This window comes from Triticum dicoccoides, chromosome 2B (genome assembly GCF_002162155.2).
Source record: "Triticum dicoccoides isolate Atlit2015 ecotype Zavitan chromosome 2B, WEW_v2.0, whole genome shotgun sequence".
Taxonomy (NCBI): Eukaryota; Viridiplantae; Streptophyta; class Magnoliopsida; order Poales; family Poaceae; genus Triticum; species Triticum dicoccoides.
The window spans coordinates 533759559-533831647 of record NC_041383.1 but is presented as its reverse complement, the minus strand read 5'-3'; the positions used below and the strand labels follow the sequence as shown (position 1 = coordinate 533831647).

The 72089-nt window shown below is 43.4% G+C and overlaps 1 protein-coding gene across 1 annotated transcript; it reads right to left on the bottom strand.

Moving 5' to 3' along the window:
- Positions 1-27369: 27369 nt before the first annotated feature.
- Positions 27370-33936, bottom strand: LOC119364676 (glucose-6-phosphate 1-dehydrogenase, cytoplasmic isoform-like). Its single transcript, XM_037630167.1, has 16 exons — positions 33799-33936; positions 32426-32635; positions 31970-32055; positions 31505-31553; positions 31251-31431; positions 30839-30996; positions 30690-30758; positions 30322-30380; positions 29884-29920; positions 29437-29508; positions 29146-29293; positions 28946-29041; positions 28201-28271; positions 27962-28077; positions 27807-27852; positions 27370-27713 (listed from the first exon to the last, which is right to left on the bottom strand). The coding sequence occupies exons 2-16, from the start codon at positions 32594-32596 to the stop codon at positions 27543-27545; spliced, it is 1530 nt and encodes a 509-aa protein (XP_037486064.1). The 5' UTR covers positions 32597-32635; positions 33799-33936; the 3' UTR covers positions 27370-27542.
- Positions 33937-72089: the final 38153 nt, after the last annotated feature.

Below are 72089 nucleotides of genomic sequence, written 5' to 3'. Positions count from 1 at the left end.
AATAACAATTATTTAGGTCTAAAACTAATACCGATGGTAGATGTAGAGGTAGCGTGCCGACCGCGATCACATCGACTTTGGAACCATTTCCCACGCGTATCGTCACCTCGTCCTTAGCCAATCTTCGCTTAATCCGTAGTCCCTGTTTCGAGTTGCAAATATTAGCAACGGAACCAGTATCAAATACCCAGGTGCTACTGCGAGCATTAGTAAGCTACACATCAATAACATGTATATCGCATATACCTTTGTTCACTTTGCCATCCTTCTTATCCGCCAAATACTTGGGGCAGTTCCGCTTCCAGTGTCCAGTCTGCTTGCAGTAGAAGCACTCAGTTTCAGGATTAGGTCCAGACTTGGGTTTCTTCTCTTGAGCAGCAACTTGCTTGTCGTTCTTTTTGAAGTTCCCCTTCTTCTTCCCTTTGCCCTTTTTCTTGAAACTGGTGGTCTTGTTAACCATCAACACTTGATGCTCCTTCTTGATTTCTACCTCCGCAGCTTTTAGCATTGCGAAGAGCTCGGGAATAGTCTTGTTCATCCCTTGCATATTATAGTTCATCACGAAGCTCTTGTAGCTTGGTGGCAGTGATTGGAGAATTCTGTCAATGACACTATCATCAGAAAGATTAACTCCCAGTTGAATCAAGTGATTATTATACCCAGACATTTTGAGTATGTGTTCACTGACAGAACTATTCTCCTCCATCTTGCAGTTGTAGAACTTATTGGAGACTTCATATCTCTCAATCCGGGCATTTGCTTGAAATATTAACTTCAACTCCTGGAACATCTCATATGCTCCATGACGTTCAAAACATCGTTGAAGACCCGGTTCTAAGCCATAAAGCATGGCACACTGAACTATCGAGTAGTCATCAGCTTTGCTCTGCCAGACGTTCTTAACGTCGTCAGTTGCATCAGCAGCAGGCCTGGCACCCAGCGGTGCTTCCAGGATGTAACTTTTCTATGCAGCAATGAGGATAATCCTCAGGTTACAGACCCAGTCCGTGTAATTGCTACCATCATCTTTCAACTTTGCTTTCTCAAGGAACGCATTAAAATTCAAAGGAACAACAGCACGAGCCATCTATCTACAAACAAACATAGACAAGCAAAATACTATCAGGTACTAAGTTCATGATAAATTTAAGTTCAATTAATCATATTACTTAAGAACTCCCACTTAGACAGACATCTCTCTAGTCATCTAAGTGATCACGTGATCCAAATCAACTAAACCATGTCCGATCATCACGTGAGATGGAGTAGTTTCAATGGTGAACATCACTATGTTGATCATATCTACTATATGATTCACGTTCAACCTTTCGGTCTCCGTGTTCCGAGGCCATATCTGTATATGCTAGGCTCGTCAAGTATGACCTGAGTATTCCACGTGTGCAACTGTTTTTGCACCCGTTGTATTTGAACGTAGAGCCTATCACACCCGATCATCACGTGGTGTCTCAGCACGAAGAACTTTCGCAACGGTGCATACTCAGGGAGAACACTTCTTGATTATTTAGTGAGAGATCATCTTAAAATGCTACCGTCAATCAAAGCAAGATAAGATGCATAAAGGATAAACATCACATGCAATCAATATAAGTGATATGATATGGCCATCATCATCTTGTGCTTGTGATCTCCATCTCCGAAGCACCGTCGTGATCACCATCGTCACCGGCGCGACACCTTGATCTCCATCGTAGCATCGTTGTCGTTACGCCATCTATTGCTTCTACGACTATTTCTACCGCTTAGTGATAAAGTAAAGCAATTACAGGGCGTTTGCATTTCATACAATAAAGCGACAACCATATGGCTCCTGCCAGTTGCCGATAACTTTGGTTACAAAACATGATCATCTCATACAATAAAATATATCATCACATCTTGACCATATCACATCACAACATGCCCTGCAAAAACAAGTTAGACGTCCTCTACTTTGTTGTTGCAAATTTTACGTGGCTGCTACGGGCTTAGCAAGAACCGTTCTTACCTACGCATCAAAAACCACAACGATAGTTCGTCAAGTTAGTGTTGTTTTAACCTTCTCAAGGACCGGGTGTAGCCACACTCGATTCAGCTCAAGTGAGAGAGACAGACACCCGCCAGCCACCTTTAAGCACGAGTGCCCGTAACAGTGAAACCAGTCTCGCGTAAGCGTACGCGTAATGTCGGTCCGGGCCGCTTCATCTCACAATACCGCCGAACCAAAGTATGACATGCTGGTAAGCAGTATGACTTGTATCACCCACAACTCACTTGTGTTCTACTCGTGCATATGACATCTACGCATAAAACTTGGCTCGGATGCCACTGTTGGGGAACGTAGTAATTTCAAAAAAATTCCTATGCACACGCAAGATCATGGTGATGGTATAGCAACGAGAGGGGGAGTGTATCTTCATACCCTTGAAGATCGCTAAGCGGAAGCGTTTATCAATGCGGTTGATGTAGTCGTACGTCTTCACGATCCGACCGATCCAAGTACCGAACGCACGGCACCTCCGAGTTCTGCACACGTTCAGCTCGATGACGTCCTCGCCTTCTCGATCCAGCAAGACGGGCAAAGTAGTAGATGAGTTCCGGCAGCACGACGGCGTGGTGACGGTGTTGGTGAAGAACAATTTCCGCAGGGCTTCGCCTAAGCGCTACGGAAACTATGACGGAGGATAAACTAGAGGGGACGGGGTTGCCGGCACACGGCTTGGTGTTTCTTGATGTGTCTTTGGTGCTAGCCCTGCCCCTCTATTTATATGTTGAGCCTTGGGGTCGAAACTTGGAGTAAAAGCCTCCACAAAGTCGGTTTCACCCGAAAGGCAAGAGTCCTTCTCGGACTCCAGGGCCAGACGCCAGGGTTCCCGGCGTCTGGACCCAGACGCCAGGGACCCTGGCGTCTGGCCCCTGGACTCCGCAAAACTTCCTTTTGCGCTTTCCAAAAACCTTGTGGGCTTTCCCCTTTGGCCCAAATAACGTGTTCTCGTACCCAAACATTTCGGGAAACATCCAGAACCCCTTCCGGTGAATTCCGGAACCCTTCCGGAGATCAAACACTATTATCCCATATATCAAACTTTATCTCCGGACCATTCCGGAGTTCCTCATCATGTCCATGATCTCATCCGGGACTCCGAACAACATTCGGTTACCAACATACATAACTCATATAATACTATATCGTCAACGAAACGTTAAGCGTGCGGACCCTACGGGTTCGAGAACTATGTATACATGACCTAGAAATGTTTCCGGTCAATAACCAATAGCGGGACCTGGATGCCCATATTGGCTCCCACATATTCTACGAAGATCTTTATCGGTCAAACCGCATAACAACATATGTTATTCCCTTTGTCATCGGTATGTTACTTACCCGAGATTTGATCGTCGGTATCCAATACCTAGTTCAATCTCGTTATCGGCAAGTCTCTTTACTCGTTACGTAATGTATCATCCCGTAACCAACTCATTGGTCACATTGCTTGCAAGGCTTATAGTGATGTGCATTACCGAGAGGGCCCAGAGATACCTCTCCGACAATCGGAGTGACAAAACCTAATCTCGAAATACGCCAACTCAACATGTACCTTCGGAGACACCTGTAGTACTCCTTTATAATCACCCAGTTACGTTGTGACGTTTGGTAGTACCCAAAGTGTTCCTCCGGTAAATGGGAGTTGCATAATTCTCATAGTTACAGGAACATGTATAATTCATGAAGAAAGCAATAGCAGTATACTAAACGATCAAGTGCTAGGCTAACGGAATGGGTCATGTCAATCACATCATTCTTCTAATGATGTGATCCCACTAATCAAATGACAACACATGTCTATGGTTAGGAAACATAACCATCTTTGATTAATGAGCTAGTCAAGTAGAGGCATACTAGTGACTATATGTTTGTCTATGTATTCATACATGTATCATGTTTCCGGTTAATACAATTCTAGCATGAATAATAAACATTTATCATGATATGAGGAAATAAATAATAACTTTATTATTGCCTCTAGGGCATATTTCCTTCAGTTGTCATGGATCCTCTACCGTGTTGAGCTTGCCTTTCCCCCTCATGCTAGCCAAATTCTCAGCACTAAGTAGAAATACTACTTGTGCTTCCAAATACCCTTAAACCAGTTTTGCCATGAGAGTCCACCATATCTACCTATGGATTGAGTAAGATCCTTCAAGTAAGTTGTCATCGGTGCAAGCAATAAAAATTGCTCTTTAAATATGCATGACTTATTAGTATAGAGAAATAAGCTTTGTACGAACTTGTTGTGGACGCAATAAAAGCGACAGACTGCATAATAAAGGTTCACATACAAGGGGCAATATAAAGTGACGTTCTTTTGCATTAAGATTTTGTGCATCAACCCTAAAAGCGCATGACAACCTCTGCTTCCCTCTGTGAAGGGCCTATCTTTTATTATTATCCTCTACCTTATGCAAGAGTCACGGTGATCTTCACCTTTCCCTTTTTATTTTATCCTTTGGCAAGCTCAACATGTTGGAAAGAACATGATATATATATATATATATATATATATATATATATATATATATATATATATATATATATATATCTAATTGGATGTAGGGGAGCATGAATTATTATTGTTGACATTACCCTTGAGGTAAAAGGTTGTGGGGCAAAACTATAAGCCCCTATCTTTCTCTGTCTCCGATTAAAACTCCGTAACCACAAGTATTGCGTGAGTGTTAGCAATCATGAAGGGCTAAGTGATAGTTGAATATGTGGACTTGCTTTTAAGCTCTGACATAGACTCTTACCGATGTTATGATAAATTGCAATTGCTTCAATGACTGAGGGTATAAATTGTATGTGCTCAATAAGGTTTCTGATTTATGCTTTGGCTTTGTGAAAAGATCATCGATTGAACATGAGTAATCATATGACAAAATCTATATATGTTGTTGTTATGAAATAATCATGATGCCTTCATGTCCGTATTTTCTTTTATCGACGCCTATACCTCTAAACATGAGGACATATTTATTGTTATCGGCTTTTCGCTAGAGGACAAGCGAGGTCTAAGCTTGGGGGAGTTGATACGTCCATTTTGCATCATGCTTTTATATCAATATTTATTGCATTATGGGCTGTTATTTCACGTTATGTCACAATACTTATGGCTATTCTCTCTTATTTTACAAGGTTTACATGAAGAGGGAGATGGCTGGCAGCTAGGATTCTGGGCTGGAAAAGGAGCAAATATTGAAGGACTATTCTGCGCAACTCCAAAAGTCCTGAAACTCCATGGAATACCTTAAAATAAATAAAGAAAAATCGTCGCCAAAGATGAAGGCCAGGGGGCCCACACCCTGCTCACGGGGGTGGGGGGCGCCACCCCTGGGCGCGCCCCCCTACCTCGTGGGCCCCCTAGTGGCTCTCCGACGCCCATATTCTCCTATATGAAGTCTTTCGATGAGAAAAAAATAGAAGGCAACCTTTCGGGACGAGACTCCGCCGCCACGAGGCGGAACCTTGGCGAAACCAATCTAAGGCTCCGGCAGAGCTGTTCTGCCGGGGACACTTCCCTCCGGGAGGGGGAAATCATCACCATCGTCATCACCAACACTCCTCTCATCGGGAGAGGGCAATCTCCTTCAACATCTTCACCAGCACCATCTCATCTCCAAACCCTAGTTCATCTCTTGTATCCAATTCTTGTCTCCAAGTCCGGGATTGGTGCTAGTAGGTTGCTAGTAGTGTTGATTACTCCTTGTAGTTGATGCTAGTTGGTTTATTTGGTGGAAGATCATATGTTCAGATCCTTTATGCACATTATTACCCCTCTGATTATGAACATGAATATGCTTTGTGAGTAATTACGTTTGTTCCTGAGGACAAGGGAGAAGTCTTGCTATTAGTAGTCATGTGAATTTCGTATTCGTTCGATATTTTGATAAGATGTATGTTGTCTAACCTCTAGTGGTGTTATGTGAACGTCGACTACATAACACTTCACCATTATTTGGGCCTAGAGGAAGGCATTGGGAAGTAATAAGTAGATGATGGGTTGCTAGAGTGACAGAAGCTTAAACCCTAGTTTATGTGTTGCTTCGTAAGGGGCTGATTTGGATCCATATGTTTCATTCTATGGTTAGGTTTACCTTAATACTTTTGTTGTAGTTGCGGATGCTTGCAATAGAGGTTAATCATAAGTGGGATGCTTGCAATATTTTTGACGATGTATATATTATGATGATTATAATAAAGCAGGGTCTCTGTTGTTTCATCTTCAACAATGATGTGTCTTCATCATCATAATTTCAAAGACCAATTGGGGGCGGGTCGTATTCGAATCATGCTATTAACCTCTTTTGGTTCGGCTTCCTGGTCGTATTGGAACCATAGCCGTAAACACTTAGATCATTTGGGGGTTGGATAGTATTTGAATCATAGCTTAACCCCTTTTGGTCTGACTTACTGATCGTATTCGAATCAGAGTCATTAAAAGCTTCAAGGTCATTTGGGGGCTTCCTGTTCAAACATGGGTGTATTCACCAAAGAGAACATAGTTGTTGGTACCCTCTTGATCGGCGCAATGCCAACACTTCAAGGTCATTTTGGGGGATTCCTGTTCAAACATAGGTGTATTCACCAAAGAGAACATAGCTGTCGGTACCCTCTTGATCGGTGCAATGCCAACATTTCAAGGTCACTCGGGGGCTTCCTGATCCTATTCGAATCATAGTTGTCGGTACCCCTTTGATCGGTGCAATGCCAAAAACCATTAGGGGGCTTCCTGATCGTATTCGAATCATAGCTATTAACCCTTTTGGTCTGGCTTCCTGGTCGTATTCGAACCATAGCCTCGCTTTTTGACATTTGGTTTGATTTTTTGACAATTTTTTCCGGTTCTTCTTGATACTATCTCATGTTTGGTTAAATGGTTTTGGCCTATCGCCTTCCGTCTTACAGCTCATATTTGAAGCTGACCCGTGGTTTATACTACCCAGCTTAATAAGAGGCGACAAGCCGCCCGTACATGATGATAGCCAGCACTTGGAAATATTGGCTTCTGAAGATTTGGGTATTCACCCTTACTACATAGGTATGTAAACCGGCAGCACAATTTCACAGGTATGATATTATAATTGTTATATTCAAACTCTGCTTTAGCCAGCCTTACCTATAGCTGTTTCAAGCATCAGTGGTTATATGCAAGATATTATGACCCGCCCTGCGGTAAATCGCCAAGGGGTCTCTTTTGATTTACATGTGTGCAGGATAAAATTGAAATTTTTCTACACCACTCAAAAATCATAAGTCTCAGGTGGCGATTTAACAGTATGGAGCATAACACAAAACGTGCACGATGGCACGGCAAGAGCAAAGTTGTTGCTACCCTATTACATGACTCCCAGAGTCCAAATGATTAACTGTTTTTTTTAAGTCACAAGTATGAACCGCCCAGCGGATCAATCTTCCTGCCTCTGCTGGCCTGAGGCTTCTGGATCATCCCTCTCCGTGTCTTCGTCCTGTTCTATTACCTAGAAGGTGGGCGATGACCAGTCAATGCCACTTAAAGCTTCAAATTTAGCCTCACCATCAATAAGCTCTTCCGGGTTAACTTCAAGAGCGAAACTGTGCTTACGAATTGGGGGTATCGGATTTTGAACTTTATACGATGGTGTTGGCATTTTCTGATTCTCCAAATCATAAGTCGGCTGATATTAGGACAGATCAGTTTCATTCGCAATTAGGCTAGCCAGGGGACGGATGTCCTTCACACAGGCGGCAAAGTCCTTCTTGTTAAATGGGTGCCGTCTTATTTTAAGCTCGGGTACCCGGTTGATATATCAGCCGACTCTAGCTTTGGTAGCCAAGCTTTGGCCCGGCTTAAAGCTATTACAGCTCCCGCTCTCGCAGATGATCGCTTCATTTCACTAAGCCGCTGGGGCAGCACGGAAAGCTTCCTTAACACATCAACCAAGAGAATGGGGGCTTCATTGGATGGAGAAATTGTGGCCAATGCGCGCTGAGCACAAGTATAAAGCTGCTCCACCAATGTATAAACTGCCTTTAGCTTCACAAGCATGTCTTCGTTGAGATTGTTGCTCCTAGGGCCTGCTCAATAAACACGGAGGGGTTAAAAGCAGATAATATTGTCAAGAAAGATGTTCAAAATTGGAGAGTCATCAGGCGACTTACCAAAGATAGCAGAAACCATCTGAGACACTTGGCATTTTAAGCCGGTGAGTTCAGTGGTCGCTTCCTGGAGAGCCGCCTCCACCTTCTCAGCCCGTTGGGTCAAGGCAATTTTCTCTTCAGCCCAGGCGTCCTTCTCAACTTTAAAGCCGGCTTTCACCTTTTCCGACTCAGTCACAGTAAATTCAAACTTTGAATTTGCTTTCTGGGTCTCAGCCTCTTGCAGATCCAGACGAGTCTTCAACTCAGACAGCTCTGTTTGAAGTTGAGTAGTGGTGGTCTGTTCATAAACCGGATCAAAACCAAAATTCAACATTAGTTCAAAATATCGAAGTCCCAAGCCTTTTGCAAGCAACAACGCTTGGCACTTGGGGGCTAATGTCTACCGAAAGTTCTATCTAAATGGCGGCTTAAGTGAATAAGTCCCAAGCACTTTGCGAGCAAGAGTACTTGGTAATTGGGGGCTAATGCATATCGCTTGTCTTGTTGTAAGGTTACAACGACCCCTTGGTGCTACAACCGGCCATAGCCGGCTCATGAGAACAATACAACTTTAAGCTGGATTTTGAAAGGATTGCTTCATAGGTTATTATTCATGTTCATGGTGATCACGTCTACAGCATATTCAAAATAAGCAGTACATACTTGGGGGCTGGCACGATATGCATAACTTAAGGGTAAAAGAGATCATAGCTCAAATTTGTGGTGCATCCGTTTCACCATGTCAACTTCAAAGTCACGGTTGCTGTGTACTTGGCTAAGAAAGCCAGAGTATATTTCACCAATGCTCAGTTGAGCATAGTTGGCGACATCAAATCGCACTTTCTGTAGCTCAACATGTTCTTCTTTGGCAGAATGCTTGGCCAACACAGTAGGTCTCCCCGGTTCAGTAAAGCCGGTCTTGGTGATCCCTACATCATCATCTTGCATGTTGGCTGTCTTCATAGGGCTTGAAGCTTTCAGATTTAAAGAGTCATTGTTGGTTGATCAATACGTGGGTCAATAGTCATTGTTGGAATGTCATGAGCCGGCTCAATCGGTTCAGGAACAGAGGCCTCAGGAGCTGCGGTTTGGAGCTCTGGCTCATGGACTTTTGGCTCTTTGGCCGGCTTGTTCTTCTTTGCCCTCTTACTGGGCCTTGCTTTTCCACTGCATGAGCCATAAAGGTTAGTATAAGGGTAAAAAGATTATAATGAGTAAATTATAAGTAATTTGCCATTACCCAGGAGCAATCCTTAAAGCCGGCATATTGGATTGGATTGAATCACCGGAAGAGGAATGAGATGTTTCCTGATAATTTGAGTTGGAAGAATTGAGTGGCTCGCGAGTGAGACCCGCCAAAGGGTAAAAAGAGTTTAATTCAGGGGTGACCTCATTTTGACGCTTCCTCGGCGTGTTCGGTAAGCCGGAGGAAAGTTCCACATCCTTGCTCGTCCGAGTTTGTCACCGGCTCTCGTTCTGCTGTTGTTTCAAAATAAAGTGAGGATCCAGATGAGCTGAGGGGTGTGAAAATCTTACTTTCTGGGTTATTCTTCGGATTTTTTGTCTTGGCAAAGGCTCAGAGTCGGAGGAAATAATAGTTACCTCTTCTTCCACTCCCTGACTCGTTCCCGTGTCATCCTGATGATAGTCAGTGTCAATAAGATGGTTGAAAAAAGAGCCAAGAGAATCAAGGGCTACCTTCGACTCAGAGGTGTCGTCTAGTTGAAGTAAATCAGAAGCGTTGGGCTTCTTTCCTCTCTTCTTGGTGGCTTTCCTGGCGGCTTTCTTGGCCTTCCTGGCTCTCTTTGCAGCCTCATGGTCATATTCTTTCTTCCAAAACTCGTCATCAGCCTGTGAAAATCATCAAAGGTTGAGTTAAGATAAAGCATCAAACATAAAGGTAAATTAACTAAGTTTGGCGGCTTACCCCTGGAGCCGGGTTAGCTGTGTAGAAAGGGCTTAGGCCCACCTTGCCACAGTCTACTAGACTTTCATTCAGAAGCGACTTCGTCATATCATTGATGGCCTCATCGGTTAAGTCCACGGAGTTGTGGCACAGTGGATCCTTCTTCTCACCCGTGTAGGTGCACATTAAACCCGAGCGGCGGCTCCTACCTCTTGAGCACTGCGTTGGTTTTCTCTTGAAGAGGAAAGAATGATGCAGCAAAGTAGCGTAAGTATTTACCTCGGTTTTTGAGAACCAAGGTACCAATCCAGTAGGAGGCTCCACACACGTCCCTCGTACCTACACAAACAAACAAGAACCTCGCAACCAACGCGATAAAGGGGTTGTCAATCCCTTCACGGCCACTTAGGAAAGTGAGATCTGATAGAGATAATAAGATAAGATAAATATTTTTGGTATTTTTATGATATAGATTGGAAAGTAAAGATTGCAAAATAAAGTAGATAAGAAACTTATATGATGGAAAATAGACCCGGGGGCCATAGGTTTCACTAGTGTCTTCTCTCAAGATAGCATAAGTATTACGATGGGTGAACAAATTACTGTCAAGAAATTGATAGAAAAGTGCATAGTTATGAGATTATCTAGGCATGATCATGTATATAGGCATCACGTCCGCAATAAGTAGACCGACTCCTGCCTGCATCTACTACTATTACTCCACACATCGACCGCAATATAGCATGCATCTAGAGTATTAAGTTCATAAGAACAGAGTAACGCATTAGGCAAGATGACATGATGTAGAGGGATAAACTCAAGCAATATGATATAAACCCCATATTTTTATCCTCGATGGAAAAAATACAATACGTGCGTTGTTGCCCCTGCTGTCACTGGGAAAGGACACTGCAAGATTGAACCCAAAGCTAAGCAATTCTCCCATTGCAAGAAAGATCAATCTAGTAGGCCAAACCAAACTGATAAATCGAAGAGACTTGCAAAGATAACCAATCATACATAAAAGAATCCAGAGGAGATTCAAATATTTCTCATAGATAAACTTGATCATAAACCCACAATTCATCGGATCTCGACAAACACACCGCAAAAAGAGTTACATCGAATAGATCTCCAAGAAGATTGAGGAGAACTTTGTATTGAGATTCAAAGAGAGAGAAGAAGCCATCTAGCTAATAACTATGGGCCCGAAGGTATGTGGTAAACTACTCACAACTCATCGGAGAGGCTATGGTGTTGATGTAGAAGCCCTCCGTGATCGATTCCCCCTCCGGCGGAGCGCCGGAGAAGGCTCCAAGATGGGATCTCACGGGTACAGAAGGTTGCGGTAGTGGAAATAGGTTTTTGTGGTGCCCACCCGGTGTTTTTAGGGTATGCAAGTATATATAGGCGAAAGAAGTCGGTCAGGAGAGCCACAAGGGGCCCATGAGGGTGGGGGGCGCCCACCCCCCTAGGGCGTGCCTGGCACCCTCGTGGCCGCCTCGGCTGCTTCTTGACGTCCACTCCAAGTCTCTTGGATTGCGTTTGTTCCAAAAAGATCGCTCCTAAAGGTTTCATTCTATTTGGACTCCGTTTGATATTCCTTTTCTTCGAAACACTGAAATAGGCAAAAAAAATAGCAATTCGGGCTGGGCCTCCGATTAGTAGGTTAGTCCCAAAAATGATATAAAAGTGTAAAGTAAAGCCCATAAACATCCGAAATGGGTAATATAATAGCATGGAACAATCAAAAATTATAGATACGTCGGAGACGTATCAACTGCTCAAGGGGATGATCCACCATGCCACCCAGCATCGAACCAAGTCAATGTCATTTAAGTCGTTCCCCAACACAGTCTTGACTTTGGTAATGGTAGGGGCGAGTTTCTTGTGTTCAGCAGCTGACAAATTTTCGGGGAGCGGATGATTGGATTCGAGACGCAGGGCGCGAAAGCCGGGCAGAGGGTTCTCATCAGCTGGAGAAGTATCCTGGCAGTAAAACCATGTCTGGTTCCAGTCCTTAGGATGGCTCGGCGGTTGCTGATACGTCCCCAACGTATCTATAGTATTTGATTGTTCCATGCTACTATATTACCCCTTTTGGATGCTTATGGGCTTTATTTTACACATTTATATCATTTTTGGGACTAACCTACTAACCGGAGGCCCAGTCCGTATTGCTGTTTTTTGCCTATTTCAGTATTTCGAAGAAAAGGAATATCAAACGGAGTCCAAACGGAATGAAACCTTCGGGAGCGTGATTTTTGGAACGAACATGATCCAGAGGACTTGGAGTGCAAGTCAAGAAGTAGCCAAGGCGGCCACGAGATAGGAGGGCGCGCCCACCCCCTCTAGGCGCGCCCCCTGTCTTGTGGGCCCCTCGGGCGGCCACCGACGTACTTCTTCCTCCTATATAAGCCTACGTACCCCGAAAACATCCAGGGAGCCAACGAAACACAATTTCCACCACCGTAACCTTCTGTATCCACGAGATCCCATCTTGGAGCCTTCGTCGGCGCTCCGCTGGAGGGGGAATCGACCATGGAGGGCTTCTACATCAACACCATAGCCCCTCCGGTGAGTTGTGAGTAGTTTACCACAGACCTTCGGGTCCATAGTTATTAGCTAGATGGCTTCTTCTCTCTTTTTGGATCTCAATACAATGTTCTCCCTCTCTCTTGTGGAGATCTATTCGACGTAAACTCTTTTTGTGGTGTGTTTGTCGAGACCCGATGAATTGTGGGTTTATGATCAAGTTTATCTATGAGAAATATTTGAATCTCCTCTGAATTCTTTTATGTATGATTGAGTTATCTTTGCAAGTCTCTTCGAATTATCAGTTTGGTTTGGCCTACTAGATTGATCTTTCTTGCCATGGGAGAAGTGCTTAGCTTTAGGTTCAATCTTGCGGTGTCCTTTCCCAGTGACAGCAGGGGCAGCAAGGCACGTATTGTATTGTTGCCATCGAGGATAAAAAGATGGGGTTTATATCATATTGCTTGAGTTTATCCCTCTACATCATGTCATCTTTCTTAATGCGTTACTCTGTTCTTTATGAACTTAATACTCTAGATGCAGGCAGGAGTCGGTCGATGTGTGGAGTAATAGTAGTAGATGCAGGCAGGAGTCGGTCTACTTGTCGCGGATGTGATGCCTATATACATGATCATGCCTAGATAATCTCATAATTATTCGCTTTTCTATCAATTGCTCGACAGTAATTTGTTCACCCACCATAATACTTATGCTATCTTGAGAGAAGACACTAGTGAAACCTATGGCCCCCCGGGTCTATCTTTTATCATATAAGCTTTCAATCTACTTTTGTTTGCATCTTTACTTTTTGCATCTATATTATAAAATACCAAAAATATATTGATCTTATCATACTATCTCTATCAGATCTCACTTTTGCAAGTGGCTGTAAAGGGATTGACAACCCCTTTATTGCATTGGTTGTGAGTTCTTTGTTTGTTTGTGTAGGTGTGTGGGACTTTTGAGGAGCCTCCTACTGGATTGTTACCTTGGTTCTCAAAAACTGAGGTAAATACTTACGCTACTATTGCTGCATCACCCTTTCCTATTCAAGGAAAACCAATGCAAGCTCAAGACATAGCAAGAAGGATTTCTAGCGCCGTTGCCGGGGAGGTCTTCGCTCAAGTCAAGACATACCAAGTACCCATCACAAACCCATCTCCCTCACATTTACATTATTTTCCATTTGCCTCTCGTTTTCCTCTCCCCCACTTCACCCTTGCCGTTTTATTCACCTTCTCTTTCCCAATCTCCTCCTCTCTTTTCGCTTGCCTTTTTCTCTTTGCTTGTGTGTTGGATTACTTGTTGCCATGGCGCAAGATAATACCAAATTGTGTGATTTATACAATACCAATAATAATGATTTCCTTAGTACTCCGATTTCTCCTCTTAATGATGTTGAGTCTTGTGAAATCAATACTGCTTTGCTGAATCTTGTTATGAAAGATCAATTCGCCGGCCTTCCTAGTGAAGATGCCGCTACTCATCTAAACAACTTTGTTGATTTGTGTGATATGCAAAAGAAGAAAGATATGGATAATGATATTTTTAAATTGAAGTTATTCCCGTTTTCACTTAGAGATCGTGCTAAAGTTTGGTTTTCAATGTTGCCTAAAAATAGTATTGATTCTTGGAACAAGTGCAAAGATGCTTTTATCTCTAAGTATTTTCCTCTCGCTAGGATTATCACTCTTAGGAATGATATTATGAATTTTAAACAACTTGAATATGAGCATGTTTCCCAATCTTGGGAAAGAATTAAATTGATGATTCGCAATTGCCATACTCACGGTTTGAATTTATGGATGATCATACAAAAATTTTATGTCGGTTTGAACTTTGCTTCTAGAAATCTTTTAGATTCAGCCGCAGGAGGCACGTTTATGGAAATCACATTAGGAGATGCTACAAAACTTCTTGATAATATTATGGCTAATTATTCTCAATGGCACACCGAAAGATCTTCTAGTAAAAAAGTGCATGCTATAGAAGAAATCAATGTTTTGAGTGGAAAGATGGATGAACTTATGAAATTGTTTGCTACTAAAAATACTCCTCTTGATCCCAATGATATTCCTTTGTCTACTTTGATTGAGAATAATAATGAATCTATGGATGTGAATTTTGTTGGTAGGAATAGTTTCGAAAACAATGCTTATAAAGGAAACTTTAATTCTAGACCGTTCCCTAGTAATCCCTCTAATAATTACGGAAATTGCTACAATGATTCTTATGGTAATTTTAATAAGATGCCCTCTGATTTTGAGAATAGCGTGAAAGAATTTATGATTTCTCAAAAGAATTTTAATGCCTTGCTTGAAGAAAAATTGCTCAAAGTTGATGATTTGGCTAGGAACGTTGATAGACTTTCGCTTGATGTTGATTCTCTTAAACTTAGATCTTCTTCTCCAAAGCATGATATCAATGAGTCTCTCAAAGCAATGAGAATTTCCATTGACAAGTGCAAGGAAAGAACCGCTAGATTGCGTGCTAAGAAAGATTGCTCTGTAAAGGCGTGTTCTTCTAGTTTCAATGAAAATAATGATGAAGATGTTAAAGTTATTGATGTGTACCCTATTAGATCTTTGTTTTTCAATATGAATCTTGATAATAATGGGACTAGAGATGAGTCAATTTTAGTTAGAAGGCGTCCCAATAATTCAGAGTTTTTAGATCTTGATGCTAAATTTTGTAAAAGTGGGATCGGAGAGGTCATGGCTTTAAATAGCATTGAACCCACTATCTCAGATTTCAAGGAATTTGATTATGATAATTGTTCTTTAGAAGGTTGTATTTCCTTGTTGCAATCCGTTGTTAATTCTCCTCATGCTTATAGTCAAAATAAAGCTTTTACCAAACATATCGTTGATGCCTTGATGCAATCTTATGATGAAAAACTTAATTTGGAAGTTTCTATACATAGAAAACTTAATGATGGGTGGGAACCTACTATAAAGATTAGAATTAAAGATCATGAGTGTTTTGCTTTGTGTGATTTGGGTGCTAGTGTTTCCACGATTCCGAAAACTTTATGTGATATTCTAGGTTTCCATGATCTTGATGATTGCTCTTTAAATTTGCACCTTGCGGATCCACCATTAAAAAGCCAATGGGAAGGATCAATGATGTTCTCATTGTTGCAAATAGAAATTTGGTGCCCGTAGATTTTATCGTTCTTGATATAGATTGCAATCTTTCCAGCTATTATTCTTGGTAGACCTTTCCTTAGAACGATTGGTGCGATTATTGATATGAAGAAAGGGAATATTAGATTCAAATTTCCATTAAAGAAAGGCATGGAGCACTTTCCAAGAAAGAAAGTCAAATTACCTTATGAATCTATCATGCGGGCCACTTCTGAATTGAGTGCCAAAGATGGCACTGCTTAGATCTATCTTTGCTTTTATGCCTAGCTAGGGGCGTTAAACGATAGCGCTAGTTGGGAGGCAACCCAATTTTATTTGTGTGTTTTTTTGTTCCTGTTTAGTAATAAATTTTGCATCTACCTTCTGTTTAGATGTGTTTTTATCTTTTAATTAGTGTTTGTGCCAACTAGAACCTATAGGATAACCTATGATGATAGTTGATTTGATTCTGCTGAAAAACAGAAACTTTGCGCGCACAAATTTAGTTTTGTTAAACCACAGAAATGTGCTTTTGCGTTGATTCTTTTTGCTGCTGATCAACAGACAAATTGTCTAGGACTTCATATTTTGGTAGGATTTTAAGAGTTCCAGAAGTTTGAGTTAGTTACAGATTGCTACAGACTGTTCTGTTTTTGACAGATTCTGTTTTTCGTGTGTTGTTTGCTTATTTTGATGCATCTATGGCTAGTAAAATAATTTATAAACCATAGAGAAGTTGGAATACAGTAGGTTTAACATCAAAATAAATAAATAATGAGTTCATTATAGTACCTTATGTGGTGGTTTTGTTTTCTTTCACTAACGAAGCTTATAAGATTTCCTGTTGAGTTTTGTGTTGTGAAGTTTTCAAGTTTTGGGTAAAGCTTTGATGGACTATGGAATAAGGAGTGGCAAAATCCTAAGCTTGGGGATGCCCATGGCACCCCAAGATATTCAAGAATAGCCAAAAGCCTAAGCTTGGGGATGCCCCGGGAAGGCATCCCCTCTTTCGTCTTCATTCATTGGTAACTTTACTTGGAGCTATATTTTTATTCGCCACATGATATGTGTTTTGCTTGGAGCATCGTGTATTATATTAGTCTTTGCTTTTTAGTTTACCACAGTCATTCTTGATGTACACACCTTTTGGGAGAAGCCTACTTGATTAGAATTTGCTAGAATACTCTATGTGCTTCACTTATATCTTTTGAGCTTGATAGTTTTTGCTCTAGTACTTCACTTATATCTTTTAGAGCACGGCGGTGGCTTAATTTTGGAGAAATTGCTAGTCTCTCATGCTTCACTTATATTATTTTGAGAGTCTTTTAGAACAGCATGGTATTTGCTATGGTTACAAATTTGGTCCTAGAATGATAAGCATCCAAGTTGGGTATAATAAAAACTATCATAGGAAGTGAATTGGATGCTATGATCAATTTGTTGCTTGATAATTGTTTTGAGATATAAAGGTAGTAATGTTAGGGTCATGCTAGTGGGTAATTATGAAATTGAGAAATACTTTTGTTGAAGTTGGCAAGTCCCGTAGCATGCACGTATTGTAAAAGTTGTGTGACAAGTTTGTTGCATGAGGTGCTCTTTTGATTGTCTTCCTTATGAGTGGCAGTCGGGGACGAGCGATGGTGTTTTCCTACCAATCTATCCCTCTAGGGGCATGCGTAGTAGTACTTTGTTTCGAGGGCTAAGTACGCTTTGTAATAAGTATATGAGTTCTTTATGACTAATGTGAGTCCATGGATATACGCACACTCATCCTTCCACTTTGCTAGCCTCTATTATACCGCGCAACTTTCGCCGGTATCATGCACCTAATATTTACCTTCCTCAAAACAGCCACCATACCTACCTATTATGGCATTTCCATAGCCATTCCGAGATATATTGCCATGCAACTTTCCACCGTTCCGTTTATTATGACATGTTCCATCATTGTCATATTGCTCTTTGCATGATCATGTAGTTGACATCGTATTTGTGGCAAGGCCACTTACATAATTTTCATACATGTCGCTCTTGATTCGTTTGCATATCCCGGTACACCGCCAGAGGCATTCATATAGAGTCATATCTTGTTCTAGCTTTGAGTTGTAATTCTTGAGTTGTAAATCAATATAAGTGTGATGATCTTCATTATTAAAGCATTGTCTCAGTGAGGAAAGGATGATGAAGACTATGATTCCCCCACAAGTCGGGATGAGACTTCGGACTTTACAAAAAGTAAAGAAAAAGAAAAAGGAAAAAAAAAAGAGAAAGGCCAAAAAAGAGGCCAAAGAAAAAAAAGAAAAGAAAAAAATGAGAGAAAAAGAGAGAAGGGACAATGCTACTATCTCTTTTTCCACATTTGTGCTTCAAAGTAGCACCATGATCTTCATGATAGAGAATCTCCTATGTTGTCACTTTCATATACTAAGTGGAATTTTTCATTATAGAACTTGGCTTGTATATTCCAATGATGGGCTTCCTCAAAATGCCCTAGGTCTTCGTGAGCAAGCGAGTTGGATGCACACCCACTTAGTTTCTTTTGTTGAGCTTTCATATATTTATAGCTCTAGTGCATCCATTGCATGGCAATCCCTACTCACTCACATTGATAACTATTGATGGGCATCTCTATAGCCTGTTGATACGCCTAGTTGATGTGAGACTATCTTCTCCCTCTTTTTGTCCTCACAACCACCATCTTATACCACCATAGTGCTATGTCCATGGCTTGCGCTCATGTATTGCGTAAGAGTTGAAAAAGCTGAAGCACGTTAAAAAGTATGAACCAATTGCTCAGCTCGTCATCGGGGTTGTTCGTGATGGGAGTATTTTGTGTAATGAAAATGAAGCATGGCCTAACTATATGATTTTGTAGGGATAAGCTTTCTTTGGCTATGCTATTTTGATAGGACATGATTATTTGTTAGTATGCTTCGGAGCATTATTATTTTTATGTTTTATAAGCTTTTATCTTGAATCATTTGGATCTGAACATTCATGCCACAATAAAGAAAATTACATTGAGAATTATGCTAGGTAGCATTCCACATAAAAAATTCTGTTTTTATCATTTACCTACTCGAGGACGAGCAGGAATTAAGCTTGGGGATGCTTGATACGTCTCCAACGTATCTATAATTTTTTATTGTTCCATGCTATTATATTACCACTTTTGGATGTTTATGGGCTTTATTTTACACACTTATATCATTTTTGGGACTAACCTACTAACCGGAGGCCCAGCTCGTATTACTGTTTTTTTGCCTATTTCAGTATTTCGAAGAAAAGGAATATCAAACGGAGTCCAAACGGAATGAAACCTTCGGGGGGGTGATTTTTGGAACGAACGTGGTCCAGAGGACTTGGAGTGCAAGTCAAGAAGCAGCCGAGGCGGCCACGAGATAGGAGGGTGCGCCCACCCCCTCTAGGCGCGCCCCCTGTCTTGTGGGCCCCTCGGGCGGCCACCGACGTACTTCTTCCTCCTATATAAGCCTACGTACCTCGAAAACATACAGGGAGCCAACGAAACACAATTTCCACCACCGTAACCTTCTGTATCCGCGAGATCCCATCTTGGAGCCTTCGCCGGCGCTCCGCCAGAGGGGGAATCGACCATAGAGGGCTTCTACATCAACACCATAGCCCCTCCGATGAGTTGTGAGTAGTTTACCATAGACCTTCGGGTCCATAGTTATTAGCTAGATGGCTTCTTCTCTCTTTTTGGATCTCAATACAATGTTCTCCCCCTCTCTTGTGGAGATCTATTCGATGTAAACTCTTTTTGCGGTGTGTTTGTCGAGATCCGATGAATTGTGGGTTTATGATCAAGTTTATCTATGAGAAATATTTGAATCTCCTCTGAATTCTTTTATGTATGATTGAGTTATCTTTGCAAGTCTCTTCGAATTATCAATTTGGTTTGGCCTACTAGATTGATCTTTCTTGCCATGGGAGAAGTGCTTAGCTTTGGGCTCAATCTTGCAGTGTCCTTTCTTAGTGACAGCAGGGGCAGCAAGGCACGTATTGTATTGTTGCCATCGAGGATAAAAAGATGAGGTTTATATCATATTGCTTGAGTTTATCCCTCTACATCATGTCATCTTTCTTAATGCATTACTCTGTTCTTTATGAACTTAATACTCTAGATGCAGCCAGGAGTCGGTCGATGTGTGGAGTAATAGTAGTAGATGCAGGCAGGAGTCGGTCTACTTGTCGCGGACATGATGCCTATATACATGGTCATGCCTAGATAATCTCATAATTATTCGCTTTTATATCAATTGCTCGACAGTAATTTGTTCACCCACCGTAATACTTATGCTATCTTGAGAGAACCCTCTAGTGAAACCTATAGCCCCCGGGTCTATCTTTTATCATATAAGCTTTCAATCTACTTTTATTTGCATCTTTACTTTTTGCATCTATATTATAAAATACCAAAAATATATTTATGTTATCATACTATCTCTATCAGATCTCACTTTCGCAAGTGGCTGTGAAGGGATTGACAACCCCTTTATTGCGTTGGTTGCGAGTTCTTTGTTTGTTTGTGTAGGTGCGTGGGACTTTTGAGGAACCTCCTACTAGATTGATACCTTGGTTCTCAAAAATTGAGGGAAATGCTTACGCTACTATTGTTGCATCACCCTTTCCTCTTCAAGGAAAACCAACACAAACTCAAGACATAGCAGTTGCGCATAAGGAAAAATGGTGTCTCTCCGTCGTTGGATTGAGACCCCGCCAAGTTCCAAGCTAGGTCTGTTGGAGTATTCATTCTGGCGGTTCAAGTAAAAGTATTCTCTGAAAAGTTCCAAGCTAAGCTCTTCTTCAAGGTACACCTCACAGAACACTTGAAAGTTGCATATGTTAGACACATAATTGGGTCCGATGTCTTGAGGATGGAGGTCAAAAAAGCGCAGAACATCCCTGGAGAACTTAGAGTCAGGCGGTGAGAAGCCCCGGTTAATATGATCAGTGAAGACAATGATTTCCCCTTCTTTGGGCTGGGGTTTCTCTTCTGTCGGTTTAGGGGCGCGGTAAGACATGACATCCTTTTTTGGCAGATAACCGGTTTTCACAAAGTCTTCGAGTGTATTCTTTGTGATGATGGAGCGAACCCAGTTACAGGAAGTGGTTGTTTTGGGCGGCATTGTGAAGAAGGAAGCCTAAAAAGAAAAGAATAAATTTGCAGGTTCAAATTTAACTCGGAGGAAAAGGTATTACAACACATATCAGACTGGCGGCTTATAAAGGGGCCTAATGGTATATGACTAATTACGTCAGGTTATTTAAGCCGCCATGAGCAGTTTTATGTTATCTATTGAGCATTGCAATTAAAGCCGGTGGTATGAGCCGCCATGGCTAGGTGGATCTATCAAGGTGCAGTTTTTTGCGAAGTACCGTACAAACAAGTTTCACAAATTGCAAGTATTATTTCAGATCAGCGGCAGTTCAGAAAAAGGAAATAATTCAAGGCCTAAAATCAGTACAAGGGAGTTCATAAGCCCTAATGAGACCTCTTTCCAAGGAAAGGGGGTCCGTTGGTATTGAAGGCGAAGGCAAAACAACTACCGCATAAGTTCTATACCGTTTCTAGATCAAAAGGTGCTATGGTGGAAGAACTATGAAGAAACTAGGAAGAACACAATGAACAGTCGGAACCCTATTGCGATCTGACGCACTGGAGGAGAAGCACTTACAGATGCAGATTCGACTGCGGTGGAGTGCCGGTGTACTCTGATCCGACACAGGTTGATGCAGCGGCCAAGGTTGAGGAGGACGAGGTGCTCTACGGCGGCGGCGGAGCTCGAGCGGTAGAGGGTCACGAGAGGAAGAAGATGATGGAAAAGGGGGAGAATGAGAAGAATACTGGTCGTGGCTATTTATAAGGAAAGGCTAATAAGTGGGCACGAAAAACGAGGAGGCCAAAACATGGTTATCCAACTGCCCAGACGCCTCGATTTTTGAAGCGGTTATTAAGATAAAGATCCGTTGAGATATGTTGGATAAAGTGTGAATTAATGGCAGGTGACGTCATGGCAGATTATCACAAATCCATAAAATGACGTCATGGCGGGTTATAAACTCTCGCACAAATGAAGAGGAGAAGATTTTTTCTAAGTATTGAAGATTGACATGAACCAGTTCAAATCAATATGGGGCCTAATGTTGGGGATATAACTATTAGGTATGACCAGCCCAGGAGGGGCCGGGTTATACCTATGGTGATTCATCATATGAAGCCCACGAAGATATTTGAAGATGGCAGTTTAGTTAAGGGCCCATGGCCAAAAGGCGATTTAAGGCATGTAAGAGTAAACTGCCATATATGTATGACTTGTGTTGTAAGGCATGAATAGATAGTTATCAAGCCGGACACTGTTTATGAGCCGGCCGAGACTCCGTGAGCCGTTGGGCGTCGGCCTGTGTATATAAAGGGACGACCCGGCGGCGATTCAAGGACAAGAAACAACAGATCGAAAGCTAGGTCAAGCGGATTCGCTCCCTGGTGATCGAGACATAAGCAGTACCACCTCAAACTGGATTAGGCCTTTACCTTCACCGCAAGGGGTCGAACCAGTATAAACTCCCGTGTCCTTTGTCCCGTTTAACCCCTTTAAGTTTCCTAGTTGCGATGGCTCCACGACTAAGTCCTTTTGCTAGGACATCTGCCGTGACCATTCCACGACAAGGTGGCTAGGAAATGCCACACTCCGGGAACAATATCCAGCTCTATACAACATTGTGCGCCACATGGGTGATACTATCGCCATGGTAATGGAATCATTTCCGCCAAATACGACATTTAGAAGAGATTTAATTGGACCCAGACTCCAATCGTGGAACATCCTGCTCCAGCGGTTGTCCACAGTGCACCTGTCACATGGGCCTGATGTATTTCGATGGAACCTTCATGGGAATGGAAAAATCTCAGTGGATTCTATGTATAGAGCGTTAATCCAGTCTGATGTGCCAGTTGATAATAATAAGAAGATCTGGAAGATGAAGATACCTCTTAAGAATAAAATCTTTGCATAATCTCTTCATCGCGGAGTCATTCTTACTAAAGATAACCTTATTAAGAGGAATTGGCATGGAAGTCCGCAATGTGTCTTTTATCACCATGATGAGACAATAAAACATTTATTATTCCAATGCAAATTGGCTCGGTCTATATGGTCAGTCATCCAAATTGCTTCTGGCTTGTATCCTCCTTCTAGTGTTGCTAATGTATTTGGCAACTGGTTACATGGGCTTGATCACAGGTTTAGAACTTGTCTCAGGATGGGAACGCTTGTCGTTATTTGGTCGCTTTGGCTATATAGAAATGATAAGGTTTTTAGCGATAAAAGTACTTCTCTGATGCAGGTTATCTACAGATGTACTGGGACTCTCCGTTTATGGTCCTTTCTACAACGCGTGGATAATCGAGACCTGTTTATGGAGGTGTGTACACGATTGGAGGCTACGGCGAGGGATACTTTTACCCAACATGGGTGACAGCATGATCTTAGGATTGGTCCCCCTTGGCTTCAGGCGTTATATATACGGACTCTTCATGTTTTTGTATTTCGCCTTTTTATTTTTATTTTTTTGTGTGAGAAGACCTTATTTGGCTGTGTGCATCTTAGTAATGCAGAGGCCGGGTGTAATGCTTAAATCTTTTAAGTAATAAAGCACCCATTTCGGGAAAAAAAACTTGTCTATCTTGACTTGTCCCTCTTGGGGTACCTTGCCCCTTCTTATATAAGTTGAAGGGCCTGCTTACAAGTAGAGTCCTAGTAGGACTACAACTAGTCTATTTTCTATTACAAGTCGGATCCTAGTCCGGGTCTTTTCTTCCAAGTTAAGACAATCCTTCTTGTGCCTTCTCCATGAGTCGGCCCTTCGGGATTCCTTCATGAGCTGGCATTTGGCCGGGTCTCACTCTTGGGCCTCCGGGCCCTTCTTGTCTTCTTGCCATGACCCGGAAAATAAGGTGACCCATAAAGCTGCCATGCTTCTGGTCGGGTCACACATTTGGCTGAGTCTTGGTCATAGGGAATATCCCCAACAGGTACAGCCCGCGAGACTTTACCCCGGCCTTCTTTGGAATTTTGATAAGAGAAGATCGGTTTTTAGCGCAATGCAAAACTCTGCTTGGTTGTGGGATCTCTTCCATGGATTCAGAGATGAAATGCTTGTTGAGCTTATAAAATTATCCTCCAGGATAGAGATCTTAACGCTCAGCCTGGGATGCCGGACTTAAATCTTTGTAAGCTCTCAATGGATGGTGTGTACTTGGCAAGGTCGGTGTACCACATGCTTTTTGTTGAAAAAGTGAGCAAGCCATTTGTTCATCTGATGTGGCGTGTGCGAGCTCCCCTCAAATGCAAGTTCTTCTTGTGGATGGTCGTGCATCACAAAATTATTATGGCAAATATCCTTCTGCTAAGGAGGTGGGAGAACAATTATTTTTGCCCCATGTGCATGCATAATAAGACGGATGACAACATTCTCAAGAAATGTCCTCGGTCACAAGAGAAGTTTTGTCGCTTCGTTGGAAAGTATAACGACACTGTCATCAGCAGTTTGGCAGGCTTCAGCTACAACTATTGACTAGTGTTCTTCACTCTCGTCAAACCTTCCCAAGCCTGATTGTGCAGCCGAAAAGTCCTTGACCCTGCTTCTTTCATGGAAAATCTATCGTGAGCGTAACCGTTGAATCTTCGAGAAGAAAGAACTGCCGGTGCAGGTTGTTATAAATCTAGCTTGCTAGTTTGTCTCATGAGTAGACAAAGATCTATAATGGATGGTGTAGGACATTCTTCTACCCTTTGTTTTGTTTCTCTTCTTTTTCTTGCCTTCGGGTTGTTTCTTGGTACCTTGTCCCATCTCTTGTACTTTGCCATCGGCTTTCTCTTTTGAAATGGAATCTTAGCAGTTCTCCTACTAACTTTCGAAAAAAGGAAGAAGAGTCCTCAAACCATGATAATTATAATAACGGTTGGACTTGCCTTTGGAAGATTCACGTCCCAAGTAAAATCAAGATGTTTCTATGGCATCTAGTGAAGCATTCCATACCTACTAGAGAGGTTCTTCGCCATTGAAACATGTCGCCAACGTCGGTTTTCCCTCTTTGTGGAGCTAAGGATACATGGAGACATGCCCTCCTTGATTGTTCTATGGCCAGAAGCAGTGGCGAGTCCAGTAGGGGGGCTTCAACAGGCTCTAGCCTACCCTCCAAATATTCATTTTTCTTTTACTACTACACGTCCTAGCCCAGCAACCCAATCTTTCATTCTTAGCCATACAATACCAACAACCCACATGCAAGTAGCGGACATCACAAAGCAAATATATAGTACTCCCTCCGTCCCATAATGTAAGACGTTTTTTGACACTAGTATGGGACAGAGGGAGTAGCAATCTGGCAAATTTTGAGCTTATTTGAAGAAAAAGGATTAAGAGATAATGACTATATTTTGCTAAATAAATTCAAATCTTGGTTAAAATTTTGATATACTTCTTTTGAAAATTCTAGCAAATACTTCATGTTTCCGGTAGTAATCTAGGAAAGTTTTACCTTGTTTGGAGCAAAAGGACTAGAAGATAACGAGTAATTAGGTAGATAGATTTAAACTTTCATTCAAAATTTTATATTAAGAAAAACCAGAAATTATAGTAAGACTACATATGTTTTCAGTAGTACTCTTGGCAAAATATTAGCTTATTTGGACAATAGGATTAGGAGATAATGCATTTTTCTTTTTTTTTCCTTTTTGACCGAAATGCCTTTTTCTACTCAAATGCCTTTTTCTACTCAAAATGACGCAATTTTCTCGCTATTAACTTTGAGCCCACCCTTCACTTTCTTCCTGGATTCGACACTGGCCAGAAGTGTGTTAGATTTGGCTCCAGAGACGGTGGTCGAACACATTTGTCCCAAACAAGATCAAGATGCAAAAGGTTGGCTCTTTTCTTTACTCAAGAATACGTCGAATGTCGAATTCGTCACCATGTCAGTCACATTATGGGTTGTTTAGCATGCCAGAAGAAAGGCTATTCATGGGGAGATAATCCAGAGTCCTTTCTCAACTGATATGTCCATAAACTCTTTCTTGTCTGAGTTCCAAATCTTAGAGAAACCAAAAGCCACATTCATCAAGTCAGGGCCTATAAGGCATAATAATTGGCTGGTAGCACCAAAGGGACTTTGCAAAATCAATGTTGATGCAGCGCTGACTAGGAACGAACCTATTGGTGTTGTGGGAGCCTTATGCGGAGATCATTAGGGACTTTTCTTGGGAGCATCGGCACTGGTCTTCGTGGGATATGATGATCCTACTACCTTGGAAGCATTGGCTGTGAGGGAGGTTTTGGTATTGGCTAATGATCTTTAGGAGCAACACATCCATGTGGCGTCGGACTGCAAGGTGGTCATTGATGAAATCAGGAAAGGAAGTGCAGCCAGCTATGGTGTCTTGTTCGAGAAACTACCAAAAGATCTAGACTCTTTACTAGGTGCAAAAAAAGCATGAATTGAGGAGCTCGAACGTGGAAGCTCACGGTCTAGCGAAACCCTTCATTTTGTCCCTGTAAACATTATGATGAGTTAAAGCTTCTCGTGATTGTCTCAAAAAATCAAGACGTTTTTTGTGTTTTCTCAAAGAAAAAATCATCTAAGAAACCAAAGAACATCAACATTAGCACTAAAAAGATTAATATCAAGAAAAACAAAATCCAGTAAAGTGGATAGACAAGTAGACGTAGAACGGCCAGTAAAAGATAAAGTTACATTGAAAATCATACTAGTCTTCTTCCTCCGACTATATGCTGCCCGCCGGAGATTGAAAATTGCACAAACCAATAGTAAAGAAAAGGTGAACCTGCAAATGCCCTCACCATACCATGCTTTGAAGACCACAATAGCCACTCATCCCATGGGATGAGATCCATAAATCGCTGAAGCAACATCAACTGGAGCATCACCCTACGTATAACAGGTTTGCATTCCATCACCACCAGTTCAGAGGATTGGAGAAACCGTGCCAAGCTACAGAACAATACGGAATAAGATGTCAAAGTCGGCACACCAATAGCCAGTCAATAGCTCTCCTTGAAGGACACGTGCACTGCCAAGATATAAAGGGAACCAACATATTTGAGTACCCAAACACTCACGCTCCCTTGGTTGGCGTTAGATGGAATGTCACCAAGGTAGGGAGAGACCGGAGAGACTTTTCCAACACGACATCGCCTCGTTGATGTGCGATGTCACCAGCAAAACAAAAACCTAAGGAAAATAAAACAAGACGGACAGGTCCCCACTCCACTTGTCACCGGCGAGGCCGCTAGACGAGGAAGAGGAAAAGTCTCCGCCAATGGCTAGGGTTTGGGAGGAAAAGTCACACATGTGCAATTTCATGCTGATGGCGGTGACCTTTTGGGTGTCTTTATTTAAAAAAGACCATACTAGAGTGAACAGTGATCAAAACCATTGTTTTTAAGGCGTCCTGCTTTAAACGTTTAGGCGTCGTTTAGGCTAGGCGCCCTCGCAGCAACACGCCTTAGAAATATGACCGTTTTAGACGCTTAGGCGTCAAAGCAGGTGGTGCTTGACTTAGATAGCATAACCGTCTTATAAACAATGATTGAAACACTCCATTTTTTATTTCACGCCGGGGTGAGGTATACTCCGTCAAACAGATCCGTTATTACAACGCCATGTAAACCGCAGTACAGCTAAAATTCGTAAGATTTTTATCCGTGATACTTTCACTCTTCCTAGCTAAACAAACCTACAAGGATCGAGGGAGGTACTCTATGCAAGGGTGGGCGGTATCCAGATGTAACCGTGGGTCTGCATGTACCCGACCTTCTCACTCAGTTCATCAGCTTCCTTGGGGCCTCGGCTGCCAGGCTTGTATGAAACAGCCTTCAGCTTGCCGGCGTCGATGTCGTGCAACAAGGGAGTGAAGATCTGCCAGGCAGCCTGAAACAACCAGATACAATGTCAGTGACAGAACGGAAAGTAGAAGAGTTCCATTCAACAAGATACAGTCTCAGTGACAGAATGGAAACGAACCTTCAGCTCATCTCGGCGCACAAAGTGTTGCTGGTCTCCTCTTATTCTGTGGAAACATGTATGCCCATCAGTCCAAGTTACCATTATAAAGGACATACTGAACAAATTTCTCTTTCAAGAAGAAACAAAAATTTAGGAAGGATGGTACTACGTACGTATCCAAAATGAGGCGTTCGTATGCCTCTGGAATTTTGACATCTTGGTAACGCATCCCATATGACAGATCAAGTTCACTCTGTTCAGTAGCCATTTCCAATCCAGGTTTCTTCACCTGCACAAAATCGCGTAAACTCAATAAATTATATTAGGGGTTCTGTTCTGCTCAACATGTCAGAAAATTTTACTGCAGAAAAACAGCATGAGACATTACTCGTACACAAGTAGCTAGACTTACAGTTAGTTTCATGTACATGGCTTCTGATGGCTGGAGGCGTATGACAAACTCATTTCTTCCTTGCTTCTTACCTTCAACATGTTAAATTCAGTTCAGTCATTAGATCTCAAATTTTGACTTGGACATAAAAAGAGAAGAAAAAACAGAGCACACTAATATTGATAGCAAAAATGTATAACAGGAGAGGCATTCATCTAGACACTAACCTAAAATGTGACCAAAGAGTCATCTTAATCTCACACCCTAGCAAATCTACTGACATGCCATGGTAGGGTAGGGCGAGCTTACAAAATATGATATGTATTGCGTAACTAAAACTTTAGACAAGTTAAAAGACGACTAATGCATTATACTATGTTAGTGAACAGCCAAATACTCTCTTGCGTTGTTTATCTAGTTGTATGCTTTGTACACAGGTCTCCCTATTTATTGTCTACCTCATCTCTTTGTGTTTACGTTATTCAACATAAGGCAAGTGCTTTCCTGGCTTCATGGATTTTCTGTGCATGGACCAGTTTTGACTATTTTGTACTGTCAGTGGAACTTCACATAGTAGTTTCTTCTTGTTTAAGATGTGGAACTTTACTTATGAAAGTGCGTCTATTTTTCTACTGCCTAGTCTGGCTAGATAATGTATGGGCACTCCATTAGTACTTCGTAGTATAGTACTGAAAAACACGATTAGGTAGTGACGTTGTATGCACAGAGTTCACTGCACCATGAAAATTAACTTTGGAGTACATACATTTAAAAATGTCACCGGGAACATCCTTGAACTGCACACGAATTTCTGCTTTTCTTGAGTTCAATGCTTTACCAGCTTTAAGAATGAAAGGGACACCTGTTGGATATGAATATTTGGGAGTTAATACCAAAACTGAAGATGCTATGATCCAGAACAAAGGCATATCCAGTCAAAGGAGAAATGCTGGTTAAAAGACATACCTTCCCATCTTTCATTGTGTACCCTAAGTACAATAGATGCAAACGTTGGGGTATTAGAGTCATCTGGCACTGTAGGGTCATCCTTGTAGCCCTGATATTGTCCAAGGACTACCTCTTCGTCCTTTATCGGGTTCACGGATTGCAGAACCTGACATTAACAAGGAAGTTGATTTTGATTAGGACTAAACTAGAATGAAAAACATATGATGTGTACTCTGCTACACTAGTTTGTTCTAACTAGCAAATCTGCACTATAGTAGTAGCATGTGGAGAGTAGAGGGAGATAAGAACCTTGACTTTCTCATCTCTAATGTGCTCAGGCTTAAGAGATACAGGCTTTTCCATTGCAACCAAACAGAAAACCTGCAAAAGGTAGCAATAATTTATTATTGGGCTGTTCAATGCCTAAAAACATTTGTACTCTACAAAGAGTTCTACAATAGTCTATTAGTTTATTAATTAAGCCATATACGATTCAGCATGAAAGCTGTGCCAATCAATGTTAAATACAATGAAGCTGTGCTGAATATTTAATAATCAGATGCCAAAAAGTAGCCATGGGTAGTAAAAAGCTAGTTGGATAAGCTGGAATATCATAATCCACCGCAATGGCAAACGCAGCCTTACATGGATAAAAGTAATATAAAATAAGTGTTTACCATCGCAAATCAAGACTAAATACTAAAGCCAAGGATAAAATGACAAAATAATATCGTAGGGAATCTTATTAGTTTTTACCTGCAACAAATGGTTCTGAATGATATCACGGATGATTCTGCAGTAACAAGAGAGGGAGGTTAGGTACTTCTATGCTAAATAATGAAGATATGCAGGTAAAATCCCAATAGTTGAGGATGATATAAGCAGACTGAATTTTAGAATTCAGTAATGAGTGCTTTGGTTGCTGTAAAATTGTAATCTAATAATTTTCCATGTTGAACTCTACACAAACTTTGAAAATAAAGCCAAATATACAATTCACACTTTCAAATGCAGAAATGAATATGTTGATCAATAAGGACCAACTAGGAATCTAGGACCTATGACATATCTAAAATATATCAACCTTGCCTACCAGATATTTTATAAGATCAATATGCTTATAAGGGTATGATTTCAGATTATAGAACAAAGGGATTAGACAAGTTATTAATAAAATGTAATGTTTCTACTTACCCATATTGATCAAAATATCCTCCACGCCCATCAGTTCCGAAGTCCTCCCTGAATACAATCTGCAATATTGGATTCGTTACAGACTGAAGCTATTATTAAGTTCCTACTTTGTAGCTGCCGCACAACTTCTTGTTTATTTGGGAGCCATACATGTCAGTGGTATTAGATTAACTTCAGTTCAACTCAAAAAGATAATGATATTTATACGTAGAAAAATATTATGCAATAACCTACATAAAATATATTCATACATGGTGCAGTAACTGCAGGTTACGAATTTCTTGAGTCAGCAATTGTTAGTTTGTTACTTTGTAAATTACCTACTTCTAACTCCTAAGTACTAACAAAACAACGAGAAACAAGCATACCTGTATATTATCAACATTGTCACGGTTCCAAAGTGGTAAGAACAAACGGTTCGCGAAACGAAGCACAAGCTGTGAAATGTTATTAGTTCAAAAAGAATTAGCCCAATGTTAGAAAAATACAAATATCTGAACAAAGTTACAAACATTACCAAGTTTTGGACCAACTCTTTTCCCAAGTAGTGGTCAATCCTGTAGAGTTGATCTTCCTCGAATAGCTCCCCAAGTTGGGAACTTAATTCTTCTGCGGAGTCCAGGTCCCTTCCAAAGGGCTTCTCAACAATTACTCTAGTCCATCCAGTGCGAGAAGCTGCAGACGCAAACGTTTATGTTTGTCAAATTGACAAAAGTAAAAGTGCAATTTAGCACAGTAGCGTGTAGTTCTGTTTTTTCTGAGCTGAAGTGAACAGTAGGTAGAAACCAGATGGTCATGTCCTCGTTACTACTGCACAGCTGGAAGTGCGGAATAAAATCATATGCATGTATTACCCTATAAATAAAGCAAAGGAAAAGGGTCCTGATGAAGATAAAGCTTCTGAGAAAGCATAGAAAAAATAAACTTACTTGGACTCATGCAATATGTTCGGATCATTTTGCACACTGAAGGGTAGACAGATGGAGGCAATGCCAAATAAAATAGCCTACGGGAGCTTCCTGAGTTGTTTGACATCTCATAATCTGATATTTCCTTGTTCAGTTTTTCAAAACCTTCTCCACTGTCATAGGAACCACTGACATATTTTATCTGCAATACATATTTACCACAATGACATGCATGTTGCACAAGGAATTGTGAGTAGTCATATACAACAACTTACCAATTGCAAGAATTCTGAAACATGTTCCTCTGAGGCTCCTTTAAGGTATCTGTAATTTTTTGTAAGATAAACCATCAAGACATGCAAACATGATGGTTGAAGTTCAGTGAGTATAGGAACATGCTTTGTCAGTTTCAAGAAACCACCGTCTCAGTTCATATAGCATATCGCAGATCAACAGTATCCGTGCTTAACTACAGGGTTGAAGTCTAATTTTGTAAACATCCGTCCTAGTATGCAGAATTCCGGTAGATACAGATGCACATATGCTTAAAAGATGCTAGAAGTGTTTAAATGCAACAGCGAAATGTAAAAATCTGGAGTCATTTTTTCGAGTACACAACAGAGCCAAGAGCCTTCTTCTAAATAACGTTTTACTATGGAAAGCAAGGAGGTTCTTTGCACAGCAAACACAAATTCTATGTTAGGCAACCATAGAATTAATTCCAGCCATCAGAAACTTACGCACGGATGCGCCCTCTCAACCCATCATCAGAAAGATTTGTTCTCGCATACCCAACTATATGCACTTCACCAGATTGTAAGAACCCCTGTAACACATAGCAATTAAAGTAAATAAATATATCAACAGACCTGAAAAGCACAGTTTATATAACAGAAAGTGTTCAGAAATAGCATGCAAGTGAAGACTATGTTTTATGTATTTGCAAATGGTGTTAACACAGGTTGTTGTTGAATAAGTAGAATCTTAAACCATAGTTTTCCGCCAGTCCGAATTAACTCCTAAAACATTTAATTCATATATCCAGGAACAAAAATGGTTACAGCTGTTTGCACTTATACTTGTGTTCAGTGAATACCGATTACTCCTTTTTCTGGAATGCCTCAACTCAATGTGCATTCCCTTTAACAATAGGTTCTGCAAATTGCATAAGGAACAGCTAGTTATTGTCACAGCACCTGCTCAAAAAGGTGGTAGAGTGCCGGGAACGTTTTCTTCTTGGCAAGGTCTCCAGAAGCCCCAAGTACAACGATGGTGAGGCACCCTTGCTCCAAAGGAAGTTCTAGGTCCTTTGCTAATGAGTTGAAACTGCTTTGTCTCGATGAGACCGAGGAGTCAGTTCCGGCCATGACAAATAGGATGATTCTCTTCTTCCTTCAACGGTACACCTAACCAAGTGAGCAAGATATGATGAAATGGTAAGATTATCCGAACTTAGCCTAACAATTGCCATGTGACACATTGAAATGGAAGATTTGATATCAGACAAAATTAGCTAGTAGAGCGTATGAATGTTTTGCTTTGTTTGGCTTATCCGATGCATTGCCAATTTATACTACTGTTGCCCTTAAAAGCTGGAAACAGAAACTGGACATGACTAGATCCAAAATCACATTTCCCCCGAACTATTTGTAATGATCGGTCTGCCTCACTCTTCTGATAACAGAAACAGAGTGATCTCAGCTTATCTCTCCAACTGTCAAGAACACTCAAACCGTTATGCATCCATCCAAGATCCACATAGCAGTGTTTGACGACCTCGTCTAAATTTAAGAAAGCAACAACCAACATGTACCATTAAGGATTACACCGATCGCAACCTTAAAAGGGCTGAAATCAGTCATACAACTACTATACACAACTTAAGGAACATAAGCCCGTGCTTGAATCGATCTTTGCAAAACTTACTTGCGGTGAAAACAGCAAGTGATTCTAGTAGTAGAGCTGAACTGAAACAAGAAAGGACTCGAACAGACCAAAACAACATTCCCTGGTTCATAGCAACAGACCAAACCGCTCTCCGGAAAAAAGAAGGCCCGACGAAACATCCGGCGAACAGATTCCCCGAAACAGAAAAAACGTGCAGTTCCTAGTAGTACCCCAGAGCTTAGGAACACCTGTACACCGGGCTTAAGCTTGACCACAACTCTCGCCATTTAATGGGAGAGATCCTCAAAGAGAAACAGAAATCTGGGAGCGACAAGAACATCTCCATCGCCGCTGTAGGCATCACGATTACGAGATCCAACGCCGAAAAACCTCACGGACAGAAACCCGGCGGGGTTCGAGGCAAGAATCTAGTCTAGAAATAACCGAAGAAAGCGCGCTGAAGACGGCGACGGCGACCCAACCCGCCAAAAACCTCCCGAAAAGCCTCGCCCGGAACAGGGCAGGCAGAGCGCAGCAGAGCAGGACGGACTGCGACGAGCCGCGCCACGCCACCGATCGAGAAACCTCGGACCTACTCGCGGAAGCAAACAGGAGAGACTCTCCCACGGGAGACGAGCGAGAAGAATTAGCGGCGGCCGGGGGTTGGAGATGGATCACTGACCAGTGGCGATCGAGATTCGCGCGCGCGGCGAGCGGGCGCGCCGCGTGGGAGGGAGGGCGGGAGAGTTACTGCCGAGATGCCGGGTGGGTGGGAATGGGGAGGGAGGGGGGTGGCTCCTTCCTTCCTTCCTTCCTTCCTGACTGTGGTGGGATTGGCAGCTCCGCCATTTATACCCACGACGGCGTCACCTCGGCCGCCTCCCGCTTTCGCCTCACCTGTCCACTACCTACCCGCCTTTCGGCCTGGCCGCCTGGGAAGCGGGGCTGCGTGCTCTGTGCTGTGCCACCAACCGCGGAGCGTACGTGTATCTGACAGTGGGAATTTCCAGGACTTCAGAGGGGGCTTATGTGAAAAGGAGGCGCGGTAACGGCAAGGAAAAAGTTGTCGATTGTCCCCGTCCGTTAATTACTGTACACTGCACCATTGGAAAATAAAATTGTATGTGCGCCTGTGCGGCTCTTGCTTCCAAACTTCTTCCAGTTTCTTTTGGAGATTTGATAAAGTTACTAGCATGATTAGCAAATGGTCCCCGTGTATAAAGCGGAAATGAACAAAAACCTTATCCCCGGACTTAAGAAATAGTGGCGGCATTTGGTGACATAGGTGTGGTGTCATCACGCACCACTGAGATAGTAAGAGTGTGCATGCACTTTCAACAGCAACAAAATGATTTTCAATCAAGAACCTTACATGTGGGAGAGGCATAGAATGAAATCCTTTTATTTGGAGTGCGGCTTTTCGGTGCCCAGACTCATCTGCACCTGGTAAAGAAAAAAAATCACAAAAAAATCAAAAAAATGAAACAATTCCAAAAAAATGCATGGTAGTAAATTTATCGCGTGAGGTCTGCTCCAATTTTTAGATCATTTGGACATATGAGCAGCTCTCAGCAAAAAAGACAAATCGGATCAGAATAATGTGTGAACGGTAAACATTTTTACGCACCTCGAATTTGTCCTTTTTTGTCGAGAGTTGCTCAGATATCCAAATGATTTGAAAATTGGAGCGGACCTCACGCATCAAATTATCTACCACACAAAAGAATTGGAATTTTTTTAATTTTCCTAGTATTTGTTTTGAGTTTTTTTTCGTCAGGGCGGGTGTAGCTGAGTCTGGGCTCAAAAGTGGGTTACCCTTTATTTTGAGGAAACACTTGGGGGGGAGAGGGTGCACACGTGAATACATCACTCAAATCAACAAGTTACAACCTCCTTTGGTGCGAAAAAAATGTTGAAATAGGAAATTTTCTATAGTGGTACTATTCATGGCTTTGGTTCAAAAGAATGGGGCAAAGGAAAATTTTCTTTGGCCACTTATTCTAAGGAAAAACACAGAAATTATAACATCCACTTGGACCTCTTCCTCAAATTCCCATGCATCGAGAATAAGAATAATATCCTTGTTAGCATAATAACATTCTAGCCACCCCCGCAAAAAATAACATCCTAACTATACATTTTCATATGGTTTGACTTTGATTTGACCTTGTTTATTAGAATTCTTGTGTGTGTTTCTAATTCTTCTTTTTTGGGTGTGTGTTTCCAATTCTTTTGAACCAGACAGTCATTCCTACATTTACTAATCCTATGTTTTTGCACATGCATTCCTATACTATTCATGTGTTTTTCCTATCACTGCATTTTTGAAATACTACAAACCAAAGAAATCCTTCAAGATCGCACCAAGGCTGGAAATAGGTAGGCCCGGGCAACTACCTCGTCGACTAGTTCAACAAACCTGTGAGCCTAAAGATCAAAGTTTGTATAAGTGTTGCTAGTTGTGGTTGAGCTAGAGTGATCTAAATTACGTAAGATATAAACATTCCCGTAATCCCAAATCTTCCAGAGAACGGATAGGAGGACTTCCTAGGTCTTCATTTTTGTGCTTCTTGTTAATGATCCTCCTAGGACAACTAAGGTTCTTGCTCAATGTTGCTCTATGAAGCTAGCACAAAATCCTTGAACAAACTTTGCCGCATCGGGATGCAAGTCTGCCGCCTTCACAAACAACAACTTTTGTCCCTCGGCTTCAGCCTTGATAGAAAGCTTCATCTCCTCGAGCTCAATCTTCTTGTTTTGCATCTCCATAAACATGTCAAACCTCTCCACCATCTTTTTCACCTTCGTAACATTGTACCTGACAGCCGCTCATCCTTCTTTGCCATTATGACCTCAAATTTCTTTGTCATCTTGGTCGCTGCTCCTTCTCGCTTCTTCTTCTCTGTCTCACACTTTCTTCCCCTTGACCTAGCCACACGGGTGGCCGGTGCATCCATCCGATGGTTGTATGATGCGCATCGTCATCGGCTTTGGCGCCAGCGGTCTAAATGGAGTGGGAAAGGTTTGCCCGCTTGTTTTGCCTATGTAACTTCATCCAACAATGCATCAACGTGAAAGGCTTCTTCTCCGTCTTCTTGTACAAAGCGCATGTGCACCTAGCAGAGCAAGACAATGACATGATTAATAAGTTCCAACCTTGAGCAAATCAAAGGACCAATGCATAGAGCAACACAAAGGAAAACTTATAAGCTCGAGGAACTAATTGGCCACCGGTTTTGTGGTTGTTAATACGCGTCAGCATACTTGTTGACCTCCAATTAAATGATTTACCATCGATGGGCAAGTGACTTTGGATTCCAATTATGGATCACTTTGTTCTTGCATGGGTCATATTGCTTTTGCTCATGAAACCAATCATGCACACTCCTCCAAAAAGTTGAGCCCTTTGGTCCGTGCCTTGAAACAGATCAACACTAGTGATGAACCACGACAAATACAACAATTCATCCTCCTTCTCCCCCATACATCTTGCCCTCTTCTTCCTTGGGTTGGCATTTGGCTTCTCGGTCTCGTCGGGCTCATCGGTGTCATATACAACTCTTTCTCCGGCATTGGTGGGTAGAGGTCCTCGACTTGTCCATGTTCGTGGTCGTCAATATTGTGGATCATGTTCATCATTGCCTCGTCGGTGGATGCCATCGAACTTGGGGGCATTACACTGAACAGAGACCGAGCACCGATGGATGATGGCTCCTCCGATGGGAACCCCGAGGATACGAGTGTCAACAAGTCCACGAACACGTAGTCTAAGTTGCGTGATGTATAGTGGAGGGTGGCCATACGCAGTGGAGTGTTGTGATGGTTGTTGGGTGTCAGGCTCGACTTTTAGATCGACGATGTAGTAGTACGATGGCTTGAACTAGGGGCAGGGTTGTGATTGCTTGGGCGGCGTGGACGTGGCGGGCCACTTTGCACGAGGAGCTACAAGCCTGCAACTTGAGCATCCACCAACTTCTTCTCCCTTTCCTTCATGCACCGCCCTTGTCGTTCTGCGGGCACAACCACACACACACACACATGGGCCACTTCCAGGTCTAGAAGGACCATGAACCTCTCAATGGGCCCTTGCGGATCCATTGTGGTGGGGGAGGGGTTGTGATCTGGGTGGAGTAGTCGATATTTCGAGTAGGAATAGCGAGAGGCTTGTCCAAATGTGTAGGCTCCAAAGGGTGTCAGAGCCCGACATGGTAGACGTCTGGACTACCTAGACCTCCTTCCAATTTGAGGCCAGTTTGTGAGATTTCAGACGTCTGGACCGGTCCAGGCAAATTTTATGAGCCGCGTTGGATGGCTAAAAGTGTCTAGACGGTCCGGTCTGGACATTTGCACATGAATAGGTGCTGTGAGTTGTAGTTGGTCTAAGGATTTTCCAAAGGATATGGAAAAGGCTAGCGCCCAACTGACTGATTTTCTATCGCGTGGTTCACCACATCGTGTGCTTGACGTGTGTTCCTTTGGGAGCTCGGTCGGGATTTAGACCATGGCCCATGTTACAATCGCAAACACGGCCAAATTTTCAAAGGATGGGGGCAACACGTGTCATGTGTCCACATGGAAGCTCAGTCTGGAATTACAATATGCCCCATGTTGCAAAGGACGGGGGCAGCGTGAAGCTCATGTTCATGTGGGAGTTCAATATGTGATTTGCAACATGACCCATGTTGCAAAAGATGTGGGGCAGCACGAGGCATTGTGACACGTGTGGGAGCTCACCTGATATTACAACATGGCTCATGTTGCATTTGCAACAGGCTTCATGTTGCATTTGCAACATGCCTCATGTTGCAAAAGGGTGGGGCAACAACAGAGGCGGTCGAAATACATACCAAGTTGCAATGAAAATATTTTTTTTTTCACATGAACCATAGAAAATGGTTTGATGGACGCAACACAATTCCTGTTGCAAAGCCCTGATAACAACACAAGCAGTGTTGTGAATGGCCTGGAGCACATAGCTGACGTGGGAAAGATCGGACGGCAAGTGCGCAAACAATCCAATGGTTGTCGAGACAGTCGATGAGATCCGGTTATCATCCGACCGACATGTAATGATACGTCTCCAACGTATCTATAATTTTTAATTGCTCCATGCTACTTTATCTACTGTTTTGGACTATATTGGGCTTTATTTTCCACTTTTATATTATTTTTGGACTAACCTATTAACCGGAGACCCAGCCCAGAATTGCTGTTTTTTTGCCTATTTCAGTGTTTCGAAGAAACGGAATATCAAATGGAGTCCAAACGGAATGAAACATTCGGGAACGTGATTTTGTCACCGAACGTGATCCAGGAGACTTGGACCCTACTCCAAGAAGCAAAGAGGCGGTCACGAGGGTGGAGGGCGCCCCCCCTAGGGCGCGCCCCCTGCCTCGTCCCCCTTGTTGCTCCACCGACGTACTCCTTCCTCCTATATATACCTACGTATCCCCAAACGATCAGAACAGGAGCCAAAAACCTAATTCCACCGCCGCAACCTTCTGTATCCACGAGATCCCATCTTGGGGCCTGTTCCGGAGCTCCGCCGGAGGGGGCATCCACCACGGAGGGCTTCTACATCAACACCATAGCCCCTCCGATGAAGTATGAGTAGTTTACTTCAGACCTTCGGGTCCATAGCTAGTAGCTAGATGGCTTCTTCTCTCTTTTTGGATCTCAATACAATGTTCTCCCCCTCTCTTGTGGAGATCTATTCGATGTAATCTTCTTTTTGCGGTGTGTTTGTTGAGACCGATGAATTGTGGGTTTATGATCCAGCTTATCTATGGAAAAAATTTGAATCTTCTCTGAATTCTCTTATGTATGATTGAGTTATCTATGCCAGTCTCTTCGAATTATCCTTTTGGTTTGGCCAACTAAATTGGTAGTTCTTGCAATGGTGCTTAGCTTTGGGTTCAATCTTGCGGTGACCTTTCCCAGTGACAGAAGGGGCAGCAAGGCACGTATTGTATTGTTGCCATCGAGGATAACAAGATGGTTTTTTTATCATATTGCATGAATTTATCCCTCTACATCATGTCACCTTGCTTAAGGCGTTACTCTGTTTTTAACTTAATACTCTAGATGCATGCTGGATAGCGGTCGATGAGTGGAGTAATAGTAGTAGATGCAGAATCATTTCGATCTACTTGTCTTGGACGTGATGCCTATATACATGATCATTACCTAGATATGCTCATAACTATGCTCAATTCTGTCAATTGCTCAATAGTAATTTGTTCACCCACCATAGAATATCTATGCTCTTGAGAGAAGCCACTAGTGAAACCTATGGCCCCCGGGTCTATTCTCATCATATAAATCTCCTTTACTTTATACTTGCTTTGTTTTTACTTTGCCTTTTACTTTTTACTTTGCATCTCTATACCAAAAATACCAAAAATATTATTTATCATCTCTATCAGATCTCACTCTCGTAAGTGACCTGAAGGGATTGACAACCCCTAATCGTGTTGGTTGCGAGGAGCTATCGTTTTGTGTAGGTACGAGGGACTTGTGCGTGGTCTCCTACTGGATTGATACCTTGGTTCTCAAAAACTGAGGGGAATACTTACGCTACTTTGCTGCATCATCCTCTCCTCTTTGGGGAAATCCAAAGTGCTCAAGAGGTAGCAAGAACAATTTCTGGCGCCGTTGCCGGGAAGGCTCACGCAAGCAAGTCAACCATACCAATTACCCATCACAATCCCTATCTCTTGCATTACATTATTTGCCATTTGCCTCTCGTTTTCTTCTCCCCCACTTCACCCTTTCCGTTTTATTCGCCCTCTCTTCTTCGTTCGCCTTCTTCCTGTATGTATCTTTGTTTGTGTTCCTTGTGCCTTCTATATGCTTGCATCTTTGCTTGCTAAAGATCTATTGATATGGATCCACTTAAAGTGTTCTACTTGGATCATCTTCGATCCTTATGCGCTCGTGCTGAAACCCCAACTAGCCTAGTTGATGGGAAATCTTTAGATGAGCATGATCATTTTGTGCGTCATCGTTTGTCTGAAAAAGGGAGACTCTTATGGTATCATATAAATAGTTTGATATGCTATGCTAGGAACCTTTGTGAAATGTGTGATTTTACTTGTTGCTCTAAGAACCCCAAAAAACACCTTCCCTACCTATGTGAGTTCAATGATAATGAAATCTTATCTTCTTATGCAAGGGGTGTTTACAGTTACTATGATATCGAACAAATTGAAGAATTTGTCATTTTTAAGGGTGCTCATGAAGTTGCTTCTTTGATTGAAAAGTATGATTTTACTCTCAACAAATCTTAAAATTCCGTCATACTTAAATATTGCAATGAAAACCTTGCTCATAATGTCTATGTCCAAGAATTTATTGAAAGAATGACCGTTGGTTTGGAAGAAAATAATGATATGCATGAACCTATAGATAATGATGATTCCGATGATTTGGTTGAAATATCCCTTGATGAACATGATGCTTTCTACTCTTGTGTCCATGATGTCAATATTTATGAAGACGAACTCGCTATAGTTCCTTATGTTAAAAATGAGATTTTTGCTATTGCACCCGTGCTTGATAGTTCCCTCGATGAAAAGCATGATTTCAATGATTTTACTATAAATTCTCTTGATGTCAATTGTGCTAATAATATGCAAAACCCTAAGCTTGGGGATGCTAGTTTTGCTATGTCTACTACTTGTTGCAATGATCATGATTGGGGTGATTCTTCTTATGATCTTGAAAATTTATTTAATCCCCATGATGAATATGAGATTGATAATATTGTTTGCAATAATATTGAAAGTGGGTTTGGAAGAGTGTCAACTTTAGATCCCACATATTTGGGGAATATTCAATCTTATGAAATTTTTGATAAAAGTGGGTTTGGAGAGGTCATGACTTTAGTTAATGTTAATCCCACTATTTCGGAAGAGTGTCAACTTTGCATGCATGTGGATCGTGTTGAAAATATTTTATGTGATAGATATTTTGTTGAATTTGCCTATGATCCTACATGTAATTATTATGAGAGAGGAAAATATGGTTGTAGAATTTTTTATCTTACTAAATTACCTCTCATCATGTTGAGATTGCTACCGCCTCTTTGTTCTTCCTTGCATATGCTAATTTTTGCTTGCTATGATAATTTGTTTGCCTATAAGATGCCTATGCATAGGAAGTATGTTAGATTTAGATGTGTTTGTCACGTGTTTCATGATGCTCTCTTTGTGCTTCAATTCTTGTCTTTCTTGTGAGCATCATTGAAATCTCAATGCCTAGCTAGGGGCGTTAAACGATAGCGCTTGTTGGGAGGCAACCCAATTTTATTTGTGTTTTTTGTTTTTGCTTCTGTTTAGGAATAAATAATCCATCTAGCTTCTGTTTGGATGTGTTTTTATGTTTTAATTAGTGTTTGTGCCAAGTAGAACCTATAGGATAACCTACGATGATAGTTGATTTGATTCTGCTGAAAAACAGAAACTTTGCACGCACGAATATAATTTTGTTAAATCACAGAAACGTGCTTTTGCGTTGATTCTTTTTTCTGATGTTCAATAAACAAATTTTCCAGGACTTCCTATTTTGGTAGGATTGTTAGAGTCCCAGAAGTTTGCATTAGTTACAGATTGCTACAGACTGTTCTGTTTTTGACAGATTCTGTTTTACGTGTGTTGTTTGCTTATTTTGATGAATCTATGGCTAATAAAATAGTTTATAATCCATAGAGAAGTTGGAATACAGTAGGTTTAACACCAATATAAATAAAGAATGAGTTAATTACAGTACTTTGAAGTAGTCTTTTGTTTTCTTTCTCTAACGGAGCTCACGAGATTTCTATTGAGTTTTGTGTTGTGAAGTTTTCAAGTTTTGGGTGAATTCTTTTGATGGATTATGGAACAAGGAGTGGCAAGAGCCTAAGCTTGGGGATTCCCATGGCACCCCAAAGATAATCCAAGGACACCAAAAAGTCAAAGCTTGGGGATGCCCCGGAAGGCATCCCCTCTTTCGTCCACTTGCATCGGTAGTTTACTTGGAGCTATATTTTTATTCACCACATGATATGTGTTTTGCTTGGAGCGTCTGGTATTATTTGTGTCTTTGCTTGTTAGCTTACCACAATCATCCTTGCTGTACACACCTTTTGAGAGAGCCATACATGAATTGAAATTTGTTAGAATACTCTATGTGCTTCACTTATATCTTTTGAGCTTGATAGTTTTGCTCATAGTGCTTCACTTATATCTTTTGAGCGTGATGATTTTTGCTGTAGTACTTCACTTATATCTTTTAGAGCACGGTGGTGGATTTGTTTCAAAGAAATTATTGATATCTCATGCTTCACTTAGATTATTTTGAGAGTCATTAATAGCATGGTAATTTGCTTAATGTTAATATACTTGGTATTCAAGATATGTGAAACTTTCTTTTGAGTGAATTGAATACTAAGATAAGTTTGATGCTTGATAATTGTTTTGAGATATGAAGGTGATAATATCAAAGTCGTGCTAAGTTGGGTAATTATGAATTCAAAGAATGCTTGTGTTGAAGTTTGCAAGTCCGTAGCATGCACGTATGGTTAAAGTTGTGTAACAAATTTGAAACATGAAGTGTACCTGGCTTGTGCATCCTTATGAGTGGCGGTAGGGGACGAGCGATGGTCTTTTCCTACCAATCTATCCCCCTAGGAGCATGCGCGTAGTAATTGATTTTTGATGGCTTCTAAATTTTTGCAATAAGTATATGAGTTCTTTTGACTAATGTTGAGTCCATGGATTATACACACTCTCACCTTTCCGCCTTTGCTAGCCTCTTCGGTACCGTGCATTGCCCTTTCTCACCTTGAGAGTTGGTGCAAACTTCGCCGGTGCATCCAAACCCCGTGATACGATACGCTCTATCACACATAAACCTCCTTATATCTTCCTCAAAACAGCCACCATACCTACCTATCATGGCATTTCCATAGCCATTCCGAGATATATTACCATGCAACTTCCATCATCATCATCATGACATACATTACTTTTGTCATATTGCCATTGCATGATCATGTAGTTGACATCGTATTTGTGGCAAAGCCACCATGCATTATTTTTCATACATGTCACTCTTGATTCATTGCACCATGCCGGTACACCGCCGGAGGCATTCATATAGAGTCATATCTTGTTCTAAGTTTTGAGTTGTAATCCTTATGTTGTAATCAATAGAAGTGTGATGATCATCATTATTAGAGCATTGCCCAAAAAGAAAAAAAGGCAAAAAAAGGCCCAAAAAAAAGAAAGTCCCAAAAAAGGAAAAAAAAGAAAATAAATAAAAAGGGCAATGCTACTATCTCTTTTTCCACACTTGTGCTTCAAAGTAGCACCTTGTTCTTCATGTAGTGAGTCTCATATCTTGTGCTTCAAAGTAGCGCCTTGTTCTTCATGTAGTGAGTCTCATAAGTTGTCTTTTTATACTAGTGGGAATTTTTCATTATAGAACTTGGCTTGTATATTCCTACGATGGCCTTCCTCAAATGCCCTAGGTCTTCATGAGCAAGCGAGTTGGATGCACACCCACTAGTTTTCTTTTGTTGAGCATTCATAGCTCTAGTGCATTCGTTGCATGGCAATCCCTACTCCTCATGTTGACATCAATTGATGGGCATCTCCATAGCCCGTTGATTATCCTCGTCAATGTGAGACTTTCTCCTTTTTTGTCTTCTCCACACAATCCCCATCATCATATTCTATTCCACCCATAGTGCTATATCCATGGCTCACGCTCATGTATTGCGTGAAGGTTGAAAAAGTTTGAGATCATTTAAGTATGAAACAATTGCTTGGCTTGTTATCGGGGGTATAGAAGTTGGGAACATCTTTGTTGACAAAAATGAAGCATAACCTAACTATATGATTTTGTAGGGATGAACTTTCTTTTGCCATGTTATTTTGAGAAGACATGATTGCTTTGATTAGTATGCTTGAAGTATTATTATTTTTATGTCAATATGAACTTTTGTCTTGAATCTTTCGGATCTGAATATTCATATCACAATTAAGAAGATTTACATTGAAATTATGCCAAAGTATCACTCCGCATCAAAAATTCTTTTTTATCATTTACCTACTCGAGGACGAGAGGGAATTAAGCTTGGGGATGCCTGATACGTCTCCAACGTATCTATAATTTTTGATTGCTCCATGCTACTTTATCTACTGTTTTGGACTATATTGGGCTTTATAATCCACTTTTATATTATTTTTGGACTAACCTATTAACCGGAGGCCCAGCCCAGAATTGCTGTTTTTTTGCCTATTTCAGTGTTTCGAAGAAACAGAATATCAAACGGAGTCCAAACGGAATGAAACCTTTGGGAACGTGATTTTCTCACCGAACGTGATCAAGGAGACTTGGACCCTACTCCAAGAAGCAGAAGAGGCGGTCACGAGGGTGGAGGGTGTCCCCCCCCTAGGGCACTCCCCCTGCCTCGTGGCCCCCCTGTTGCTCCATCGACGTACTCCTTCCTCCTATATATACCTACGTATCCCCAAACAGTCAAAACAGGAGCCAAAAACCTAATTCCGCCGTTGCAACCTTCTGTATCCACGAGATCCCATCTTGGGGCCTGTTCCGGAGCTCCGCTGGAGGGGGCATCCACCATGAAGGGCTTCTACATCAACACCATAGCACCTCCGATGAAGTGTGAGTACTTTAGTTCAGACCTTTGGGTCCATAGCTAGTAGCTAGATGGCTTCTTCTCTCTTTTTGGATCTCAATACAATGTTCTCCCCTCTCTTGTGGAGATCTATTCGATGTAATCTTCTTTTTGCAGTGTGTTTGTTGAGACCGATGAATTGTGGGTTTATGATCCAGCTTATCTATGGAAAATATTTGAATCTTCTCTGAATTCTTTTATGTATGATTGAGTTATCTTTGCAAGTCTCTTCGAATTATCCTTTTGGTTTGGCCAACTAGATTGGTAGTTCTTGCAATGGGAGAAGTGCTTAGCTTTGGTTTCAATCTTGCGGTGACCTTTCCCGGTGACAGAAGGGGCAGCAAGGCACGTATTGTATTATTGCCATCGAGGATAACAAGATGGTTTTTTTATCATATTGCATGAAGTTATCCCTCTACATCATGTCACCTTGCTTAAGGCGTTACTCTGTTTTTAACTTAATACTCTAGATGCATGCTGGATAGCGGTCGATGAGTGGAGTAATAGTAGTAGATGCCGAATCGTTTCGATCTACTTGTCTTGGACGTGATGCCTATATACATGATCATTACCTAGATATCCTCATAACTATGCTCAATTCTGTCAATTGCTCAACAGTAATTTGTTCACCCACCATAGAATATCTATGCTCTTGAGAGAAGCCACTAGTGAAACCTATGGCCCCCGGGTCTATTCTCATCATATAAATCTCCTTTACTTTATTACTTGCTTTGTTTTTACTTTGCCTTTTACTTTTTACTTTGCATCTCTATACCAAAAATACCAAAAATATTATTTATCATCTCTATCAGATCTCACTCTCGAAAGTGACCGTGAAGGGATTGACAACCCCTAATCGCGTTGGTTGCGAGGAGCTATCGTTTTGTGTAGGTACGAGGGACTTGTGCGTGGTCTCCTACTAGATTGATACCTTGGTTCTCAAAAACTGAGGGAAATACTTATGGTACTTTGCTGCATCATCCTCTCCTCTTCGGGGAAATCCAACGCAGTGCTCAAGAGGTAGCATGTAACATCACCCAAAAGATATTTCCTCCTTCAAGTGTTGTATTCACAGTCATCTGGGTGCACACTACATGAACTGAGGGTGGTGTGTCACCAGCTTTTCTTGGTTAGTTACAAGGAATATAATTATGTATACACATGCAAAGGGATATTTGTATAAATGAAAATGTTATTGATCTGAGGTCAGCTCAGAACCATTCTTGAGTGAACATTCTATGAGCCGTTATTGAGGCACACGAATCTCAAGCTCGTTCACTAGGAAGGCCAATGGGAGGGAACGGTCAGAGAAAACACAACCGTTTACTCTTTTGACGCTACCAGGGGAATGACCTTCGCGAGGGAACCTTTTCCCCTATATTAACATCATGGCAATTTCTATGTATACCATGGCAGTTTCTTCTGATGAAACATAGCAAATTCCTGAAGACACGTGTCACAATTTCTCTTCTACATCCTGAAAATTCTCCGTGTTATAGCATGATAATTCTCCTCTTTGTGGCATGGCAAAACATGCGCATTCGTGGCGAGCTTTCTCCCGTTGTAGGATGGCAAGCTCCTTTTTTGCCATATGTGAATCTCTTGTATGCATGGCAATTTACTCTGCTGTGACATGACAAATTCTTGAAAATTCATTTTGCTAGCATGACAATTTATCATTTTAAACATGGTAAAACTTTTAGTAATAGCATGAAAAATACACGTGCTATAACATGACAATTCCTGAGCATTTTGCTGGGAGTGGTTTTTTAAGGGAACACTTCTTAATGGCGCCATTCACTCAAACGAGTCTCCTGGAGAGAACAATCATTCGCTTGTATGACCCCCTTGAAGGAACGTTAACATGCGTTATTGTTGTCCTTATATAAAGCAAATCATGATATGCACCTCGGTCTTTTATATAAAGCTATTCAGACTTATTATTTTGCCTTAATCCTCTTTATTTGTATATGAACTCCTTTTGGGGCTTTTTCATTGGTAACATTTCAAGACTCATGAATCCATACCAGTTTTGTATTTAAAAAAGTTCATAATCACTTAACCCCCAATGCGATATACATTTTCTCATGGCATCCTACATACCTAAATAGTTGATCTTCAACATATTATCATAACATGCAATTATACCACCTCAACATGCATTAATTTATGAAAAAAGATCCACCTCAATATTCAACCATGCAAAAAAATTCAAATATCACTACAAAAAAAGACACATCCTTGACATTTTGGACCGAATGAAAAAATATTATGTCATACTTATGACACTTCTATGACGATAATTGTGACAAAACCCGGTATCATCATAGATGTGGTGGGCTCCTACTTCTATGCCAAAAAATCATGACAGAAAATGGGCTTTTCGTCCTGGGCGGGCCGGAGACGCAGCTGCATGACATTCTTTGGGCCGTCCATGACGGAAAAAAACCATGGTAGAAGCGAGGGCGAGGAAAATATCGGGGTGTTCCCGGTTACGGTGGGTGGTCGGGGCCGAGCGATGCATGGAGGTTTGCGCATTTCTCTCGTACATGCAGGTGCGTGGGCGCGAGTCGTTGGGCTCTAACTGAACCCGAACGAGGCATTCGCCTACTGAACCAGAGCGATTGCACTGCAGGCTACGCGTTACTGAACCCGAGCGATCGATCGATGGCTATTAACTGAACGTGATCAAGCGATTCCTTCGCTACTGCTGCTAACTAAAGCCGATCGATGCTGCCTCGGGATGAACAGTGAGTGTTGTTGGGGGTGGATGAATAGTTCCCGGTGGGGGTTGGATGAACAGGACCCCGTGGTAGTAGAGGCCTTTGCCGCTGGATGAACAGGACCCCGATCGATCGAGCCAGTTGGGGTTGGATGAACAGGACCCCGTGGAGGGCTGGATGAACAGGACGACCCCGTGGAGGGATGGTTGAACAGTAGCTGGTGGAGGACTGGATGAACAGTAGCCCGTGGAGGGGTGGTTGAACAGGACCCCGTGGAAAGGGCTGGTTGAACAGTAGCCGGTGGAGGAGCGCGCGGTGGAGGCTGGATGAACAGGAGCCCCGTGGATGAACAGTCATAGTGGAGGCTGGAGGAGATCGACGGTGGATGAACAGTGGCCTGTGGAGGGTGGAGGAGGTCGATGGTGGAGATGAACCGTATCCCGTGGAGTCCCGTTTTGCGGTACGCCACACCCCTCCCGATGGACAGGACCCCTGTTTCGACCGTAGCGCTCCAACACAAGTCTGCTTCCTCCGTTTTGCGGTACGCCACACCCCTCTCGATCAATAGGACCCCGTTTCGACCGTACGAGGTCCAACAGAAGTCCGTTTCCTCCGTTTTGCGGTACGCCAGACCCCTCCCGATGAACATGATCCCGTTTCGACCATGGCCGGTCGAACACAAGGCCGTTTCCTCCGTTCTGCGGTACGTCAGGCCTCGTTTCCATCGGCTGTTCCGTCCAAGCCATCCCGGTGAACACGACGATGCATTCCGTTCCGACCCAGCCGGTTGGCTCCCCATGAACATGACGACGACACAGTTTCTCCGTTCTGACCCAGCCATGTACACGAGCCCTGGCCGTACGTATGCGCGAGTAGGCGTTCGAGACCCCGCCCGTATGTACGTACGTGGTCGTATTTACTTTCTTGCACCCTGGCCGCTGTACGCACGTGTATATGCTACGTGCGCGCCTCTACTACGACACGTGCGCGCATCTACATCGACCAGTATGTACGTACATGTTCGCGATCAGAATGACAACGCTACATACGCTTTGACCAGGTGGGTCCCGACTGTCAGGCACTTCCTTGCGTGCGAAGATGTAGCTGGTGGGTCCCAGCAGTCAGGGGGCGAATTGTTTTCTTTTGCCCGTAATATGGACACACTTCCTTGCGTGCGAAGATGTAGCTGGTGGGTCCCAGCAGTCAAGGGGGAAACATTTTTTTCACGAAATACAGTGGTCCGTCCGGTGGGTCCCTGCTATTAGGTGGAGGAATAATTATTTTGCGCATAATAAGGAGTCAATTCCTTGCGGCTGTCGTGGACCCAACTGTCAGCCTATGAACGTACAGTACTCTTCTGATGGAAGTCGTTCCTTGACCACTTTGACCATGCCGTGCTGAGAGCACCAGGGCGGTGGATGACGGCGAGGCCTAGGAAGGGGACGACGCGGAGCTGGGGAAGACGCGGTAGTGGATGCCCACGCGTAGAGGAGTACGTGAGTTCACTGGTTCGGTTGCGGTGTGAGGCTGCCGTCACCACAGAATAATATGGGGTGTGGGTGAGTAGAGGGATGGCCTGGCCAGCGGTGGGTGTAGTAGGGGTGGTGAGGCCTCCACGACATCACAGCCGGCCACGGGAGGTAGGAGCACGCGGCACAACCGGCGCTGGTTTGGGCGGCTGGAGCAAGAAGACCAGAGGTTGAAGAAGCACTACGGCCGTTGGATGGACATCGTACGGTCACTAGAGCTAGAATCGTTCATATATTGACTAAGTTGACAAAGCCCTCCGTCCCCGTCAACTTAGTAGGCCCATAAGTCAGCCTCCCACTATGGTGGGTACCAGCTGGCAGGGGGTATTCAATTTTTTGTGCGCAATAAGGAGGCACTTCCTTGCATGCGAAGATATAGCTGGTGGGTCCGACCTGTCAGCGGGCGGAATGTTTTCTTCACGAAATACACAGGCCCTTTCGGTGGTCCCAGATGTCAGGTGGAGGAATCATTATTTTGCACGTAATAAGGAGGAATTTCCTTGTGTGCGGCTGTGGACCCAGTTGTCAGCCTCTCCACGTACAATCCACTTCCGATGGATGTCGTTCGTTGACCACGTTGACCACGCCACGCCGACAGCACCACGGCGGTGGACGACGGTGAGGCCTACGAAGGGAATGACACGGAGCCGGGAAAGACACAGCAGTGGCTGCCCACGCAGTGGAGAGTACGAGGATTGACTGGTTTGGTTGCCGTCCCCGAAAAATAACAGGAGGTGTGTGTCACACCCTAGCTAGTTCATGCATTGGAGTGTTGCATCATGTCTATCATATCATCAGAAACTTGAAGTGGGGATGCCAGAACCCCCAGCCCCCTCTGAAAACAACTAGGGTTTACTAAAAATAATTTCAATGAACCTGAAATGCCCTTCTAAAATGTCCATCATTTTTGTCTTGGTTCAGAACCTCTGCCAAAAGTGTTGCACATTTTTCTAGGTCATCCTAAGGTCTTTGAGTTAATTCATAATTATTTGAATTTGGGCATTTTAAATTTATAAAATATTTCAAATGCTCAAATATCTCCAAACTAAAATGTTTCATGTTGGAAATAATCCAACTATGGACCAGGAGCAGTTTGGTGATTTTAGGAGTTGCCTAGGTATTTTTAATAATTCAACAAAGTTGCAGAATAATAGAAAAAGAAAAAAAATAGAAAGGAAACTTACCTGGCGCCTGCAACTCGGCCCACCTGCCGGCCCAGCCCAGCGCCGCGCCAGCGAGCTGCTTGCCGGCCAGGCAGGCAGGCAGGTGCCCGACGGCGGCCGCAGCGTGCGCCACGCAGCTGGCCGTCGCCCTGCTTCACCTCCTCGCCTCGTTGCTGGCTTGGATGAACTCCACGTCGAGCCGTGAACCCCCAGGACACCTCCATTCTCCCCCAACTCCTCTCCCTCGCTCTCCCACGCCATGGCTGACGCCATCGCCGCCACCTCCTCACCGTAGCCACGCTCTCCGTCAACCCCACGCCGCGCCACCGTGTCCAGGAGCTCCGCCACCCTCCTCTCCTTCGAGCAAGCCGAGCCCCGAGCGCTCGCATGCCCCGAAGCCACCGCACGGACCTCGACCGAACCGCCGTCGCCGGAGATCCCCTTCAACGCCGTCGCCGCATCAGCTCGTCCCCGACCCCGCCGGTGGCCTCTATGGGTGCTCTGTGAGCCTAGCTACCCCTCCTACCCTTCCTCTCTCGCCCCCGAGCCGTGTAGCCACCGCACGAAAATCACCCGCACGCACCGCCGTGGATCTCGTCGCCGACGTGCTCCCGGCCTTTCTCCGGCCACCTCTCGGTGTCCATCGCACTCACCATGCTGCGTTGGGTCCAACCGTGCACTCCCTGCACCTCACCGCACACCCTAGCCTCGAGTTCGTCTTCACCCGAACTCCGGTGGCCGCCTAGGTCATCGCCGGCACCAACTCCGGCCACCCCGACACCAACTGACTCCACCAAGAGCTGCGGTTCGTCCCCAGCTCCACGTAGATGCCCTCCGCGCCCCATTTGGTGGCCGGAACGGCCAAAACCACTTCCGCCGCCGCGTCGGGCTCGCCGGCGGCTAAATGCCGGTGCAGTCGTGTTGACTTTGACCACGGGTGGGCCCCGGTTGACTCTGTTGAGTCAATGACAGGTGGGGCCCCCTTCTGCTAATTATCCGGATTAGTTTAAACTAAATTAAATTAGTTAATTAGCCACTGACACCCTGGACCCACGCGTCAGGTTTGACCTGGACCGGGTCTGTTGACTTGCTGAGGTCAGCATGACCTCATGCTGACGCAGTAATCCTTTTCTGGAATTAAAATAAATCTAAAATGATTTATAAATTCCAGAAAATAACCCAAACTTCAAAAATTCATATAAATTCAACTGTAGCTCCAAATCAAACAAATTATATATGAAAAATGATCAGAAAAATCCAATCTATCCATCTGTACAAGTTTCATGCATGTTTAAACAAACTAACTTGAGGTTTAGTGCAGAACAAGATAAAATACTTTAAAGGGCCATTTATGAGTTTGAAATTTGAATCTTTGGTTCAAATTGATTCAAACCCATCTGGTTCTAGTTGCATTAGCCCAACACACTCATATTGCCATGTTTCATGCATGCATCATATTGTCGCACATTGTTTGGTGATGGTTGTGTATCGGTGTTCTTTGCGGCAGGTTCTGCCTCCGAGGAGTACCGTGACTACCCTAGCGAAGAACCATATCCGTGCATCGATCCATCAGGCAAGCAACCAACCATTTGATCATATCGATACAATCCCATGTTCTTGCTCCTGCTCTCTTTTACTGCATTAAGACAACGCATTTCAAACTGCTGTGTGCTACGGTAGTTGAACCCATTTCCTCTGCATGACCTGTCATTGCCACAGTAACTAGATGAAACCCACTAGCATGTGTAGGAGTTGTTTGAGCCATATGTATGTGTTGTTCCTACGTTGCTATGCCTGCTATGCTTAGAGTCGTGTCAGGTCTGGTTCATCTGGGTGATGGGCTAGAGTGAAATGATTGTGCCGGTAATGAGAGTGATGTGGTGAACACGGTTTGGTAAAGGTATCGATGAGAGGCCATGTAGGAGTACATGGTGGGTTGTTTCATTGAAGCCGACCTTAAGCACTGAGATCTGTATACGTGATTTAAGATACAGCTACTACCATGCATTGGGCCCTAAAATATGACCCCGCTCGACTTCTTATTCACCCTAGTCCTCTGTCCAGGAGTTGCAAGTAGTTTCTGGTGTTTGTAGCCTACTGGAGGCCGTGGACAGCGCTGACCGTAGGGGTGGGCTGTGATGCGGTAGGTACGTGGCCGGGAATACCGGGCACCCGTTAGGTGTCACGGAACCCTGTACACATCGTTTCGGGCCGTATGGGAAACCTCGGCCGGACTCCCTGCGGATGGAACCTGGATAGGCGATAAACCTTGATTGGAGACTTAGGTGATTAGGTAGGTCGTGGCCGACACCCACGTTGGGCTTCCGCTTGAAGGTTGCCGAGTACACGTCGTGTAAACGACGGTAAGTGGTGAGAGCGTGTATGAAGAAGTACACCCTTGAAGGGTTAACCTAATCTATTCGAATAGCCGCGTCCGCGGTGAAGGACTACTTGGTTGCTTATACAGTTCATAGACAAGTAAACTGGAAACTACTAAAAGCTTCAAGATAAGCGTGAGTGCCGAGGATGGCCCCTCCGTAGGAAGACGGAGGTGGATTCTCGGTAGTGTATTGAAGTGGTGAGTAGTGGACTCGTGTGCGCAAAACCATTTCAAGTTGGAGTCTCGTAGGATAGCTTAGCCAAGAGTCAAAGCTGGCTTGCTGCAATAACTCCACCAACCCTTCTTGATAATGTGCATGTATGTAGGATCTGACGTAAGTCTTGCTGGGTACCTTTGTACTCATGTTGCTATAATTTACATTTTACAGAAGATGCTGCAACCCCTTCTGATGGGTTCTTCGTAGACGTTGACATCGATGGGTTAGACTAAGGCCCAGGTGGTAATCCTGAGCTTGTGAAGGTCCACGTAGTATAGCTAGGCTTTCCAAGCCTCTTTTATTTTACTAGGTGTCTGTACTCAGACAAGTTACTTCCGCTGCTGGTTTTTATGACTGTATGATTTGAATGTGGGTCATGTGACCCGTACCTTTATGTATGTTATGTATGGCTCTCTGAGCCTTTAAATAAGGTACTTGTGTCGTAGAGTCATGTTGTGATGCCTTGTTGTATTTGCACATATCGAGCATATTGTGTGTATGATTGAAATGCTTGGTATGTGTGGGATCTGACTATCTAGTTGTTTATCTTTAGTAGCCTCTCTTACCGGGAAATGTCTCCTAGTGTTTTCCATTGAGCCATGGTAGCTTGCTACTGCTCCGGATCACTTAGGCTGGCCGGCATGTGTCCTTCTTCGTTCCTGTGTCTGTCCCTTCGGGGAAATGTCACGCATTGAGTACCGGAGCCCTGTTAGCCCGCTACAGCCCGGTTTACCGGAGTCCTGCTAGCCCAGTGCTACAGCCCGGACCCACTTGCTGATGACCGACACGTTCGATGTTGGGTCATGGATGCCTGTCCCTGTAAGTCTGTGCCACTTTGGGTTTACGACTAGTCATGTCAGCCCGGGCTCCTTATCATATGGATGCTAGCGACATCATCATATACGTGAGCCAAAAGGCGCAAACGATCCCGGGCAAAGGTAAGGCGACACCCATGGGAATACCGTGCGTGAGGCCGCAAAGTGATATGAGGTGTTACAGGCTAGATCGATGTGACATTTGAGTCGGGGTCCTGACAGCGTTGGTATCAGAGCTGGACTGCCTGTAGGTTCTCCAAGCCAAACTGGTCGATGTTGAGTCTAGAAATGCTTTAGTTATATGTAGGGGAATTGATTGTGGGATGGTGCGTAAGGCTCTTTTTACTTCTTTACCTCATGGCATTCTGATCTGAGTCAGTCCATTCTTCTACCGGGGATTAAGGATTAGGATCTTCTCTCTCTATCAGGTTCACGTGTTACGAATCAGTAGTACCTTATAGGTTTGATGACTACAAGCCTAGTTCAGCTCTACTACCTTGTTATGCTGATAAGTTGAACCCAGAACCTTGATATGATATTGTTGGGTGTCTATGCATTTTTTTGATAAATGTCTTAAACCCTTCTTGAGCATTTACAGCCGTTATGCTGTCGAAATTTTGCTAGAAATTCTAATGCCTTTGCATTATGGTTGTGCTTTCAGATGGCCACTCGCGACCAAAATCAAGTGGTTCGCCTGACCCGATGTATTGGTGTGACCGGTCATACGTCTATGTTAGTCCGAGTGATGATCGAGACGGGTTACCGTTGGTATCCCGAATACACGGTCGAAGAGCAGTTTCGAGATTTTAACCAAAGCCAGTATCTTTGCACCGTCCGGATATTTCCCTCTTATCCTGGTTCTACCAAGGCTCTTCACTGTTTCTATGGGCTCGGTGTTACTATTGAGATGGCTGTGCAAGATGCGGCTTATTCTATGATGACCATCATGCGAGTTAGGTCTGGCCTGCTTCGCAACACCGACTTCCGGTATATGCCGGCTTCACTTCCTGGAGCGCACGGATATCTCCGGGCTATCTATGCTGACCCTAGTCAGGAGGACTCACTAACTCGCACCACTGCTGAGTTGCTCGAGGATAAGGACCGAGAGAATCGGGCCTTGAGAATGGAGCTTTTCAACACCCGCGCCGGTCATTGGGCCACTTTGACTCGGTTTGCACCGGCTGTGCAAGCTGGATGCATGGATATGAGAGATCTATATCCTGTTAGGTCTGCTCTGCCGGACATGATGGATTGGCGTGATGTGGGAGGCATCACCCCACCTCGTGGTCCTCGCAGCCCACCGTTTGTTGGTCCAAGACCTCACCCTAGCCCTTTTGGTCCACGGGCTCCTCAGGACCGTTTGTTTCCGGATGCTCACGTTGAACTTCCAGGCTATGGAGGAGACTTCTATGAGAACTACTACGGAGATGACTGAGATAGTAGTAGTTCCACTAGGTATTGTAATAGTTGTATTTCCACCGTCCTGCGTGACCTGTGGAATATGACTTAGCATGTAGTAATTCCGGGGGTGTAAAAAAATAATGTATAGGAGCTTGGGATGCCTCTGATGAGATGTAATCCTCCTCTCACCGTAGTAGTACTTGTTGGTCTTGTACTAAACCTCGTATGGTGTGTATGACGATGGAATAAAAGAAGTAGTTTCTGTATCTACCATGTCATACGGATGATCATCTTGCATTCCGAGTTGTCCATTACATTCTACATTCTATGTCGGAATCTTGCCATGTTGGACTAAACCATTGTCTTGTTTCCCTAGGATGGTCAACACTCGCAACAACCCTGCTCCCCCAGAGCAGGACGAAGGTAGCAGAGTTGGGGAAACAAATCTGCCTCACCCTCCCTCTCTGGCAGAAGTTATGCTAGAGGCTGAGAGAAACAAGCGGGAGACCAACCGTTTGTTGGAACGTATTGAACAGAACACAGCACACCATCAGAGGACTAACTTGTTGTCACTTAGTGATTTCATCAAGTTACATCCACCCACGTTCCACCACTCCGTCGAGCCTCTCGACGCTGATGACTAGCTTCGCAGTATTTCTCACAAACTGCGTTCTGCGCTAGTAGCTGAGGCTGACAAGGTCACCTTTGCTGCATATCATCTTGAAGGCCCCGCCAGCCTATGGTGGGAGAATTATGGAGCTATGCGCCCAGCGGACCATGTCACTACTTGGGCTGAATTCAGCGAGGCTTTCCGTGAACACCACATTTCGGAGGGTCTCATGGACCGTAAACGTGAGGAATTTTGCAGTTTCACTCAAGGTCGACTCTTTGTGGATGCTTACAGCAGGGAGTTCGGTAACCTCGGACGATATGCAACTGAGGAAGTTTCTACTGATGCCAAGAAGCAAGCAAGGTTCCGTAAGGGACTTAGTCCTGAGCTTCGCCGCGACCTCCGTCTGCATGAGTGCACATCTTTTCAGAAGCTTGTTAACAAGGCCATCAGTGCTGAGACTGGTCAGACTGATTATGAAGCAACACGCAAGCATGGCCGTGACTTGGGTCCCTCATCCAGTGCTGGTCCTCAAAAGTGCCACGTGTGGGTGCCTAATACTGCCCTGCCACCCAGGTTCACACCAAGGCCATCCTTCCAGGCACCTCGCCCAGCTCAGCCATATGCACCAGCCAAGCCCTATGGTGGTCCAACCAACAATGCTTCCCCACGCACCAGCTCCGTGACTTGTTTCAAGTGTGGGGAATCAAGCCACTATATGCGCGAGTGTCCCCAAACCAACCCCAACCAGACAGCAAAAACCGTTGGCCGCGGCAAGCCAACAGGGAAAGTGTTCCACGCCAAGCCGGCCACCGCTGCACGTGGCCATGTCAACTGTATCTCTGCTGAGGAAGCTCAAGAGGATCCCAACGTCGTTCTCGGTACGCTCCTTGTTAATTGCCACTCGGCATCTGTTCTTTTTGATACAGGAGCATCTCATTCTTTCATATCCGAAAATTATGCTCGTTTGCATAACACCGCATTCTGTGACATGCCATCCACTATGGAAATTTCTACTCCTGGTTCTAGATGGCAAACCTCTAGAGTAAGCCATGGAAATGAAATTCAAGTCGATAGACTTGTTTTTCTCGCATCTTTGATAGCTCTCAAATCTTCGGATATTAATATCATCTTGGGTATGGATTGGATGTCAGCCCATCATGCCAAAATTGATTGCTTTTCTAGGACTATTCAACTCACCCATCCTTCGGGGAAGATAGTCAATGTCTTGACCCGAATAGCCAAGCGACAGTTATATTCTCTTAACGCCAGCCCTTTGCCAGACCTTGAGGACGTTCCGGTAGTCCGTGATTTTCCGGATGTCTTCCCAGAGGAATTGCCAGGTGTTCCACCTGACAGAGATGTTGAATTCGTGATAGATCTCATTCCAGGAACTGTCCTGATTTCCAGAAGACCCTACAAGATGGCACCTTTTGAACTAGCCGAGCTTAAGAAACAACTCGATGAGTCCTTGAAAAAGGGTTTCATCCGACCTAGTTCATCTCCTTGGGCTTGCCCCATCCTCTTCGTCCAGAAGAAGGATGGTACGGACCGGATGGTTGTAGATTATCGACCTGTCAACTTGGTCACAATTAAGAACAAGTATCCGCTCCCCAGGATCAACGACCTGTATGATCAGCTCGTTGGATCCTCAGTCTTCTCTAAAATGGATTTGAGGTTGGGCTACCATCAAATCAAAATCAGGAACGGGGACATTCCGAAAACGGCCTTTGTTACTCGTTATGGCCAATACGAGTACACTGTCATGTCCTTCGGTTTAACCAACGCTCCATCCACCTTCTCTCGGCTGATGAACTCAATCTTCATGGAGTATTTGGATAAATTCGTCGTGGTTTACCTCGATGATATACTCATCTACTCCAAGAACGAGGAAGAACATGCCGAACACCTAAGGCTAGTGTTGAAGAAACTTCGAGAGCATCGCCTTTATGCCAAATTTTCTAAATGTGAATTCTGGTTGTCAGAAGTGACCTACCTAGGCCACGTAATTTCTGGTAAGGGCATTGCTGTCAATCCCGAGAGAGTCAAGGCCGTTCTCGATTGGACTCCACCTGAGACCGTTAAACATGTTAGGAGTTTCCTTGGTCTAGCCAGCTATTGTCGCCGCTTTGTTGAAAAATTCTCCAAAGTAGCCAAACCCCTCACGGAACTTCTCAAGAAAGATAAAAAGTTCGAGTGGTCTCCACAATGTGAGAACAGTTTTCAGGAACTGAAAAGACGTTTAACCTCTGCTCCCGTACTGGTACCACCGGATTTTTCCAAGGATTTTGTTATCTACTGCGATGCCTCGCGACAAGGACTAGGTTGTATCCTCATGCAAGATCGACACGTAATTGCTTATGCTTCACGGCAACTACACCCACATGAGGAAAACTACCCCACTCATGATCTAGAGCTTGCAGCCGTAGTCCATGCACTCAAAACATGGCGACATTATCTTCTCGGGAATCATTGCGAAATCTACACTGATCACCAAAGTCTGAAGTATATATTCACCCAACCGGATTTAAATCTCAGGCAAAGACGTTGGGTCGAGTTGATCACAGATTTCGACTTAGGGATAACTTACACCCCAGGGAAAGCCAACGTCATGGCTGATGCGCTAAGTCGTAAATCTTATTGTATCAACCTGATGTTACAACAAAGTCAACCGCTTCTCCATGAGGAATTTCGGAAGCTTAACCTTCACATTGTTCCTCAAGGTTTTCTTTCCACCTTGGTGGCGAAACCTACTCTTACGGATCAAATCATCACTGCCCAAAAGCGAGATAAGGGAATATCTAAGATCAAGGAGAATATTGCTAGCGGAGGTGCTAGATGTTTCTCAACAAATGATCATGGTGTTGTGTACTTTGAGAACCGTTTAGTGGTTCCCAAGAACCAGCATCTACGGCAATTGATCCTTAAGGAGGCTCATGAATCTCCTCTCACCATTCATCCCGGTAGTACCAAGATGTATCAGGACCTACGCCAGAGGTTCTGGTGGACTAGGATGAAGAGAGAAATTGCTCAGTATATTGCTAATTGCGACGTCTGCCGTCATGTAAAAGCAGAGCATCAGCGGCCTGCTGGCACCCTTCAACCCCTAGCTATTCCTGAATGGAAATGGGATAAAATTGGTATGGACTTCATCACCGGTTTTCCCAGGACCAAGAGAGGGAATAATGCTATCTTCGTCGTTATCGATCGTCTTTCCAAAGTGGCCCATTTCCTGCCTGTTCGTGAGAGTATAACTGCTAGTCAGTTAGCAGACTTGTACATCTCTCGAATAGTGTCTCTCCATGGTGTTCCTTTGGAAATTAACTCGGATCGAGGAAGTCTTTTCACCTCTCGATTTTGGGAAAGTTTCCAAAATGCTATGGGCACCCGCCTTTCTTTTAGTACCGCTCTCCACCCTCAATCAAGTGGTCAAGTGGAACGCGTCAACCAAATTCTAGAAGACATGCTTCGAGCTTCTGTTATCTCATTCGGAATGGAGTGGGAGAAATGCCTTCCATTTGCCGAATTTGCTTATAACAACAGTTATCAATCTAGCTTGGGCAAAGCCCCTTTTGAAGTTCTCTATGGACGAAGGTGTCGAACGCCTCTTAACTGGTCAGAAACCGGGGAAAGACAATTCTTTGGCCCAGATATGATTCAGGAAGCAGAAGAGCAAGTTCGCATCGTTCGTGAAAAGTTGAAAACAGCCCAATCTCGTCAAAAGAGTCAATATGACCGAAAACATAAGGCTATGACTTTTGAGATTGACGAGAAGGCTTACCTTCGGGTTACTCCTCTGAAGGGAACCCATCGCTTCGGTATCAAGGGCAAATTGGCTCCTCGTTACATTGGACCCTTTCGCATTCTCGCAAAACGAGGAGAAGTTGCCTACCAATTGGAACTACCGCCGCATCTCTCCAGAGTCCACGATGTCTTCCATGTTTCCCAACTCAGGCGTTGCTTCTCGGATCCTATCCGTGGAGTGGACCACGAAACGCTTGATCTCCAAGACAATCTCACGTATCGAGAGTACCCCGTTCGTATCCTCGATCAAGCTGAGTGTACCACTCGACGTCATAATATCAAGTTTCTCAAGGTTCAATGGTCGCACCATTCTGAGAATGAAGCAACTTGGGAAAGGGAGGATCGTCTTCGACTCGAGTGTCCCGCCTTCTTCCCGGAGGAACCCAAATCTCGGGACGAGATTCTTTTGAGTGGGGGTGAGTTGTCACACCCTAGCTAGTTCATGCATTGGAGTGTTGCATCATGTCTATCATATCATCAGAAACTTGAAGTGGGGATGCCAGAACCCCCAGCCCCCTCTGAAAACAACTAGGGTTTACTAAAAATAATTTCAATGAACCTGAAATGCCCTTCTAAAATGTCCATCATTTTTGTCTTGGTTCAGAACCTCTGCCAAAAGTGTTGCACATTTTTCTAGGTCATCCTAAGGTCTTTGAGTTAATTCATAATTATTTGAATTTGGGCATTTTAAATTTATAAAATATTTCAAATGCTCAAATATCTCCAAACTAAAATGTTTCATGTTGGAAATAATCCAACTATGGACCAGGAGCAGTTTGGGGATTTTAGGAGTTGCCTAGGTATTTTTAATAATTCAACAGAGTTGCAGAATAATAGAAAAAGAAAAAAAACAGAAAGGAAACTTACCTGGCGCCTGCAACTCGGCCCACCTGCCGGCCCAGCCCAGCGCCGCGCCAGCGAGCTGCTTGCCGGCCAGGCAGGCAGGCAGGTGCCCGACGGTGGCCGCAGCGTGCGCCACGCAGCTGGCCGTCTCCCTGCTTCACCTCCTCGCCTCGTTGCTGGCTTGGATGAACTCCACGTCGAGCCGTGAACCCCCAGGACACCTCCATTCTCCCCCAACTCCTCTCCCTCGCTCTCCCACGCCATGGCCGACGCCATCGCCGCCACCCCCTCGCCGTAGCCACGCTCTCCGTCAACCCCATGCCGCGCCACCGTGTCCAGGAGCTCCGCCACCCTCCTCTCCTTCGAGCAAGCCGAGCCCCGAGCGCTCGCATGCCCCGAAGCCACCGCACGGACCTCGACTGAACCACCGTCGCCGGAGATCCCCTTCAACACCGTCGCCGCATCAGCTCGTCCCCGACCCCGCCGGTGGCCTCTACGGGTGCTCTGTGAGCCTAGCTACCCCTCCTACCCTTCCTCTCTCGCCCCCGAACGTGTAGCCACCGCATGAAGATCACCCGCACGCACCGCCGTGGATCTCGTCGCCGACGTGCTCCCGGCCATTCTCCGGCCACCTCTCGGTGTCCATCGCACTCACCATGCTGCGTTGGGTCCAACCGTGCACTCCCCGCACCTCACCGCACACCCTAGCCTCGAGTTCGTCTTCACCCGAACTCCAGTGGCCGCCTAGGTCATCGCCGGCGCCAACTCCGGCCACCCCGACCCCAACTGACTCCACCAAGAGCTGCGGTTCGTCCCCAGCTCCACGTAGATGCCCTCCGCGCCCCATTTGGTGGCCGGAACGGCCAAAACCACTTCCGCCGCCGCGTCGGGCTCGCCGGCGGCTAAACGCCGGTGCAGCCGTGTTGACTTTGACCACGGGTGGGCCCCGGTTGACTCTGTTGAGTCAATGACAGGTGGGGCCCCCTTCTGCTAATTATCCAGATTAGTTTAAACTAAATTAAATTAGTTAATTAGCCACTGACACCCTGGACCCGCGCGTCAGGTTTGACCTGGACCGGGTCTGTTGACTTGCTGAGGTCAGCATGACCTCATGCTGACGCAGTAATCCTTTTCTGGAATTAATATAAATCTAAAATGATTTATAAATTCCAGAAAATAACCTAAACTTCAAAAATTCATATAAATTCAACCGTAGCTCCAAATCAAACAAATTATATATGAAAAATGATCAGAAAAATCCAATCTATCCATATGTACTAGTTTCATGCATGTTTAAACAAACTAACTTGAGGTTTTGTGCAGAACAAGATAAAACACTTTAAAGGGCCATTTATGAGTTTGAAATTTGAATCTTTGGTTCAAATTGATTCAAACCCATCTGGTTCTAGTTGCATTAGCCCAACACACTCATATTGCCATGTTTCATGCATGCATCATATTGTCGCACATTGTTTGGTGATGGTTGTGTATCGGTGTTCTTTGCGGCAGGTTCTGCCTCCGAGGAGTACCGTGACTACCCTAGCGAAGAACCGTATCCGTGCATCGATCCATCAGGCAAGCAACCAACCATTTGATCATATCGATACAATCCCATGTTCTCGCTCCTACTCTCTTTTACTGCATTAAGACAACGCATTTCAAACTGCTGTGTGCTACGGTAGTTGAACCCATTTCCTCTGCATGACCTGTCATTGCCACAGTAACTAGATGAAACCCACTAGCATGTGTAGGAGTTGTTTGAGCCATATGTATGTGTTGTTCCTACCTTGCTATGCCTGCTATGCTTAGAGTCGTGTCAGGTCTGGTTCATCTGGGTGATGGGCTAGAGTGAAATGATCGTGCCGGTAATGAGAGTGATGTGGTGAACATGGTTTGGTAAAGGTATCGATGAGAGGCCATGTAGGAGTACATGGTGGGTTGTTTCATTGAAGCCGACCTTAAGCACTGAGATCTGTATACGTGATTTAAGATACAGCTACTACCATGCATTGGGCCCTGAAATATGACCCCGCTCGACTTCTTATTCACCCTAGTCCTCTGTCCAGGAGTTGCAAGTAGTTTCTGGTGTTTGTAGCCTACTGGAGGCCGTGGATAGCGCTGACCGTAGGGGTGGGCTGTGATGCGGTAGGTACGTGGCCGGGAATACCGGGCACCCGTTAGGTGTCACGGAACCCTGTACACATCGTTCGGGGCCGTATGGGAAACCTCGGCCGGACTCCCTGCGGATGGAACCTGGATAGGCGATAAACCTGGATTGGAGACTTAGGTGATTAGGTAGGTCGTGGCCGACACCCACGTTGGGCTTCCGCTTGAAGGTTGCCGAGTACACGTCGTGTAAACGACGGTAAGTGGTGAGAGCGTGTATGAAGAAGTACACCCCTGCAGGGTTAACCTAATCTATTCGAATAGTCGCGTCCGCGGTGAAGGACTACTTGGTTGCTTATATAGTTCATAGACAAGTAAACTGGAAACTACTAAAAGCTTCAAGATAAGCGTGAGTGCCGAGGATGGCCCCTCCATAGGAAGACGGAGGTGGATTCTCGGTAGTGTATTGAAGTGGTGAGTAGTGGACTCGTGTGCGCAAAACCATTTCAAGTTGGAGTCTCGTAGGATAGCTTAGCCAAGAGTCAAAGCTGGCTTGCTGCAATAACTCCACCAACCCTTCTTGATAATGTGCATGTATGTAGGATCTGACGTAAGTCTTGCTGGGTACCTTTGTACTCATGTTGCTATAATTTACATTTTACAGAAGACGCTGCAACCCCTTCTGATGGGTTCTTCATAGACGTTGACATCGACGGGTTAGACTAAGGCCAGGTGGTAATCCTGAGCTTGTGAAGGTCCACGTAGTATAGCTAGGCTTTCCAAGCCTCTTTTATTTTACTAGGTGTCTGTACTCAGACAAGTTACTTCCGCTGCTGGTTTGTATGACTGTATGATTTGAATGTGGGTCGTGTGACCCGTACCTGTATGTATGTTATGTATGGCTCTCTGAGCCTTTAAATAAGGTACTTGTGTCGTAGAGTCATGTTGTGATGCCTTGTTGTATTTGCACATATCGAGCATATTGTGTGTATGATTGAAATGCTTGGTATGTGTGGGATCTGACTATCTAGTTGTTTATCTTTAGTAGCCTCTCTTACCGGGAAATGTCTCCTAGTGTTTTCCATTGAGCCATGGTAGCTTGCTACTGCTCCGGATCACTTAGGCTGGCCGGCATGTGTCCTTCTTCGTTCCTGTGTCTGTCCCTTCGGGGAAATGTCACGCATTGAGTACCGGAGCCCTGTTAGCCCGCTACAGCCCGGTTTACCGGAGTCCTGCTAGCCCAGTGCTACAGCCCGGACCCACTTGCTGATGACCGACACGTTCGATGCTGGGTCATGGATGCCTGTCCCTGTAAGTCTGTGCCACTTTGGGTTTACGACTAGTCATGTCAGCCCGGGCTCCTTATCATATGGATGCTAGCGACATCATCATATACGTGAGCCAAAAGGCGCAAACGGTCCCGGGCAAAGGTAAGGCGACACCCGTGGGAATACCGTGCGTGAGGCCGCAAAGTGATATGAGGTGTTACAGGCTAGATCGATGTGACATTTGAGTCGGGGTCCTGACAGTGTGGTTGAGTAAAGGGATAGACAGGCCAGGGATGCGAGTATGGTGGGGCCGTGAGTCCCGCCTGGCAGCACAGCCGACCACAGGAGGCGGGAGCAGGCGGTTCCGCCGGCGCTGGTTTGGGCGGCTGGAGCAGGAAGATCAGAGACTGAAGAAGCACGATTGCCGTTAGATTGACATCTAACGATCTGACACTGGTAGAGTCGATTGTTGACTAAGTTTATTTTTTTGAGAAACCTTGTGTAGGCATGAACTTAGTAGGCCCACAAGTCAGCCTCCAAATCTGTGACAGACAACATAGAGCCCATTTGTTAATTTTTTTTATAATTTGCAGCCCATTTGCTAATTCTTAAGTAATTTATTACAACCCATTTTCTGTCCAGGACTACGGTCAAAAAGTTCAACCTTATTTTGCATATTTTGGTGGAGTCCGAATTGTTGTAATCCCGAAATGATAAACATTTTTTAAGAACTTATTGATTTGCCAAAAAAATCATTTTGTTTTTGCAAGCAAATAAGACGTGCGACAATTGAGTTGGTTTAAGGGAAAACCAGTGGTAAAAAAATCAGCACTGGGAGGTAAAATAACAACAAAAATAAGGATGTAAATATGAAAAGGGAATTTTATGTATTTTCAATATAATGATACGTGTATATGAACTAGTAAAACTATAGGTAGAGATTAGAAAATGGATGTAGGATGATAACCCACAAGTATAGGGGATCAATTGTAGCCTCTTTCGATAAGTAAGAGTGTCGAACCCAACGAGGAGCTAAAGGTAGAACAAATATTCCCTCAAGTTCTATCGACCACCGATACAACTCTACGCACGCTTAACGTTTGCTTTACCTAGAACAAGTATGAAACTAGAAGTACTTTGTAGGTGTTGTTGGATAGGTTTGCAAGATAATAAAGAGCACGTAAATATAAACTAGGGGCTGTTTAGATAAAGAAGCATTTAAGTAAATATAACAAGTGTGGAAAAGTGGTGGTAGGAGTTGTGAAATTGTCCCTAAGCAATTGACTACTTTACTAGACGGATAGCAAGTTTTATGTGGGAGAGGCGTAAGCTAACATACTTTCTCTTCTTGGATCATATGCACTTATGATTGGAACTCTAGCAAGCATCCACAACTACTAAAGATCATTAAGGTAAAACCAAACCATAGCATTAAAGCATCAAGTCCCCTTTATCCCATACGCCACAACCCCCTTACTCGGGTTTATGCTTCTATCACTCAAGCAACCCACTATAAGCGAATCATGAACGTATTGCAACACCCTACAACGGGAATCCCTCACGCTTGCGCGACACGGAGGGCACAATAGGACAGCAACATAACCACAAGGAAATTAAACCAATCATAGGAATTCATCAATCATCGATAGGACAACGAAAATCTACTCAAACATCATAGGATGGCAACACATAATTGGATAATAATATGAAGCATAAAGCACCATGTTCAAGTAGAGGGTACAGCGGGTTGCGGGAGAGTGGACCGCTGAATATAGATGGGGGAAGGTGATGGAGATGTTGGTGAAGATGATGGAGGTGTTGGTGTAGATCGCGGTGATGATGATGGCCCCCGGCGGCATTCCGGCGACACCGGAAGCGAGGGGGAGAGAGCTCCCCTTCTTCTTATTCTTCCTAGACCTTCTCCCTAGATGGGAGAAGGGTTTCCCCTCTGGTCCGTGGTCTCCATGGCGTGGGAGGGACGAGAGCCCCTCCGAGATTGAACCTGTCTCTCAGTCTCTCTCTTTTTCTGCGCTCTGGGATTCTGCCCTTTCACCGTTTCTTATATATCCGGAGATTCGTAACTCTGATTGGATTGAAACCTTCGCCATGATTTTTTTCCAAAAATTAGCTTTCTTGCAGCAAAAGAAGAGCATCAACCGCCTTACGGGGTGCCCACGAGGGTCAGGGGCGCGCCCACCCCCCCTGGGGCGCCCCCCTGCCTCGTGGCCCCCTCGGGCACCGTCTCGCGTTGATTTTTCTTCCCAAAAATCATAAATATGCCAAAATATTCTCCGTCCATTTTTTCCGTTTGGACTCCGTTTGATATGGGGTTTCTGCGAAACATAAAACATGTAACAAACAGGAACTGACACTGGGCACTGGATCAATATGTTAGTCCTAAAAATAGTATAAAAAGTTGCCAAAAGTATATGAAAGTTGAATAATATTGGCATGAAACAATAAAAAATTATAGATACGACGGAGACGTATCAGCATCCCCAAGCTTAATTCCTCCTTGTCCTCGAGTAGGTAAATGATAAAAAAAGATATTTTTTGATGTGGAATGCTACCTAGCATAATCTTGATCATGTAATCTAATCAAGGCATGAATATTAAGACACGAATGATTCAAGGCAATAGTCTATCATTTGACATAAAAACATTAATACTTCAAGCGTACTAATAAAGCAATCATGTCTTTTCAAAACAACATGGACAAAGAAAGTTATCCCTACAAAATCATATAGTCTGGCTATGCTCCATCTTCACCACATAAAGTATTTAAATCATGCACAACCCCGGTTTTAGCCAAGCAATTATTTCATACTTTAGTATTCTCAAACTTTTTCGACCTTCACGCAATACATGAGCGTGAGCCATTGATATAGCACTATAGGTGGAATAGAATATGATGGTGGGGGTTATGTGGAGAAGACAAAAAAGGATAAAGTCTCACATCGATGCGGCTAATCAACGGGCTATGGAGATGCCCATCAATTGATGTCAATGTGAGGAGTAGGGATTGCCATGAAACTGATGCACTAAGAGCTATAAGTGTATGAAAGCTCAAACTAGAAACTAAGTGGGTGTGCATCCAACTTGCTTTCTCATGAAGACCTCGGGCATTTGAGGAAGCCCATCATCAGAATATACAAGCCAAGTTCTATAATGAAAATTCCCACTAGTGTATGAAAGTGATAACTCAAGAGACTCTCTATATGAAGAACATGGTGCTACTTTGAAGCACAAGTGTGGTAAAAGGATAGTAACATTGCCCCTTCTCTCTTTTTCTCTCATTTTTTTAGATAGGCTTCTTTGGCCTCCTTTTTTTATTTAGGCTTCTTTGGCCTCCCTTTTTTTATAAAGTCCGGAGTCTCATCCCGACTTGTGGGAGAATCATAGTCTCCATCATCCTTTCCTCACTAGGGCATTGCTCTAATAATGATGATCATCACACTTTTATTTACTTACAACTCAATATTACAACTCGATATCTAGAACAAAGATATGACACTATATGAATGCCTCCGGTGGTGTACCGGGATGTGCAATGATCTAGCGTAGCAATGACATCAAAAAACAGACAAGCCATGAAAACATCATTCTAGTTATCTTACGATCATGCAAAGCAATATGATAATGAATGCTCAAGTCATGTATATGATGATGATGGAAGTTGCATGGCAATATATCTCGGAATGGCTATGGAAATGCCATGATAGGTAGGTATGGTGGCTATTTTGAGGAATATATAAGGAGGCTTATGTGTGAGAGAGCGTATCGTATCACGGGGTTTGGATGCACCGGTGAAGTTTGCACCAACTCTCGAGGTGAGAAAGGGCAATGCACGGTACCGAAGAGGCTAGCAATGATGGAAGGGTGAGAGTGTGTATAATCCATGGACTCAACATTAGTCAAAAAGAACTCACATACTTATTGCAAAAATTTATTAGCCGTCGAAACAAAGTACTACATGCATGCTCCTAGGGGAAGGGTTGGTAGGAGTTAACCATCGCGCGATCCCGACCTCCACACAAAGGATGACAATCAAAAAATAAATCATGCTCCGACTTCATCACATAACGGTTCACCATACGTGCATGCTTTGGGAATCACAAAACTCAACACAAGTATTTCTACTAATCCACAACTACCCACTAGCCTAACTCTAATATCACCATCTTCATATCGCAAAACTATTGCAAGGAATCAAACATATCGTATTCAGTGATCTACAAGTTTTACGTAGGATTTTATGACTAACTATGTGAATGACCAATTCCCGTCATCTCTCTAAATAGATATAAGTGAAGCAAGAGAGTTTAATTCTTTCTAAAAAATATATGCCCATGCTCTAACAAATATAAGTGAAGCAAAAGAGCATTATACAAATGGCAGTTTTTTGTGTGAAGAGAAACAGGCAATCCAAACTTCAAATGATATAAGTGAAGCACATGAAGCATTCTATAAAGCCATACTAAAAAGATATAAGTGACGTGCAATGAGCATTCTACAAATCAACCATGGACTATCTCATACCAGCATGGTGCATAAAAGAAAAGTGAAAACTAAATGCAAAAGACGCTCCAAGATTTGCACATATCACATGAACGAAACGAATCCGAAAAGATACCGATACTTGTTGAAGAAAGAGGGGATGCCTTTCGGGGCATCCCCAAGCTTAGACGCTTGAGTCTCCTTGAATATTTACTTGTAGTGCCTAGGGCATCCCCAAGCTTGAGCTCTTGCCTCTCCTCCTTTTCCTCATATCGAGACCTTCTCGATCATCGAACACTTCATCCACACAAAACTTCAACAGAAAACTCGGTAAGATCCATTAGTATAATAAAGCAAATCACTACTCTAAGTAATTTTTCCAACCAATTCATATTTTGTTTTTGCATTATAGCTACTGTAATATAACTTTTCCATGGCTTAATCCACTGATAGAAATTGATAGTTTCATTAAAATAAGCAAACTATGCATCAAAAAATAGAATCTGTCTTAAACAGGACAGTTTGTAGTAATCTGAACATTCACCATACTTCTGGTACCCCAAAAATTCTACCCAAATTAGGAAAAATAAACAATTTGTACATCAAGATATTGCAAAAAGTTTCAGAACCATTTGATGTTCCAGTAAAAAATGTAAAATCGCGCACTACAGACAAAGTTTCTGTCCTACACCGCACAAACCAACAAGCATTGTAACCATCCTAAAGGCAAACCTTGGCACATTATTTTTATAATACAAAGGAATTGTACAAGGGGATAATTATTTTTGATGAAAAGTTTCTGTAATTAAGATTCACAAAGTTTCCATGAGCATGAACAAAGTTCAAGGAGCTCTTCCACTTCAACAATGCTTGTCTTTCTTACTTTCACTTTCCTTTTTGAAAAGTTTTGGGTTCCCCTCTTTATTTTTTTGTTTTTAAACTATATAAAAGCACTCAACAGAAATATATTACTCTCTAAAACTTCCGGGTTGTCTCCCTGGCAGCGCTTTCTTTAAAGCCATTAAGCTAGGCATATAGTGCTCAAGTAATGGATCCACCCGGATCCCAAGGTATATCAAAGCCAATTTTAATTAACAATGATTTGTAATTTAGTAGTGAGCAAAAAGTAACATATATCATGCAACAACAAAGTCTAACTCTCTTCCTATGCATTGGCATGTCCTAAAAGAACAATTCATGCACACATAGTAAAGGCCAATGCATAGTATAAACAGTTTCTTGCAATTTTATCATACTGGAAACATGGAGAGGCGGAGATGTAGTTCCTCTCTCATAATAATTGCAAGTAGGAGCAGCAAGCACATTCATATTATATCTATCAAAATCATCATGTCTAGTAGTGAAACGCAACCCATCAATATAATCCCTAATAAGGGCAAACTTCTCCGATATAGTGTAGTCGGGAGAATTTAAAAAGATAATAGGACTATCATGCATGGGTGCAATAGCAATAATTTCATGTTTAACATAAGGAACTATAGCAAGTTCATCTCGATAAGCATAATTCATATTGGCATCTTGGACATAAGCATAGCAAGCATCATCGAAAAGGGGTATTTCAAGAGAATCAACGGGATCATAACAATCATCATAGCAATCATCCTTCGGTAAGCACGAAGGAAAATTAAACAATGTATGAGTTGAAGAGTTACTCTCATTAGAAGGTGGGCACGGGTAGCTAATCCACTCTTCCTCCTTTTGTTCTTTGCTCTCCTCATCATTTTTTTATCCAATGAGCTCAGAGTTTCATCAATTTCTTCTTCTATAGACTCCTGCAAAATATTAGCCTCTTCTTGGACAGCGGAGACTTTCTCAATAAATGCATCAATATTGGAATTGTATTCATAATTCTCATAACAATATTTAAGTATAGCAAAATTTCCAAGTCTTTAAACAACATCATCAAGATTTTCACACTCTTTAAACAAAGATTCAATCTCATAAGTACCCATAAAAGCAATGAATTATTCTATTTGTTCCACATCATAGTAATCATATATACCATTAGCATAAGAAGCTAAGGTTTTATCATCATTGAATTTGCATGAAAACGGAAGGTGTGGAGCCTTCATCCTAGAGCAACAAGTATAATCATATCTCAAGCATAGTTGACGAGCATACCAATGTAACATATGAATTTGATCCTGTAATAGTTTCCCTTTTTGTGTCAAGCGATAATCCCTAAAGTATTCACGTTGATCCAACATGTCTCCCATAACATAATTGAATGGGGTTTGCTCAGGATTATCAAAGTAGTACATAATATTTTTCACATAACCAGCATCGAGGGTTTTAGGAGGTTCCCCATCTCCATGAGTAGCAAGTACACCTAATTTTTTTGGTATTTTGTGTTCCATATCCATAACTAAAGATAGAGAACAACTAAGAACAACAAATAAAAATTACTTAGTGATAAATCAAACAAGCACACACGAGAATATTCACCCCACGCTATGACTCCCCGGCAACGGCGCCGGAAAAAGGTATTGATAACCCACAAGTATAGGGGATCAATTGTAGCCTCTTTCGATAAATAAGAGTGTCGAACTCAACGAGGAGCTAAAGGTAGAACAAATATTCCCTCAAGTTCTATCTACCACCGATACAACTCTACGCACGCTTAACATTCGCTTTACCTAGAACAAGTGTGAAACTAGTAGTACTTTGTAGGTGTTGTTGGATAGGTTTGCAAGATAATAAGGAGCACGTAAATATAAACTAGGGGCTGTTTAGATAAAGAAGCAATAAAGTAAATATAGAGAGTGTGGAAAAGTGGTGGTAGGAGTTGTGAAATTGTCCCTAAGCAATTGACTACTTTACTAGTCCGATAGCAAGTTTTATGTGGGAGAGGCGTAAGCTAACATACTTTCTCTTCTTGGATCATATGCACTTATGATTGGAACTCTAGCAAGCATCTGCAACTACAAAAGATCATTAAGGTAAAACCCAACCATAGCATTAAAGCATCAAGTCCCCTTTATCCCATACGCCACAACCCCCTTACTCAGGTTTATGCTTCTGTCACTCAAGCAACCCACTATAAGCGAATCATGAATGTATTGCAACACCCTACAACGGGAATCCCTCACGCTTTCACGACATGGAGGGCACAATAGGACAACAACATAACCACAAGCAAATTAAACCAATCATAGCAATTCATCAATCACCGATAGGACAACGAAAATCTACTCAGACATCATAGGATGGCAACACATCATTGGATAATAATATGAAGCATAAAGAACCATGTTCAAGTAGAGGGTACATCGGGTTGCGGGAGAGTGGACCGATGAATATAGATGGGGGAAGGTGATGGAGATGTTGGTGAAGATGATGGAGGTGTTGGTGTAGATCGCGGTGATGATGATGGCCCCCGGCGGCGTTCCGGCGACACTGGAAGCGAGGGGGAGAGAGCTCCCCTTCTTCTTCTTCTTCCTAGACCTTCTCCCTAGATGGGAGAAGGGTTTCCCCTCTGGTCCATGGTCTCCATGGCATGGGAGGGATGAGAGCCCCTCCGAGATTGGACCCATCTCTTAGTCTCTCTCTTTTTCCGCGCTCTGGGATTCTGCCCTTTCACCGTTTCTTATATATCTGGAGATCCGTAACTCCGATTGGATTGAAACCTTCGCCACGATTTTTTTCTTCTGAAAATTAGCTTTCTTGCGGCAAAAGAAGAGCATCAACCGCCTTACGGGGTGCCCACAAGGGTCAGGAGCGCGCCAACCCCCTGGGGCGCGCCCCTCTGCCTCGTGGCCCCCTCGGGCACCGTCTAGCGTTGATTTTTCTTCCCAAAAATCATAAATATTCCAAAAATATTCTCCGTCCGTTTTTATCCCGTTTGGACTCCATTTGATGTGGGGTTTCTGCAAAACATAAAACATGCAACAAACAGGAACTGACACTGGGCATT

Bases quoted from the DNA above. Each gene is read 5' to 3' on its own strand.
- LOC119364676 (XM_037630167.1), bottom strand. From the start codon at position 32,596: ATGGCCGGAACTGACTCCTCGGTCTCATCGAGACAAAGCAGTTTCAAC. The intron at 32,056-32,425 runs GTGCTGTGACAA...TATGTGTTACAG, and splicing joins TCTACCACCTTTTTGAGCAG to GGGTTCTTACAATCTGGTGA. The intron at 30,381-30,689 runs GTATGCTTGTTT...CCAATATTGCAG, and splicing joins ACAATGTTGATAATATACAG to ATTGTATTCAGGGAGGACTT.